The sequence below is a fragment of the Lontra canadensis genome, unplaced genomic scaffold (assembly GCF_010015895.1).
Source record: "Lontra canadensis isolate GAN:19392208 unplaced genomic scaffold, GSC_riverotter_1.0 scaffold55, whole genome shotgun sequence".
Taxonomy (NCBI): domain Eukaryota; kingdom Metazoa; phylum Chordata; class Mammalia; order Carnivora; family Mustelidae; genus Lontra; species Lontra canadensis.
Window position 1 is genome coordinate 10006833 of NW_022631049.1, and position 72089 is coordinate 10078921.

Sequence of the window (72089 nt, forward strand, 5' to 3'; positions counted from 1 at the left end):
GCAACAACTTCTGAGGTAATTCTTCAAAGGTAAGGACATGAAGCCTGGAGCTCCACAAACAGTAAGAAAATGTCTGTTTTCTTGGTGATTGTCTGAGAACACTAGTCCTTTACTTAATCTTGAATTTGTTCAGGACAATATAGGGCCATCAGTAAACACAGCTGTTGCTGGTGAAAACTATAAAATTCAGCCTGGAGGCAAAGTTGTCAATTTTCTTTAACTGAAAATCTCCTGCTTTGGGAAAAAAAAAAAGGCTTATCTATGGCCTAATGCATGCTTTCTCTTGTGAAAATATCATCTTTCTTGCTCTTTTTTATGAGAAAGAGAAATCTCTCTCTCTCTCTTTCTCTCTCTCTCTCTTGCATCCTTTCAGAAATGTGCTTTTTTCCAAAAAATATTTTTTCAGGTAGGAAGCCATTTTTTCTCATCTGTCTCTTTGGAGGATAATTCTGAGTTACTGTGCTGGGATTTAATTGAAGATGACTCTTGTCGAAGTCATCTGTGACTTCTTGTTGTTTTCTGCTTGCTCAAAGCTTTTTTAAAAAGGGAAACAAAACACCAGCTCTCCAAAGCACTCCCTTTCTTACCAAGACAGCATACCTATCATCAAATCATTATTCATATCAACCATTTTCCACCTTGAATGAACAACGAAAGCCTATTTCCACATAATACTGCAAAACATCACTAATTTAAAATACTCTAGGGAAGCCTAGGACAAGATGGGCTAAGGGATAAGTTAGGAAAGATCAGACCACTAAAAATCTGGATTACATCTCATTTTTAAAGAAGCACTATTTTATTCAAGTACACAATAAGCAAAAACATATTTGAAAGCTAAGATAATAGTTAAGGTTTATTTTTAAGTGTGTATTTCATAGTAAGTCTGCAACTCATTCATACATTCATTCATTCATTCATTCATTGAATCATGCATTCAACAAATAGGTTTGGAGTATCTACTAGATTACAAGCACTGTTCCAGGTGAAAATATAAGCCATAAGCAGGACAAAGTCCTGATGCCCATGGATTATGTTCCAGTGGGGAGCAGACAGTCGAATACATGACACAATTTCAGGTCATCTTAAGCCTTTGAAGAAAAATGAAGCAGGTAGGAGGGTGGCATGGATGGAGTGACTATTGCTAGCAGGTGCTCAGGGAGGGATGCTCTGATTGAAAGTAGGATGTGAGTCATAAGAAGCCCTGTGGAAGAACAAGTACAAAGGCCCCGAGGTGAGAATGAGCTTGTAATGCTCAAAGGCCAACAAGAAGGCCAGGATGGCAGAGGGAGCAAAGGGGAGCCTGACAGGAATGACATCAGTCAGGAAGGTCATGAAGGCCCAGATGAAGGGGTGGCCAGAGGACCACAGCATGACGATGAGTTTTCAGTGTAACAGAATTTCAAAGGCAGAAGAGTTTGGTCCTAATCTACACTGACATCCCCAATATGATCCTGAACAGAGGCACGCAGACCCACTAACCATAGCTGACTGGCCCAGGGCTGATTCTTTTTTTTTTTTTTTTCCCCAGGGCTGATTCTTGACCCAACAGAGCCAGTCAGAGAGGACCTCGGTCTCTGCTGGTGGCAAGAGTAAGTTCAGGAGAGATGGATGGTAGGGTTCTGCCCTGTGGGCCAGGGACACAGGAGCACTGCCCTGCAGTAAACGGATACTGAGGCACAATGGACCCATCAAAGCCCCATAGCACATCTAGTGCTCATTCCCAGCCTCTTGAGGTCCTGTTGCCTCCTGCTCTTCATTCTGAGACTGTATCCTTCTAGTAAATTCCCCCTCCTGCTTGGGCCAGCTTCGCTTTTCTATTTCTTAAAACCAAAGACTCCAACTAATAGATATGTTACCCAACTCCACCTCTTTGCCTCATGGCATCGCACACCCACATGGTTGTGGTTGCTGGATTTGGCTACAGTGGCCGGTCTTAGCTCGCTGGAGGAATGATGAGCTTCTCTTTTCAAATCCAGGTTCAGTGATGTTGTGTCAGCCACAGAGGAAGTATTTATGTCACAAAAAAATGGCGAACGTTATAAATCAGTGCTTTTTTTTTTTTTTCCAGAAAGCTGGATGTTAAACATCTAGCAGCACACCTGTCCAGAGGTGAGCACCAACAGGCTCTAGAGTCAGAGTTCACATTCCAACTCTGCCACAACTCTGCCACTTCTCATCTTAGGTAAGCTATTTAACCTCACTGGCCAGTCTCCTCACTGTAAAACGGATATTAGGATTGTTGACGGCGAAGTAAGATAATACATATAAGGTGCTTTGAACAGTACCTTTTTTGGGTACTGTGACTTCTTGTTGTTGTTTTTTTTTTTTTAAATAATTATTTTTTTTTCTACAAAAGTTTATCCTTAAATGTACAACAGAACCTAAGACAACACTTTCTTCTAGCTATACATGGCAATAGAGGATGTGACAGGGAATCCAGATGTTTAAACAGGAATGTGATTAAGGATCACCAAGTCTCAGGCACAAGGAACAGCTTACTTTTCCTAGATGCCTTAATTCCACCTGTGGCCAGGGGACCCGTCCCCTTGGCCTTCGCTTTTAGCTCCTCAGGTGTCCTCTGCTCATCTTTCTATTTCTGCTTGAATGCCTTATCTTCTTTGTCCATCTCCTTGGCCTGCTTCTTGGGGGTCTTCTGGCCATCTTTGTGGCCAGATGTGGCAGCTGCTGCTCCGTGTGTCATTTTTTAAAACCAGGGAAGTGAAGAAGGTCATATTGGTTGGATGCTCCTACTGACCAGAGGTCGTTGGGGGGGCATTGAGAAGAGAGAGGCACAGACCACCCATAGTTAAGGTGTGGTCATCAGCAGAAGAGTCAATGAGAAGCAAACATGGCCCAATGGACACCGAGGAGAATCTGACATCCCAGAAGCCAAGGGAGGAGACTGTTCAAGGAGGACACAGAATACTTCCTGGAAGGCCAGTCAGATCAAGGTTAAACAGCACACAATGGATTTAGCAACAAAGATGACATTGACTAACAAGGTGAGAGGTGGGTCCTTGGAAATGTGGGGAATGGAAGCCAGAAGAAAGCTCTCATCTCATGGAATTTCCAGACCATAGCCTGTGGCATGACTGGCTGTAGCCTGGTGGTTAAGGGCTCTGTTCCCGAAGTCCTACTTCCTGAATTCAAATTCTGCCCTTGCTGATCATGGGTAAAATCCCCAGCAGCTCCATGAGAACCAAGTCCCACAGACAATCCAGGCAAACACAGAGGACCTGCCCACAGTAACCATCAGTACGATTAGTTAAGTAGCGGTATTATTCCCATTGAAATTAGAAACAAAAGTTAGAATGTTTTGTGGTTCTGAAGTCTGTTCTTTTCACCAAGACATGAAACAGAAGCTATTAGTACATGACCCTGAAACTGTGAAAACTAATCTACCATGGTTCACAGATGAGGTAATTATATGCTTACAGTGCCCAAAGGAATCAACTGAAAAACTTTTAAAATTAATAATAGATTTAAATCAATGTCTGAATAAAAGAGGTGTACTTTAAAGTCAACAGCCTCTGCAAATCATTTCTCAGAATTTGTCCAACAGAAATAAAAGTACCAATGGGCCAAGGGAAATGTTCCAGGATAAATAGTGGGGTTACTAAGGGAAATGTGTCAGAGCATACTCTCTTGGAACATTCTTTCTCTGTAACCCTAACTCTCAAGTTCTCATTTCCATTCCTGGTTGAATCTGTCCTCTTCCTAGTTCAAAGTACTTCTGGCATTTCCAGCTTAAAATGCATTCTGTTAGGATTCTCCCCATCTCCCCCTGTTGTCTCCCCAGGCAGGATCCATGTTTGGGGTAAGAAGGACAGGCCTTGCTGATGACCCTGTCCTTGTGAGGGGTGACCTTGTCCTCTCTGGCTTCAACTGAGAGATATTCATCTTGATGATATTGGGCATCGACCTCCCTGACCTTAGCACTCGGCCCACCCTCCCTGGCTGATGGTACTTCCCACTGTACTCTCAGCACAGGCCTTATGGGATGATTGCTTATGTGCAAGTCCTGTGGTTCTGTCCTACTGAATTAGACCCCACCTCAGTTTGGATGGTTCTACTCATCCTCCAAGAATGAACTCTATTTTCTATGCCATCCCTGGAGTGGGCTGTCCATCCTACGTGCTCTACAGAGTCCCCATGGCTCTCAGTTTTCATCCCCCTCCCATCCCTATTTGGAGGCCTTGGAAGACATATTCCAGAACTCTCTCTGTAACCGGCAGGAGTCAAGGCTTAGGGAGCGTAGCTAGGAAGGCCCTATCTGCAGAAACCTGTTGTGTTGCCATTACCACCTTGCTCTAGCCCCCAGATGTTGCTACAAAGAAGGTCCATGATTTAAAGTTGTTTTTTTTTTTTTTTTTAATTCCTCCTCAGGGTGTTTCTATTCACCCTTCAGACAGAGACATAGCTTTTATGCTTTTATGTCAACATATCTTCCTAAGGGCAGCAATAACAGTCAAAAGATTTAGTTATCCTCAGAGCACAGACAGCAATCCATCAGTATGGCTCTAGCCTGGTTCTCTAAATAGGATTTACTGAGTAGGAATCTACCTATGATGCCTACATGATCCCTCAATGATCATACTAAACGTAAATGGTCAACAACACAGTTTTATTTTTGTTTAAGATTTTATTTATTTATTTTTTAATTTGACAGAGAGAGAGAGAGCACAAGCAGGTGGACCAGTGGGTAAAGGGAGAGGGAGGTTCCCTGCTGAGCAAGAGCCCAATATGGAATTTGATCCCAGGACCCTGAGACCATGACCTGAGCCAAAGGCAGAGGCTTTAACCCACTGAGCCACCCAGGTGCCCCAACAGCACAGTTGAAACTCAGAGGTGGCTAGATTGAGTGAAAGAGTAAGAACCAACTCTGTGCTCTGTACAAGAAACAGACTTTACATATAATGTCACAAGTAGGTTAAAGGTAAAAAGATGAACAAGGTGTGCCATGCCAACACTAATCAAAGGAAGCCTGGAGCAGCCATATTAGTATTAGACAAAATAGACTTTAGAGTGTATAATAGGCATCATCACCATTAGCAGCCAAAGTTATATATCCTTCAAGTTTAGCAAGGACGGAATTAAGAGATCATATTGCATGCCTGCCCCCAACATGAAAATCAAATCCCCAAAAGAATCCAACAGCCAAGTTACATTACATCCCCCACCTAGGGAGGGCAAGTCCAGGTGACAGAGAGCCTTGAAGAACTACGTGGAGCTGGGGCACACAGTTCCCCCAAGAAGGGATTCAAGGACACAGAGTAAAAGCAGATGTCCACAACCAACGGATACTTAGGGACTGGCTCTGTCCCTAACACATCACTCAGGTGTAAAGCAAAGCAAAGGCACCATCCCGTCCAAGAAAAACATGTCAGTGATGGAGGAGATTCCGGGAGTTCTGAAACAGCCTTTTGCCAGGAAATGACCCTCTGAGAGAACAAAGAAATAATTTCTCTTCAGAATTCATTAGCACAAACTCTAAATTTGGAGACTCCAGGAATGAAAGAAGATGTTAACATTGAATCCAGGTTTTCAGGAAAGAAACACAGTGTTATTTTACAATCCTCTATTTTTTTGTACTCCAGTGGATTTACTCAGATGTTCCTGTCATCCTTCAACATTGCCCGAAAATAATTTCCTCCAAAAATATAATCCAAGCCTTATCTCACCGTGTAAAGTTGGGAACTCTCTCCACCAACTTCTGGATCATAAGACACAGAGAGGCTTCTTGAGGGCAGATAAGACTTAGGATTGAGTGGAACACTTCACAGCACAGTCTCTGAAAGAAGGAGAATTTAGGGACCTTCTATTCCACCCTCTCTCTTACAGGGGTTGAGACAACTAAGCACTCACAGGTGACCTTCGGGAGAGACTGGGTGACTGATTTTGATGTGTGCTGATTTAGCTTAATTGGTTAATGTCTTAATAACTATTTGAAATAGACTTATTTTTCACTCAGTGTGTTTTACAACAGAGTCACAAACACACACGCAAACCAACCAACCACCACCCATCTCCCCAAAAATGAAGCCAGAGCCTCCAGTATTTCTCTAGAATGGAATCTAAGCATTACAGGTCTTCAATCTAAGGATTGTAGAAGTTTGCCACCTGCTGACCTTTTGCTGAAGTACCTGGTACCTCTTTGAAATACTGGAAACAATCATAATTCAGGGCCAGCAACACACAGCGAGGTCTGTAGTCTTTTACAACTATATCCCAGTAAAATGTAAAGAGGCATTTTTCCTTTTTCTTTTTCTTAAAATAAAATCCTAAGGGAAGAGAACCAAAAGCTCAAAGATCTCACAAAAAGACATGAAAGCGTTCAGTGTTAACGTTCATTTGAAGGCCCTCTGCTGGTCATCCTCATTACTTGTCTCCTTGGTGTAAGGGAAAAAGAAAAAGAAAAAAAGGAAAGTAACCACAAAAAGTTGGGAACTGTGAGACTCTTTTCTACCATTTTTCAGTCCTCTCACCCACTCCAGCATTTCTTTCTCTGTTTTCCTCTCCGGGGTTTGAGTCAGCTGCCAGGCATTCTTTATCCCCCTTTCTGGAAAACAGGTCAGTGGATCTGTTCCCCACCTTCGGTCTTGTCCTGAGCTGGCTTCAGTTTTTCCCATTAGCCTTTGCAGAGTCTGTGTTATCTAGCTTATGGCTTCTTTCCCGATGTCGTGTTTCAGAGGTATTCTGAAATATAGGCTATGGAGGACATACTGAGTGTTGAAAATAATATCTAAGGACCAATAAGCTGGGAGCTCATAGAGGCAGACACATTGGGGCATCAGCAGGTATCACCCAGTGATGTCCTGCAGACCAGGCTGAGGTCAGGCCAGGACAAGGTGCATCACCCACGGAATTCTGATGGTGGAGTCTGTCCCACTACTTAGTCTCCCTTCCCTACTCCCGGTTTTAAATTTTTCACTGTCTCTATTTCCTCTTCCAAATCTATTGGGTCACTCTGCATCTCTTTCCTTTACCCTGCAGGCTGGAATCCGCCTGGAAATACTGGGAAATGAAATAACTGTCTATTTGTCTATAAGTGAGGGAAAGCTAAGCCAGAGGAGTTTTGAAATCCCTTGGGATCATCTGATTCTCTGGTGATCAGTCAATTCACTGCAGATCTGATTTAAAACATGCTAATGTGGGGACACCTGCGTGACTCATTTGGTTGAGCTTCCAAATCTTGGTTTTGGCTCAGGTCATGATCTTGGGGTGGTGAGATGGACCCCCTCCTCTGGTTCTGTGCTTGGCTCAGAGTCTGTTTTAGATTCTTTCCCTCACCTTCTCCCTCCTCTTTTCTCTCTCCCCCAGCTCACACGCTCACATTCTCTCTCAAATAAATTAATTAAATTAAAATACTCATATAGACAAATGAGTTGTAAGTTTTTTCAATAAATGAAAACTAGATAATAAAGATTGACATATAAGAACTATGACTTGTGGGCACCTGGGTGGCTCAGTTGGTTAAGCAACTGCCTTCAGCTCAGGTCACGATCCCGGAATCCCCGGATCGAGTCCCACATGGGACTCCCATTTCCACAGGGAATCTGTTTCTTCTGACCTTCTCAGCTCTCATGCTCTCTCTCACTGTCTCTCTCTCTCAAATAAATAAATAAAATCTAAAAAAAAAAAAAGTACTATGACTTGTAAAGGCATATGATTATAATAAAATTTATCATTTATCAAAGACAATGAATAGGGAGATTGCAGCAAATACAGACAAGAAAAAGTATTGCCAGAGCTAGAAATCTTTAAACTGTAGGTGATAGTCTTCATCACAGTTTCTTAACAGAAATCCTTAATGACATATAGCTGCATCAGACCCTGAGATGCAGGGTCTGATAAAGACTTATAGGAACTCATAGTTTCTGGCCAGAGAGTTAAGGTTCATCTAAGCCTTGTAAATACTTTTAAATATTCTAAAATATACTACTTCTCAATGAGTACCAACGATGCTCCTTTACTGTTGCATAACAAACCACTTCAAAATTTAGTGGCTTCAAATAATTATTTATTGCTCAAATTTTGCAATTGGATGGAGCTTGTTAGGGCAGCTTATCTCTGTACCATATGACATCAGTTGGGAGCACTTCTGGTACTAGAAGTTTCACATCTAAGATGGCTCACTCACATGTTGGCAAATTGTTGTTGGCTACCAGCTGGGAAATGTCAACCCAGGACTTCAATTCTTTTCCCTATTTTCCGTCAGAGTCTCTCCATGCTTGGACTTCCTTATGACATGGCAACTGCTTCCAGGAAGGAAATGGAAACTATCACTTCTCTTAAAGGCTGGACTTGAAACTGGCATAATGTTACTTTTGCCATATTCAATTGGTCAAAGGAGTCAGAGGCCTAACCCAGATTCAAGAGTATGAGGAATACATTTTTCATATGTATAAATTCAGCCTCAGAAATATTAAGCAACTTAGTAATACAATATGGATTTAGAGAAAACAGAAAAGAACACTGAGGGAAATTTTCTTTTTCTTTCACCACCCAAGACCACTTGCAACTTCTGCTTCTTGCAGAGTCCCTGGAGAAGAGAAGAGAAACAAAGGGGAACAGAAAGAGAAGGTATAATGGAGAAGTTCATAGATTATCAAGAGAGTTGTTTCTCCAAACACACCAAGATGCAAACTCCGTGGGGTAAGTACTGCCATCTGGTTTGTTCCCCATTGTTGACCCCACACTAGCGTAGCCAAGGAGCTTCATGAATATCTGTTGAATGAATAAGTGAATGAATGAATAGGTGGTAGGAAAAGGCCACGCAAGTTTTGATGCAGCTGAACAGAGCTGGTAGAGGGTTTGGAATTGTATAAATATTTTATATAAGCAAAAATAAAATTAAATCAAAAATTTAAAAGCATTGTCTAAATATTGAAAAAAATAAACCTAAGTATATAAAATTGGTGGCATAACCATACAGAAAATAATTGTTTCAAGTAACTGTGGAACACAGCATCTTAACTCCATATCCTGAGTGGGATATAAGATAAAAACTTAAGGATAAAAGAACCATAAATACTATGACTTGTATTGGTTATCTTACTGATAGTAGTAATATTTGAAATGATCATGTGTTTGTTACAGACTAAAACATGTAAATAATTATGAACCAAGATTTTCAGCATAAAAGATAAATTTAAAATCAAAAAAGTTCAATAAAACTGTATATTTTAAAATTCAAATTGGAAATTTTAATGTGAATGCATGATTCTTTTTCCTTCTTAAAAAATATATATTTCCCAGCTCTAGCCACTAAAAAGGCCTGGAAGCAATAACAAGCCAGCAGTTTTGAGCACATCCTTTACCCATATCATGTCTTCTAAAGACCACATCCTACCAAAAGAAATCAGGACAGTTTGGAGAAATGACTGATTTCAGTGAGCAGCAGGAGGGAGCAAGATGATCTGGGCTGCTTTGTTGTGCAAGAAAATGAAGAAATTATTGAGTGCTATTGCAATCATACTTAAAGGTGACAGTAGCCATCTGAAGGGATTCCAGTGGCCAAAGATGGATTAATTTGAGCAAGGTAAATAACTGCAATGAATTAAAAAACATGAAATACTTAAAAATCTATTAATTCATAATAAAAACAAACAAAATGATCACTTTGGAGATCTCTACCACACCAACTCATTATTCTTAAATTTAGTAAATAACAGGAAAGAACTGGCAATTAATCCTGCCTTTACTGTGTATACTGGATTTCAGCATAACCAAATAGCGTGCAAGAAAATTCTTCTTTGTAGAAACATTTCTACAAAATAAATGCAAACAGAATGATAGAATTAGATGCACACCACTTTGCAACACCTAATAAAATGATGACTCAAAGCAATGAAAATCAATGAATGCTAAATCTTTGGATGAAACGGTGATGGAAGCTTTGTAATGGAGAGATCAGGTTGGCACAACCTGAACCCAGTGACCAATCTTTTTATTTTTTATTGAAGCATGTATCAGGAGCTATGAAGGGTCTGAGATTTTACTCTATTTACAGGCTAACAGATTAACCTGCCCAGATTCATGGAACTGATTAAATGTATAGACTCTGGGTTAAAGAGTATGGTAGTTAATTTTCTGTGTTAGCTTGACTGGGCCATGGGGTATCCAAATACTTGCTTAAACATTATTTTTGGGTGTGTCTGTGAGGGTGCCTTTGGATAAGATTAACATTTGAATCATAGACTGGGTAAAGCAGATTGTCCTCCCACTGTGGGTAGGCCTCACCCACTCCATTCAAGGACTGAATAGAACAAAAAGCTGAGAAAGAAAAAATTCATTCCATATTCTAGCTGAAATGTTGAAGTCCTCCTGCCTTCAAACCTACCACTATCCCACTACCGGCTCTCCTGCTGGGCAGGCCTTTGGACTTGGACCTTAACACTAGTGATTCTCCACTGTCTCAAAGCTGCATGACTACAGTCTTGGCCTTCTCAGCCTCCATAATCTTGTGAGCTAATTCCTCACAACGTATCAGACTCTCTGTCTCTGTCTCTCTCTCTCTCCCTGCCCCCACCTGCCCCTGCTCCTGCCGTGTGTGTGTGTGTGTGTGTGTGTGTGTGTGTGTTTCTCTGGAGAATTCAGTATAATACAGAGATCCAGGACCATCAATTACTCATAGCAATAACAGTGGCTATTTTTAATATCATCATTTTTAATGGTTCCCTGAGCCTCATTTTACTGGTTCCCTGAGCCTCATTTCTAATAGAGCAACCGGAAAAGGGTCAGGTGACCTTGTACATGTAAGTGGGTTGCTTTATAGGAAAAAAACTCAAGTTTAGGGAATTCTGATATTGGACACTGTACAGCAAGATTTTCTGTCCTTTGCTCCAGCAACAGATGCTATCTCTTTCTTCATATGCAAACATCCTTGAAAAGATAATGTAGAGAAATGGCAGTGAAAATGCTGTCTTGCAAAACCTAGGGAAATGCAAGTGCCCCATGGAGAACAGTCTCCCATTAGTTTAATCTCCAGATCAATCTTAACATCACTAAAAATGGGACAGCATATGTCTCCTGATGTGATGCAAGAGGTACACAGCACCACTCGGAGTTATTCTTGCCAAAGAGGGTGAATCTAATCAAGCCTAGAGATCTCCCTGCTAGCTTGAAAGTAATAGAAGAACAAACAGAAGAACTAGGGGATAAAAGAACAAGTTGGATGAGGCGGCGATCATCCAAATCTAGAAGATGGGAAATTGTACACAATACAGGACCCAATGTCTTCAACAAATAAATTTTAATGAAAATTTAATGGAATTTTAAAAGATGGGAGGAGAGGGAATAGTTACAGGTTAAAAGAGACTTAGGAGGGGGAGGAGTCAAGATGGCAGAGAAGTAGCAGGCTGAGACTACATCAGGTAGCAGGAGATCAGCTAGATAGCTTATAAAACCATTGCAAACACCTACAAATCCAATAGTAGATCGAAGAGAAGAAGAACAGCAATTCTGGAAACAGAATATCAACCACTTTCCGAAAGGTAGGACCAGCGGAGAAGTGGATCCAAAGTGACGGGAAGATAGACCGCGGGGGGAGGGGCCAGCTCCTGGCAAGCAGCAGAGCAATGGAGCACAAAATCCAGACTTTTAAAAGTCTGCTCCACTGAGGGACATCGCTCCAGAGGCTAAACCGGGGTGAAGCCCACGCAGGGTCACAGAAGGATCAGGGCTGTCTGAGTATCACAGAGCTTGCAGGTATTAGAATGGGGAATCCAGCTACAGAGACAGAGCCGAGGAGTGAGCTCTGAGCTCGGGTTACCTTGAACTGGTCACAGGCTGGGTGAGCTCGGAGCGCGGCCAGAGACCAGGGAGACCGGGAGTGATTGAGCGCTTTTCTCTGAGGGCGCACTGAGGAGTGGGGCCCCCAGCTCTCGGCTCCTCTGGGCCGGAGACGGGGAGGCCGCCATCTTCATTCCCGTCCTCCGGAACTCTACGGAAAGCGCTCAGGGAACAAAAGCTCCCAAAAGCGAACCCAAGCAGATTACTTAGCCCGGCCCCTGGTAAGGGCGGTGCAATTCCACCTGGAGCAAAGACACTTGAGAATCACTACAACAGGCCCCTCCCCCAGAAGATCAACAAGAAATCCAGCCAAGACCAAGTTCACTTACCAAGGAGAGCAGCGGAATTCCAGAAGAGGAGAAATCAAACATAGAACTCATGGCTTTCTCCCCATGATTCTTTAGTCTTGCAGTTGATTTAATTTTTTTTTAATTTAATTTTTTTTTCTTCTGCTAAATTTTTTCTAACTTTTACCCTTTTCTTTTTTAATGTTTTTTTAACTAGTTTATCTTAAAAATACCTCTCATAAAAAATAATAATCATTTTTGAAACTTCATTATTATAGTCATATTTTATCCTTCATTGTATTTAACTTTATTTTTTTGTATACACATAGTGTTTTTTCTTCTAAAAAATTTGGAGTACAACTTCTTCTAATAGATCAAAATATACCCTAAATCTAGCTCCAGGCTTGTTCTGGTCTCCAGCCTGAGCAAATTCTCTCCACTTTCTTTTTCTTTATTCTCCCAACCAACTTACTTTATCAACTCCTTTTTTAGAAATTAAAAAAAATTTTTTTTTCATCTTTATAGGCATATTCCATCCCTTCGTTGTGTTTACCCTTATATATGTTTTTAATTCTTTAAAATTTTGGGAGGTAGTTTCTTCTAAGAGACCAAAATACTCCCAAAATTAAGTGGGTGACCCTGTTCTAGTCACCAGTCTAATATATATATATTTTTTTCTTTTTTACATTTTTTCTTTATCTGTTTTCTTTTTTTAATTTTTTTTTTCTGAACTTCTTTTAATCCCCTTTCTCCCTCCCCACCCCCCACAATTTGGGGTCTCTTCTGATTTGGTTAAAGTGCATTTTCCTGGGGTCTTTGCCACCCTTTTAGTATTTTATTTGCTCCTTCATATACTCTTATCTGGACAAAATGACAAGGCGGAAAAACTCACCACAAAAAAAAAAGAACAAGAGGCAGTACCAAAGGCTAGGGACCTAATCAATACAGACATTAGTAATATGTCAGATCTAGAGTTCAAAATGATGAAATTCAAGGTTCTAGCCGGGCTCGAAAAAGGCATGGAAGATATTAGAGAAACCCTCTCTGGAGAGATAAAAGCCCTTTCTGGAGAAATAAAAGAACTAAAATCTAACCAAGTTGAAATCAAAAAAGCTATTAATGAGGTGCAATAAAAAATGGAGGCTCTTACTGCTAGTATAAAGGAGGCAGAAGAAAGAATTAGCGATATAGAAGATCAAATGACAGAGAATAAGGAAGCTGAGCAAAAGAGGGACAAACAGCTACTGGACCACGAGGGGAGAATTCGAGAGATAAGTGACACCATAAGATGAAACAATATTAGAACAATTGGGATTCTAGAAGAAGAAGAAAGAGAGAGGGGAGCAGAAGGTATATTGGAGAGAATTATTGTAGAGAATTTCCCTAATATGGCAAAGGGAGCAAGGATCAAAATCCAGGAGGTGCAGAGAACCCCCTTCAAAGTCAACAAGAATAGGTCCACACCCCGTCACCTAATAGTAAAATTTACAAGTCTTAGTGACAAAGAGAAAATCCTGAAAGCAGCCCGGGAAAAGAAGTCTGTAACATACAATGGTAAAAATATTAGATTGGCAGCAGATTTATCCACAGAGACCTGGCAGGCCAGAAAGAACAGGCATGATATATTCAGAGCACTAAACGAGAAAAACATGCAGCCAAGAATACTATATCCAGCTAGGCTATCATTGAAAATAGAAGGAGAGATAAAAAGCTTCCAGGACAAACAAAAACTGAAAGAATTTGCAAACACCAAACCAGCTCTACAGAAAATATTGAAAGGGGTCCTCTAAGCAAAGAGAGCTTTAAAGTAGCAGATCAGAAAGGAACAGGGACAATATACACTAACAATTACCTTACAGGCAATACAATGGCACTAAATTCATATCTCTCAATAGTTACCCTGAATGTTAATGGGCTAAATGCCCCAATCAAAAGACACAGGGTATCAGAATGGGTAAAAAAAACAAAACCCATCAATATGTTGCCTACAAGAAACTCATTTTAGACCCAAAGACACCTCCAGATTTAAAGTGAGGGTGTGGAAAACAATTTACCATGCTAATGGACATCAGAAGAAAGCTGGGGTGGCAATCCTTATATCAGATCAATTAGATTTTAAGCCAAAGACTATAATAAGAGATGAGGAAGGACACTATATCATACTCAAAGGGTCTGTCCAACAAGAAGATCTAACAATTTTAAATCTCTATGCCCCTCACATGGGAGCAGCCAACTATATAAACCAATTAATAACAAAATCAAAGAAACACATCAACAATAATACAATAATAGTAGGGGACTTTAACACTCCCCTCACTGAAATGGACAGATCATCCAAGCAAAAGATCAACAAGGAAATAAAGGCCTTAAATGACACACTGGACCAGATGGACATCACAGATATACTCAGGACATTCCATCCCAAAGCAACTGAATACACATTCTTCTCTACTGCACATGGAACATTCTCCAGAATAGATCACATCCTGCATCACAAATCAGGTCTCAACTGGTACCAAAAGATTGGGATCATTCCCTGCCTATTTTCAGACCACAATGTTCTGAAACTAGAACTCAATCACAAGAGGAAAGTTGGAAAAAACTCAAGTATATGGAGGCTAAAGAGCATCCTACTAAGGAATGAATGGGTCAATCAGGAAATTGAAGAAGAATTGAAAAAATTCATGGAAACAAATGATAATGAAAACACAACTGTTCAAAATCTGTGGGACACAGCAAAGGCAGTCCTGAGAGGAAAGTATACAGTGATACAAGCCCTTCTCAAGAAACGAGAAAGGTCTCAAGTACACAACATAACTCTAAATGTAAAGGAGCTGGAGAAAGAACAGCAAAGAAAGCCTAAACCCAGCAGCAGAAGTAAAATAATAAAGATCAGAGCAGAAATCAATGAAAGAGAAACCAAAAGAGCAGTACAACAGATCAATGAAACTAGGAGCTGGTTCATTGAAAGAATTAGTAAAATGATGAATCCCTGGCCAGACTTATCAAAAAGAAAAGAGAAAGGACCCAAATAAATAAAATCATGAATGAAAGAGGAGAGATCACAACCAACACCAAAGAAATACAAACAATTACAAGAACATACTAAGAGCAACTCTACACCAACAAAATTGACAATCTGGAAGAAATGGATGCATTCCTAGAGACATATAAACTACCACAACTGAACCTGTAGGAAAAAGAAAACCTGAACAGACCCATAACCAGTAAGGCGATTGAAAATCATCAAAAATCTTCAAACAAACAAAAGCCCAGGGCCAGACGGCTTCCCGGGGGAATTCTACCAAACATTTAAAGAAGAACTAATTCCTATTCTCCTGAAACTGTTCCAAAAAATAGAAATGGAAGGAAAACTTCCAAACTCATTTTATGAGGCCAGCATCACCTTGATCCCCAAACCAGACAAGGATCCCATCAAAAAAGAGAACTACAGACCAATATCCTTGATGAACACAGATGCGAAAATTCTCACTAAAATACTAGCCAATAGGATTCAACAGTACATTCAAAGGATTATTCACCACGACCAAGTGGGATTTATTCCAGGGCTGCAAGGTTGGTTCAACATCCGCAAATCAATCAATGTGATACAACACGTTAATAAAAGAAAGAACAAGAACCATATGATACTCTCAATAGATGCTGAAAAAGCATTTGACAAAGTACAGCATCCCTTCCTGATCAAAACTCTTCAAAGTGTAGGGATAGAGGGCACATACCTCAATATTATCAAAGCCATCTATGAAAAACCCACCATAAATATTCTCAATGGAGAAAAACTGAAAGCTTTTCCTCTAAGGTCAGGAACAGGGCAGGGATGTCCATTATCACCACTGCTATTCAACATAGTACTAGAAGTCCTAGCCTCAGCAATCAGACAACAAAAAGAAATTAAAGGCATCCAAATCAGCAAAGAAGAAGTCAAACTATCACTCTTTGCAGATGATATGATACTATATGTGGAAAACCCAAAAGACTCCACTCCAAAACTGCTTGTATAGTAATTTAGTAAAGTGTCAGGATATAAAATCAATGCACAGAAATCAGTTGCATTTCTTTACAGCAACAACAACACCAACAACAAGACAGAAGAAAGAGAAATTAAGGAGTCAATCCCATTTACAATTGCACCCAAAACTATAAGATACCTAGGAATAAACCTAACCAAAGAGGCTAAGAATCTATACTCAGAAAATTATAAAGTACTCATGAAAGAAATTGAGGAAGACACAAAGAATGGAAAAATGTTACATGTTCCTGGATTAGAGGAACAAATATTGTGAAAATGTCTATGCTACCCAAAGCAATCTACACATTTAATGCAATCCCTATCAAAATCCCACCCATTTTTTTTTCAAAGAAATGGAACAAATGATCCTAACATTTATATGGAACCAGAAAAGACCTCGAATAGCCAAAGGAATATTGAAAAAGAAAGCCAAAGTTCGTGGCATCACAATACCGGACTTCAAGTTCTATTACAAAGCTGTCATCATCAAGACAATATGGTACTGGCACAAAAACAAACACATAGATCAATGGAACAGAATAGAGAGCCCAGAAATAGACCCTCAATTCTATGGTCAACTAATCTTCGACAAAGCAGGAAAGAATGTCCAATGGAAAAAAGACAGCCACTTCAACAAATGGTGTTGGGAAAATTGGACAGCCACATGCAGAAAAATGAAATTGGACCATTTCCTTACACCACACACGAAAATAGACTCAAAATGGATGAAGGACCTCAAAGTGAGAAAGGAATCCATCAAAATCCTTGAGGAGAACACAGGCAGCAACCTCTTTGACCTCAGCCACAGCAACTTCTTCCAAGGAACATCGCCAAAGGCAAGGGAAGCAAGGGCAAAAATGAACTATTGGGATTTCATCAAGATCAAAAGCTTTTGCACAGCAAAGGAAACAGTTAAAAAACCAAAAGACAACTGACAGAACGGGAGAAGATATTTGCAAAAGATATCAGATAAAGGGCTAGTGTCCAAAATCTATAAAGAACTTAGCAAACTCAACGCCCAAAGAACAAATAATCCAATCAAGAAATGGGCAGAGGACATGAACAGACATTTCTGCAAAGAAGACACCCAGATGGCCAACAGACACATGAAAAAGTGCTCCACATCACTCGGCATCAGGGAAATACAAATCAAAACCACAATGAGATATCACCTCACACCAGTCAGAATGGCTAAAATTAACAAGTCAGGAAATGACAGATGCTGGCGAGGATGCGGAGAAAGGGGAACCCTCCTACACTGTTGGTGGGAATGCGAGCTGGTGCAACCACTCTGGAAAACAACATGGAGGTTCCTCAAAAAGTTGAAAATAGAGCTACCCTATGACCCAGCAATCGCACTACTGGGTATTTACCCTAAAGATACAAACGTAGTGATCCAAAGGGGCACGTGCACCCGAATGTTTATAGCAACAATGTCTACAATAGCCAAACTATGGAAAGAACCTAGATGTCCATCAACAGATGAATGGATAAAGAAGAAGTGGTATATATACACAATGGAATACTATGCAGCCATCAAAAGAAATGAAATCTTGCCATTTGCGAGGACATGGATGGAACTAGAGGGTATCATGCTTAGTGAAATAAGTCAATCAGAGAAAGACAACTATCATATGATCTCCCTGATCTGAGGAAATGGAGATGCAACTTGGGGGGTTTGGGGGGTAGGAAAAGAATAAATGAAACAAGTTGGGATCGGGAGGGAGATAAACCATAAGAGACCCTTAATCTCACAAAACAAACTGAGGGTTGCTGGGGGAGGGGGGTTGGGAAAGGGGGGTGGGGTTATGGACATTGGGTAGGGTATGTGCTATGGTGAGTGCTGTGAAGTGTGTAAACCTGGTGATTCACAGACCTGTACCCCTGGGGATAAAAATACGTTATATGTTTATAAAAAAATTTTTTTAAAAATTAAATTTAAAAAAAAAGAGAGACTTAGGAAACGATGCCACATGTGGACCTTGTTTGATCCTAACTTTAGGTTCATTTAGTGAACCAAGGCTTTGAGCATGGATGGGGAATTATATATTATTAAAATTACATGAAAGTATTATAATTGTTAGGGGTTATGTTTTTAAAAAATCCTTGTGTGTTAATTACTGAGCTATTTATGGACAAAATTATATGATGCCCACATTTGCTTTAAATTACTTCACCACCACCAACAACAACAAAAGTGGAGGAGAAAGATGGGACAAGCTTGGCAAGATGTGGTTAATTGGTAAAGCTGGTGACAGTGGATGAAAGTTCATAATACTATTTTTGCCTATTTAATTTTGAAAGTTTCCATTTAAAATTTAGTAAATAAAACTGTGGAAGAGTGAAAAAAGCAAAAACAAAAACAAAAGTGGGAGAAATAAGTTATAAGCGTAAAAGGTGGTAGGGGGGCGTGGCAGAATTGCTTTAACTTAGACTTTAGTGGAACATCTCAGATCTTCGGCAAGCCTGCTCTTCCAGAGAATGACTTTCATCTTTTCCTTTTCAATGTAGAATAGTTCATACCTTTTGCTCAGTGAGAAGACAGAATTCCTATGGCAAAACAAAACAAGTGAGATGGTTGAAGGAAAGTAGGGAGAAATAGAAGAAGGAAGAGAGAGAAAAATAAGGATACAGATGTATCCTTATCCATGGATTTTATAGTCTAGTGGAGGAGATATCCATTAACACAATAGTCATGCACATGACTGTTTAACCAAAAATGGAGGTAAATGTCATGAAGTTAAAGAGGAAATTTCTGTGAAAGCAAACAGCACAAGAACTTGCGAGGCAAAGATGCCCACCCTCCCTAAGGAAGTGACCCTTGCTCGTGTTGAGATCTGAAGAATAAGTGGATATTACACAGACAAAACAGTTAGGAGAAAGCTATTTAGGACAGTCAAGAGAGAAGTCCTTGACCTTGGGATTCTTTTTTTTTTTTTTTAAGATTTTATTTATTTGACACAGAGAGAGAGAAATCAGAAGTAGGCAGAGAGGCAGGCAGAGAGAGAGAGGGAAGCAGGCTCTCCACTGAGCAGAGAGCCTGATGCAGGACTCGACCCCAGTTCCCCGAAATCATGACCTGAGCTGAAGGCAGAGGCCCAACCCACTGAGCCACCCAGGCACCCCTGACCTTGCGGTGCTAAGGGGAGAATACATTGCAGGGGGCACCAGCATACATAAAGGAGGGAGACCCTAGGGGACTCTTAAGGCAGCCCTACTAGAAATGATGACCGCTTACATTGGAATGGTGACAATGGAGATGGAGAGAAGTGGACTCATTGGGCAGGTATTTATGGAGTAAAATTAGTCCAACTTGGTGATGAATTAGATAAGATGATGGGTATAGATGTTTCCTATTATTCTTGGTATTATTTCTGTGGTACCCCCCCAAAGCACTGAGTTTTAGGGGCTGCTGTGCTAGCGCACCTCTGGATGGGTTGAGTTGCAGGGTGCCAGGAAAAGGGACCATGAATTAGACGGATCCAAGTACTTTACACAAAATCTGGGAGACTATTGGGAGAGAGCTGGGGGCTACTGTCTAACCTCTAAACATCCCCACCCACCATACTCACACACATTCACTCCCACTGCCAGGCTCTGAAGAAAGAATTGCTTGATGTCAGGAGCTCTGGCTTGGGTTCTGGTTCTGGCTCTTGCAAGCAGGGAGATGTTGGTCAGTTCAAGTTTCTGAGTCATGAATGAAAGTGCTGCCATTGACGTCTAAGGACCATAAGACACTTGACTCCTCTAACGGGCACCGAGCTGATATGTTGAGAGGAAGAAGCTGATGGAGGTGGGAGGTATCCAAAGTAGCACTTTAGATCTGGAGGTGATGAGCTCTGCAGTAATCTTTGGAGGGCAAGCCGGTCTTGTCTTATGAAGTCACGCACATGGTCCTTTTTATTGTACAAATGTAAAGGAAGAAAACCCTCTATGAAATATTTCCACTTCAGAAAAGGATCTTCACTTTCACTTTGCATAACCAAAGCCTGGTTCCCACTCTACCATGAGAGGGCAAGATCCAGGATTATAACAGACAAGAGTCTACTCTTTTCTCTAATGATTATAGACATGGGGAGAGGAGAGAAGGAGGCTAGTGTCGATGCTCCCAATTTGCATGAGTCCTACCGTTAGGCTGACTTTCATCCACGACCGTGTCTGTTTTCCTCCATAGTATCCCTTGGAAAAGAAAAATAAAGTCAAAACACAAGACATTGTACAATACACTGTTCATTGCACAAAACACTGGATTTAAAGACAAAAGACCAAGAGTCAAAACTCTTTATGTCCACTTACTAGCTGTGTGATCATGCACAAACTTCATACTCTCTGTACCTCCCTCTCCTCATCTGTGGAACTGTGATAATAAAGTCACCTCACCAGGTCGTTTATGATGATTGAATGCAACGCTGTGAAAGCACTCAGCATAAATGATTTAGAAAGTGATGATGGATAGTTGCTTTCTTTCTGCTGAAGACGGTAATTTTTTCAATCATCTGTCCTTGTGCGAGGGAGAAAACCAAAGAAAGGAAAAAGACTTTAACCAGGATCATGTGTCATGTGTATGCAGTCCGTCTCCAGTCACTTCTGAGTGTTAGTTAATAGAAACACTAGCCCGCCAAACCCAAAGGCCTGAAAGCCTGAGGAACAGCACGCTGGAGCTCTCCCTGGTTGACCAAGGTTCTGGCTTTGATGCCACCCTTGTTGGACCAACATAGTGCAGCCTTGACACATGAATGTTGATGAACAAACTGATACATTTGTCCTGTGATTATAGATGATGGAAGCCAATGTTCATCCCACTGATAGACTTGTTGACTGTGAATGCTTGCATGGGTCCTCATGAAAAAGGACTTCCACCACCTCCATTTTGACCCCAAACTTTCTAATTGATTAAGTTCTTCTTTCCAGCCCATCTCTTAACTCAGGCAAAAGTCTCTTCAGGCAAAGCATCTCCTGATGGGACTGGAAACTACCCCTTCACACAATAAGGACTGAGCTAACCAGCAAGACCCTGTGTAACTGAGCCCAAGACAGTGATCGACTTGACCTTCACACCCACTTGCACGTATCCACTGACCTTTGTCCCACATTTTCCTCATATAAACCTGGAAGTATTTTTGGCACTTTGGTGACAGGCTTTGAGACGCTAGTCTGCTGTCTTCCTGGTGTTGGCCTCACCAAACTAATTCCCTCATATATATATATATATATATATATATATATATATATATATATATATTTATATTTGACCTCTTTCCAGCAGCGTTCAAATATACTCAAGGATTTCTCTTCTTTATTTTTTTAAAGATTTTATTTTATTTATATATTTGACAGAGAGATAGAGATCACAAGTAGGCAGAGCAGTAGGCAGAGCGAGAGGGGGAAGCAGGCTCCCCACTGAGCAGAGAGCCTGATGTGGGGCTCGATCCCAGGACCCTGAGATCGTGACCTGAGCTGAAGGCAGAGGCTCAACCCACTGAGCCACCCAGGTGCCCCTAACTCCCTCTTTTCTTTCACCAATGCTCATTTCTCTGTCTTTGGATTTTGTTAGCAGAAAAGTGGCTGAACGTGGTCTGGTTGGGATCCCCAGAACAACCCTGCCCCTTGGCTATACTAATGACCAATTCTACCTTACACATGACTACCTATGATCAACTACAGCTTCTAAACTAGAATTCTCCCGCACTTGAGTGAAAACGTGCTAATTCAGTGTTTCTCAAGTTGTGGTCTCTGAGCCGCTTGCTCCTGAAACTTCTGGGGATCTCATTAAAAAGGAGGCAGTCCCCAGCGCTACTGAATCAGAATCTCTGGGTGGGGGCTCAGGGACCCTCACTGTTGCCATCACCACAAGAGTTTGGATGCTCATTGAAGATTGAGGACTGGTTAACCGATCTCATTGAGACCACTAAGGCTTCAAGAGCTATATATCATAGATGATACCTTAAGCCAGAACAGTGTTTAAATATATTGAAGTGCTGAATTCCAAAATAGTGATTATAATTTTAGAAATGTGTGCACTCTGAGATGTGTCAACTGGTGGCAAAATCTAATTTTTGGTATTTTACCTACATTAATCAAACACATTGGTTGCACTAAAATGGGCAGATCTGTCCAGAAGGTAATAAAAATGATTGACTAATGGCTTCGATATGGTGTTATATCAGCCTCTCATAATAAGAATAAATGCAGTAGATAACCACCCACCAAGTCAATCATTAGCTGTAACAACTGAACGTGAACCTTCACTTCAGGCTTTTACTTGTCTGCCTTGAACTTAGAATTGGGTTTAAGAAGGAAAAACATTTTACATTACACCGAGGAGCAGAACTTCCACTTCAGGCTTCATTAAAGAAAGTAAATATACCTTCTCTTCCCTGCCATTTCCCGTAGTGGAGGTAAAAATTTGGTCAGAGGGGCTAGAGCCAAAGAGACTCATGGTGTGGTTAAGACATTACACACTGGAGAATTGACCAACTACGTAAATGTATTGAGGCTAATGGGAGCCAGGTTTTTCAGTGATGGAGAAGGGAGTTACAAACTGATAAGAGAGGAAAGGATAAGCCCTGTGTTGTTGGATTGGAATTGAAGGTTTCAGTGTAAATTCATGGTTTTTAGGATATAGAGATATATGGAGAGATGGATGGATGGATGGATGGACAAACAGAATTGTGTATATGTGTGAGTATGTCCTATTTCCTAGTCTGCTGAGAAGTCCTAAAAGCAATGATATTCCAGTACCAAAGAGTACCAGGTTCATGGTTTCTAAATTCCATTCTCTACTAAAAGAATCCAGAACTCTTTATTTAAATAAATTACTGATTCCAGGGTTGTTGCAAGAAAATAGCAGTGAGCCTAGAACATTGTGTTGTGCCAGAAAGCAAAGAAGTGCTCAAGAAATGCTACGGGCATGTCCAAAGGACCCGGGAGACAAGCTTGAGTGGTTAATAAATAATAATAGGAACCGATTTTAACACACTGAACAAAATAGAAGTCCATGAGTCCATATGGATATAAATAAATTAATATACAAATAAATGAAAGGCAATGAAAAGCTCTACCTCGTAAGAGGATTCCAAATAAGAAATATAGAGGAATAATAGAATTAGAGAATCACCGTTTGGCAATTGTCGTGGTACTAACTGATTTAATCATGAATCATCAATGGATGGGAAAACTAGCGGGTGAAAATTTGATAAAGAACATAATATTTAGATAATCTCAAAGCATCTCTCCGCAAAATGTTTATTCATTGCTTATTACTAGATAAGTGAGTAATAGTTACTAAGTTTATGATAAAGTAGCCACCCAGATATCATCCTACTCACGTGACAAAAGGGATCAACAACAGTAATAGGACAAATAAATACTACATACCTCCCGATATTACACATCACTTTGGTAGTGTTCCTACCAGAAATGGATAATCTGATCCAAACGTGGGGAAACACCAAAGAAAACCAAATTGTGAAATATTTTAGAGTCAGTTTTTAAAGCTGTCAATGATGTAAAAGATAAAGACTAGGGAACTGTTCTGGATTGAGGGAGACTAAAAGAAATGAAAGCTAAATATTACACATGATCCTAGACTGGATCTTGGACCTTTAAAGGATATCATTGGGTCATTACTGAGACAATCAGCAGATTTTTAGTGAGGCCTGTGGATTAGATGATAGTATTATTTAGCATCAATTTCTTGTGGTTATATAAAAAGAGGCTTTATTTTTAGGAAATACACGTTGAAGTATTCAGGGACAAGGGCGGCTCATATCTATAACTCTCAAATGCTTTAGAAAAAAATTAAGGAATACCCATGGGAGAGGAAATGATAAGGCAAATGTAGTAAAATGTTAATGTAGAGGAAGTAAAACTTGTCATCTATGCTGTTATGTTCTTTCCCTGAGGCCTGCATATGAAGCTGACCAAAGACAGATTAACAGAAGAAAAGGATTTATCCATGTACACTTGGGAGCAAGCAAAAGAAGTAGCTGGCTTCTGAAATCGTCTGAGTGAGAGGCTTATATACCTAACTTGATAGAGGGAAATGAGAGAGAAAGGCTTTTCTGGGAAGAATGAATAGTTTTCTTTAGGAAAAACAAAAGGGTTTTTAGGAGAACAACTGAAAGATAAGAAAGTGATAGTGTTTGTCTATAGAGGTATGAATGGTCTTTCTGTCTCCCTTGGGGCCATAAAACTCCTCAGTGAAGGAATTCGGGGAAGGCTTTATTCATGTTTTCCCCTCAGGGAGTAGATCTTCCCAAAAGGAGGAATTTATGGTAGATTTATTTTCCAGAAATTGCTGCTTTTAGTCAGATAAGGAAAGCCCCAAGAAGGTTCCGTCCTGCATTTCTTGATTCTCAAATATCTTGAGCTGGAGATAATCTTTATACTAACTCTGAGATTCTGAGTGGTTCCCTACATTAACAATTGGGAAATCTTGATGAAAGATACATGGGAGTCCTCTGTATGATCTGCTGTAAATTTTCTGTAAATTGAAATATTTCAGAATAAAGAGATTTTAAAGTAAGCATACCCTAATCCCAGAAATTGGAAATGTCATTAAATAAAAAAAATGTCATCCCAAGTGACAACTCTGAAGGGTGGATTAAATATAAAAGGAAAGATTTAATTTCCATAAATAAGTAAGTAGTACACATCTATCCTTGAGGAGGAGAGCCCTATAAGGAACATTTGTAACTGAATCCAGGTGAAAGGAGGTATTGTCTAGGATGTTCAGAGCACTGCCTTAAGAAACGCTGTGTAGGATAACCCCGTAGCTGAAGGCTCTGAAGGTTACATCCCCCCTTGCAAAGATGGCCCTTGTGTCCACAGTTCAATTCTCTTGCCCCAATTCTGGTCTTCGAAACTCACATAATGTACAGATCTTCGCTGCTAAAACAATAAGTACTTGCTTTTTTATTTTGCTAAATGCAAGTCCTGATATTTTCCAGTACCAAAGAGTACCTAGTCGTGTGTATCAAATACGTACTCTGCGGCGGCCCCCTGCCAAATATGTTACCTACGTTGTTTTATTTGAGCCTATTTCCCCATGAAATAAGGACTATCATTATTCTCTTCATGTTACAGAAAAGGAAACCAGATGCTCTGAGTGATTAAAGCCTCCAGGATCACAGAGTTGATAAGCAGCTGCATCTGGGTTTGAACCCAGGCTTTCTAATATCAAAGCCCATACAATTAACCACAAGACAAGATGCTGTGTGCTATACCTCCACATTCTCTGGTTTGCTCTAGACTCCAGCTTATAGTAATAACTCAGGGTCAAGATTCTGTGCCAAATATACCATCTCGGTGAAGAGAGATCCTGATGTGTGCAGGTGGAAACCAATTTAAGGTAACTGTCTCAACTCAAACCCAAAAGAGAAGGGAAGTGCTCAGCAAATAAGAGCTACCCTTAGGTCAGAGCTGACTCCCGTACTGCCAGTGCCTCTGGTTGCCTCATCGCCATGGCCAACTGGCAAGTGTTTAGCTATCTTTAGCTGGCTTTGGTTAAAAGGCAGACAGAAGAGGTTGTTTATAAGAGATACTGAAAAATACTTATCACCATTTTTAATTCATTTTTCTCTATTTTTTTTTTGTTTCTTTGCTTGTTGGACAATTTGGTTTTTTGTGGGTTTTTAAAAGATTTTATTAATTTATTTGACAGAAGGAGACACAGTGAGAGAGGGAATACAAGCAGGGGGGAGTTGGGGAGGGAGAAGCAGGCTCCCCGCTGAGGAGGGAGCCTAATGTGGGGCTTGATCCTACTAGGATCATGGCCTAAGTCAAAGGCAGATGTTTAATGACTGAGCCACCCAGGCGCCCCATTTTCCTCTATATTCTCAGTTAGAGACTCTTGACTCAGCATTGTCTCTTCCTCAGCTGAGTGTTACATATGTCAAACAGCTTCTCCTGAACAGTAGCTACTAAAATAAAATGGGAGTATCCAAGAGCCAGGACAAAACTGGAAGAAAATTATGATCCCCAACTCCTAGTTAAGTCCTAGCAGTTCTCAAACTTTTTTTTCTGTTCCTGTACACTATGGATGATATTTAAAATGTGACACATCTTCTTACACATCTCCTGGAGGAACCCTCCTCATTTCTCTTCCATTCAAGAAAGAATATCAGAATCACGTTGAGCACAAGTGACATCATCATAGGGATGCCATTAATTCTATGAAAAAGAAGACTTTTTTAAACACATACGTGTTAACTACTATCAGGAATAAGTCACAAGTAGCTATGGATGTGATATATATTATCTGTAAATATTCTAGATTAAATTTATGCTGCCTATCCCCTCTTCTTTTACAATTATTTAATTTTACCTAAAATTAAATAAAGTTAAGTTAAATTAAAGTTACCACTGCAACACCATAGCACATCTGAGGGTAGTATAGTGGAAGCATGAAGCCTGTTAAAAATTTCTCGTATCCAAGAATTCATATCGTCCAGTCTGGATCTCTCCATCATTAGCTGGGAGACTAGTATGGTGAGGACTGAGATGTGGAAGTTAGGGCTGGGAATCTCTCTCTCTCTCTCTCTCTCTCTCACACACACACACACACACATACACACAGCTTTACTGAGGTATGACTGACAAAAATTATATATATTTAAGGTGTAACGTTGGGTGTTTTGATATACATATAATGCCCGGTTTGAAACTGCTTACAGGGAAGAGGACTTCTCCCTCCTTTCCTAGTTAATCTTTCAAAATTTGCCTTGCAGAGCTCTGATTCGCCACACATCTGGCAGCTTAAAGTGTTCCCAGGTTTCCCTTTAGAATCTAGGGACTGTCTGCTGGGAGAATACAAATAGCCCCAGGACCACAGGCCTCGCATTAGCACTTTGTCTTCCCTTCCTTAGACTTCTGCCGGCTTGGACCTGACAGACTATTTGAGGTGAAAGGAGTGGAGGTTTTCTTCTACGGTGCCAGGCGCAATGTCTAGCACATAGTATACGTGCTCAATGAAGGTCGGATAACTAAATGATGTGTTCTAGTTGGGAACTGAAACATCTCTTCTAATGCTCGCAACAATCTACCACTCCTTTGGTGTTTGTGCTGCATGATTTCCCAGTGCCTGCCCAATGAGGATTCATGGTCCATGCTCAGACTTGGGACCGAAAAGATTAAAATTACTTCCCAGGTATCCCTCCACCTAGGTATCCAAATACATAAGCTTGTAGTTAATTTAAGTAAATACCTGAGGGTTAGGGAAAAACAACAACAGTGAGGCTCACACAAACAGGCATGCGACCATTCAAAAGAGAATTCAGTACTTCCTAACCAAGTCAAAAATATGATTGACGAGTACCTGGGTGGCTCAGTGGGTTAAGCCTCTGTCATCTTCTCAGGTCATGATCTCAGGGTCCTGGGTTGGAGCCCCCATTGGGCTACCTGGTTGGTGGGGAGTCTGCTTCTCCCTCTCCCTCTGCTTCTCCCCCTGCTTGTGTTTTCTCTGTCAAATAAATAAAAAATTTAAAAAAAAAAAGAAAATATGGTACACACACACACACACACACACACACAAGAGGTCAATCATATTTCCCCTGGTCAAGGGAAATAAGCAAAAAGGCGGCCTACCTTTCAAGGTAGACGTAATGAATTTTGCTGACATTCATTTGGGAAAAAAAAAATATCTTTACAATATTTCTAAATGTCTTTCTGTAAAAAGTAAAATCATTCTGTATTAAGACTCAGAATCCTCTACTTCAATCCACAAAATCTCTGCTAATATTCTCTCCCCGTCTTCTGCCTATGTCAGTAACCGGACTATTGGCCCCAGCTGGCTGGATCCCTTTTGCTTCCATCTATTTTTCTATATATAAAAATGACCCTGTTTTTTGGCCTTGATTCTCCTTGCCGTCCGTAGGCTGCTTTTGCTGGAAAGTGTATGTTCCTGTTCTTGGCTTCCCCCGCAAGTGGAGTGGAGAGCTGACTTGACACAGTTCTTTGGTTGAGGGAGACAGAAATATCAGTGCAGTATCAGGTGGCCAAGGAATGGCAAAGTTTAGCTTACAGGTTAGACAAACTTGAACGTGGACACTGTAAGTTTTAAAAACACTGTTAGTTTTGAAAGTACTTGAGTTATTCTTCATAACTGAAGTAACAAGTGAATAACCATAATAAAAAAAGTTAAGTGTCCAACTGCATAAGGTTTATGGAAAGTTATTTCATTTGGGATAGAATATATAAATAAGATATCTCAATTTCCATAAAACTTTCTTGTTCATATTCTTAGGTCCAATTTATGATTCAGAGTTTTTGTAACTGGACTTACGTGTCTGAGGATTTGAATGTCTGACATGCTAAAAAAAAATCTTTATGTTCACAATACGGTAGGCCTTTCTCTCTTAAAAAGTGCAGGAAAATAATTCAGAAAGAAAAATATCTGGGATCTTACTGGGTTTCCAGAGTTTTTGCCTTGTCAACATCTCTGTAGTCATAGTAACTCGGTGGTCACCTCTGGATATCCCACAGAGCAGGCTGGCCCTGTGAACCTCTCAGGAGCCTTTTGACTGGCTCTGTCTTCTTAGTGCCTAGCATGGTACCTGGCCCAGCACAGGTCCTTGAGACCTGGTCCTTGGTCCTTGCTTTATAGGTAACATAAGAGCGCTATTGCCTAATAGCAGGGCATCATTTCTCATGCTTATGATATAAAGGTAAAGAATGTCAGCAGAGGATGTATACCTCCCATGAAGAATGTAGGAAGAGGAAGGGAGGGAAATATATAAAAGACTGACGGCCTAGCCAGTTAACACCTTTGATACCTCTGATGATTTTAAGTGTGAAAGCTTTCTATTGTAAACCTTAAAGAGCAATCTGCATCCATTGATACATGCATGTAATAAACATTTATTTTATCCGTATTACGTTCCAGGGCACTGTTCTAGGCAGTGAAAACATACAGCCATGAACAAATTTCCCTACTGTCCTAGAGTTCCACTCCAGTGGAACCTACATCAGCAACCTGAAAGGCAAATATTGATCACCCCGTTTTTTATGAGTAGGAAGATGACAAAGTTTTTCTTCCATCCTACAGTTGACATCCCTGACCTGACCAGTGTTACCAAGTGGCACCGATTTTGCCTATTAATTAGCATACTTCTGTATTTGAAGGCAACTTTATTAGGCAAACCCAGTCACTTCACATTGTATAACCAGCAGTTGATACTCTAATTCAAGCAAGTTTTTACCACCAGAAAAAGAGTCTATTTAAAAAATATATACATACATACACACACATATATATACACACAGATACATACATAAACATATATACAAAAAATAATTTCCTAATGTTTGCACTCATGTACGCTTAGTACCATAAAGAGAATATAAGTATGACCCTGATTTTGCAAGGTGTTTTTAACTATTTTTATATATTTTAGACTTCCAACTTGATTAATAATCAAGGTAGTTTGTCTATGAACTTCATTCTTTCCCTTAAAAAAAGTATTTCCATGGGCTTATTTGAAATTTGACAAGTAAAAGTTTACTGGAAATATGGCAAGAGACTTATAGGCTAAGACACATTTGGAAAATTTAAAATTAACTCTGAGTATTAATTTCAACCTTCAAAGAATGAGATGATGCATATGGTAACTTTATTTTAAAAAAGAAACAAATTTCAGTCCTCTTTAGAGATACTATAGACCTGATTATTAGAAACCAATTAGTTATTAAGAATCACTTGATTAAAAAAAAATCACTTGATCCTAAATCCTTCAATGGGTTTTTACAAATTGGACCTATTAACCAGTTTAAGAGAGCATTGAAAGCTTAAGCTGAATCCAACAGCTGAATTTAAATAATTTAGAATTCATTAAAATTTTAATTTTATCTGCCAGAATTAAACATACTGGACTCTGTCATCTTTGGGTTTCATCCAACATGGAGTGTGGTGGGAAGACAACTAGATGAGACTTACCTGGGTTCAGATCTCATCACTGCTGTGTGACCTCTGACAGAGGTGTCATTGAAGCACTTTGAGTAGCAGTTTTATCTTTCCATTTCAAAAGACCTTTTGAAAGATTGAGTAAAAGTCAGTGGAGCTGCTCTGAAAACTGTAAAAAGGCAGCCTGGCCATATCTGGCTTACTACAGCTATTATTCCACCGTCCTCTTGGCTGTGGAGAAAGAACATTAATCAGAGGTCTCTCCGGCTCAAGATGAGGGGCTCACACCCCAGCAGCTACAAGTATGTATCAGGCCAGACCACACATAGCCTCTCCTCAGTAGATTGTGCAAACACGTGCAGGTGTTCCCTCTAGTCAGGTGCTCTTTTAAACAAAAATAAAATTGGACTTACTGGTTTGAGATGAGTGTGTGTAATTCACACTCTATTTGCATTTAGTGTAAGCAGCAGTACACAACTCAAAAAGTCGCCTGATTTGATGCATTTCTGGCAACTCTAACCATGTGGTTTGATTTCCTTATAAATTCTGATAATGGCTCTGATGAATTTGTCCTGAATTACTTCTTTACTGATCCCTTTTGACCACAGTATTGGGATGTTTGATTTTAAGGTGATTCCTTATCCTTTCCCCATCTCATCTTCTTCCAAAAGCAAAAAAAAATACAAAAACCCTGCATTCACTTGCTGAACCATCTCCATTAAAATTTTGTGCCCATTTTACCACCCTTTTTTTTTTTAAACCACCCATTTTCTTTCCTGCTCACCCAAGTGTCTTTTCTGCCTTGGTTTGTTGATTATATTTCAAAAGCCCAACCCCTTCTCCTAAGAGTCATTCCTTTGTCACTGTTAGCAATTTCACAAGATTTATCAATTCCATTTTTTTACCCTAATAATCATCTTCATCTTACTATGCCCATAGGAAAACAGTAGGTAGTGAGGATGCAAGAAACAGCCCCTGCTTTCAACATTACTCTGCTTTCCCACTTTCCTCCCCTTAATCACTTGTCTGTACCTCCAAATTTATCTACTTAGGGGTCTATTGTCCTCGTAACAGAAATCTTTCATCCTCTTTGCAAAAGTAGCCTCCTCCTTATTATATTTATTCTCCACTTTTTACACACCTCAATACTGCTATTAAAAACAATTTCCTAGAAACTGGAGCATTCATACTGGTTATATGATTATTAAGGATTAATGTGTGTGTATAATGGTATTGTGGTTTTATTTAAAATGAGACCTTACCATTTGAGAGAAATACTGAAATACTTATAGATAAGATACAATCTCTGGGATTTGTTTCCCCCCCCAAAAAAAAAAAAAAAAAGGTGAGAAGAGATGGTAGGGAATGGATAGGGCCAGACTGGTCATGGGGGTTGGACCTAGTTAATTACACAAAGAGATTATAATCTTCTACTTATTTTAATAGTCTCTACAATAAAAAGGCAAAACTTTTTTTTTTTTTTCTTTCTTTACTTGCTACAGTTTGGGCTACTCTCAGAAGATCTCATATAAAATTTAGATGACCTTCACTGTTTAAATGGTACTACAAAACCCAATGCCAAAATACAAAATTACTATATATTAATATGGTATGTATATTAACGATATGCCAACATTAAATACCAATAATAAATTATCATTTATTCTTTACTGCAAACTGAGCTACTAGGAATTAAGGTAATTTACATAAATTTTCTCATTCTTCAGAATACGCTTTTCTGGTAGTAATAACTAAAGGCTCTGAGAAATTAAGAAATCTGTCCCATAGGATGGAAATAAACACTTTAAATGTTCATTATCAGTTCCAAATATGAATAATTATTCCCACAATGACTCAAACACAATATTCACATTCATATCGATGTACTTCATTTCCAAATTATCATAAGCTATCAAGTAGACTTGGCCAAAGACAAGGTTGAAATCAGTTTACATTTACCTATAGTTAATACTTGATGGACTTAACAGATTTTATTTGCATTCACAATAGAATCAAGTATAATGCTAGCTGACTATGCAGAGTCACTGTTTACAGCCACAGTTGGAGGGAGGGGGATAGCAAAGTTTAAAGGCAGCAGGTTTAGCTTTAAGGCAGCAGGTTTGACCCCCTTAAAAATAGGATCAATAGCTGTGTGCAATGATAGGAAATCTGGCCCTAAAGATAACAGCAATCAATCCCCTACATGTTAGGCCATTGAATCCTGAGTAGTTCACATACACACACAAAATTTAGTGATTATATCTTATATTCACTTTAAAAAGGTTCATGCAATTGTGGATTGAATGCAACACAGTTCCTTAAAACTGTCATTACTTCCTTAATGGAACTAATGCATTCCTAAAACCATATTACTTTCACAAATTATTACCACTAGCTTTAACTAAAAAATTGGGTATTTTCTTCTGGAAACTATCTAAATCCCAGGAAATAAAACTTAAGATTGCCTGTATAAGCAGGGGGAAAGTTTTCAGTTTGTGCAACCTGCTGGCTTTTAAAAAAGAGTATTCCTTTGGCATGAAAGGAAAACATAGGAGACATACAAATCTTTGCAGTTGTAAATTAACAAATGAGGGTACACGCTTCCTGAACATAGATCTCACTAAATAAGATCATGTTTACTAAAAAAGGAAAACAAAACAAAACAAAACAAAAACACCTCAGTCAAGGGACCAGAAAAGGCTATCAAATGTTTTAAAGAAGTTTCAAATTGATTCACTGTTAACAAATCCAGTAACAAAGGTCTTTATACAATTTCTTTAAAAGCCAGGCCCTTCCCCTAGCATATGGTATTCTTTTATTTACAAAAACGTACATACAGATTCTCAGGAAATTGAAGTATTAGAAAACTGAGATATATTTATACAGCAAAGAGGTAGTAATGAAAATCCATAACTAAAAATGAGCTTATTTCTTAGCATTATAAAACCCTTACATTATAACCCCTCCATTGTTTACATTTTTTTTTAAGTGGTATTAGATTTTGGCACTTTGGTGTCTTCGTTATCCCGAAGTCTTTTCATATGATGATTAAACACTGAGAGCTATCAAACAAACAGGCTTTAAGCTCTTTCCCCAGCAGTGGGAACAAACTGTACCAAGCCTGGCACTCCCCTTGGCCAGGTGTCTTCCAACCCCACTCCTGCCCTTTGGAGGAATTAACACAAACTACATGACCAGCTAGAATCAAGGGTGACACATGACATGGCCAGAGAACACAGCAAAATCTTGTTCTCTCAGAAACACTTGTCTTTGCATCAGCGTGAATGGTCTTCCAGAATTAAAGTATAAATATGATATTCTTCCATGTTGCAGTTCGACCACTGGTAAAATGAGGAATGACCAATCTTATTTAGAGGTGAAATGACTTCAAATTCATCTACGATAAGAGATTACTAGGTTTAGCTATGTAAAATATTTTAACACTAAAAAGACATGACAGTCTCATCAGAAACGAATTATTGGCACTGGAGTCTGTACATCTCTGCAAACCAAAGACTTCCCCCAAAAAACGGAAAGGGCTGCTCTTCTCTGAAGGCCTACATCACAACGGGGGTGGGAGAGAGGTGGTGCCAAATTCTGTATGCATGCAACAGTCAACATAAACAGTGCAGCTGTTCCGTTGCTCAGAGATCATTTTTAATCATGATGCTGCCATTTCATATTTCAACAAATTAGTAGTCTTAAAAACCCTATTGAAAAAATGCTTTCCTTAGTTACTACTACTTAAATATTATCTAAAGCTATGCTGTCCAATACAGTAGCCATTAACCACATGTGACTACTTACATTTCAATTAATTAAAATTAAAAATTCAGTTCTTCAATCATACTAGCTACTCTTCAAGGGCTCACTAGCTACATGTGAATAGTGGCTACCATACTGGAGCGCACAAAGAATATTTTTATTATTGTAAAAAGTGCTACTGGACAGCACTGATCTGAAGAAAGTGCAGTGTGCTGTATCTCATGAAATTTTTCTATTGAAAGTTGTTTAAAAATATCACTGTATCTCTGGGCTACAGATTAATAGTGATCTCTGTTCATAGGTGTCAAAGGACACTATCAAATTTCTGATCATTATTTAGACAATTTATGAGGTATTCAGGAGGTCCATATAAGATTCAAGTAAAACATGGAACTCAGACATTTTTACTAACTATAAAAGAACAAAGTATTCAACAAAGTGAATACTGCACGGATGATGAAAGTAATTTAGTACTCATATTTAAAACATCTCTTTCTTCCACTAACATCCCATAAATCTTTAAATATAAAAGCATACATAACTACCATTTAAAGTTTCTCACAAGAATAAGGTAAATAGCCCAGATATTGGTCTACTTTACTTTTACTTTGGTGTCTTAACAAGGGGGTTAAAAACATTACTTAAATACAAACAAAAAGGTAGTAAATTAAAAGAAAGATGGTCTTAGGAATAAATTGCTATGGGACAAGGACAAAAAAACAAGTTTTGGTTTTACACATGCAAAAAAATGCTCTCATTTGTATTGATATCTGATATCTGAGTTGACTGAATACTTTTAGGAAAATCAAACTCATGTTATTTTCGAATTTACTTTGTCAGAACACAAAGCAGATAATAATTATATATCACTTCTTCCAAATAGTTCTTGGATCGGAGGCAGGAAGTGGGGAACTGAATGGATTGGTTGGTTTTTTTTCTTAGTAGGTAAAAGCAGAATAACTCAATCATAAAATGCACACAGCTGTATCTAAAAGAAAAATGCAAACACAACTTAACCAACTTTATTTGACTGCATCTTATTTAGACAGCTTGCACATTTCAAATCCCATTAAATCTCTCTCTCCAAAAGGATATGGGACAATAGAAGAAAATTATGCAGCAATATCCAGTCATCAAACAGCAGTCCAATATTTTGAGATACACGTGATATTTTATAGATACTCAACTCATATCTGACGTCAATATAATTTATGGTTATGTTTTTACAAACCTGAAAGCCCTGTAACATTATAGCACTCATTTTAGTGATGTCATGGTGCACTAAAAAGTAACTCTGATGCACTACCAATTTGCTTTTATCTATGCTCCTGGAAAGTGATGAACTTCATGATTTTTAGACACCATAATAAATATACACATCCAGTCTTATACATGTCAGCCAATACCATAACACAGGGCAAGGTAAAATTAAAACATGTGACAAACAAACTTCTTTACATAGATTTGTCGAGCAAGTAGGGAGGGTAATTTGGAGGAGAGGCAGAAAATATTAAAACCAATTTTTCAATAGTAATTTTTTTCTTTTTTTTTAAATTTTGCTGGCTTCAACTTCAAAAACTACTGTCTGGTTTCTGATCTGTGGACTTCTCGAGTAGTTTCATCCTAACGTAAGGGAAATTACAATCAGCCCACACATCAAAAATGATAGTATAGTATACCCGTTAGCTTCTTCAATACTAACATATATAGCTTCATGGTAGCATGTATAAAAATGTTCAGCAGTACCAACTGCCAAACCAGTGTCAGTGGATAGTACAGTCAGTCTTAAAGAGGCAGCACCCCGTTAAAAGAAAGTTGCACCAATTTTGCTCAGTTTTAGCCAAGTGAACTCACTCTTATCAATTTTAAATGGGATTGTTTTAAGATTATATAAGAAAAATGAAAGCCCACTACCAAGAAGTAAATCAATGTATGATGCTACTGCAACTGGAACGGAGACTTAGTTTTGATGCTGGGTTATCATGCTAGACATTAAAATTTTAGTCCACTTAAGTAAACCATTTTTGCATAACCAAAGAAAGATCTAAGGAAGACATTTATATTCAACATACACCAACTGAATAATACAGCAACGATCTGACTTTTTAGCCACAAAGTTGAGGTCATGTTTACAAACACCCAGGCAGTTCAGCAAAACGTGGTCAATTCTAGGGGAAAAGGTCAGCAGAGATGGTTTCACTGACAACGTGCCAAAAACACAATGACTGAAATGAAAATCTAGCATGTATCTATTTTAGAACTGTCCCCATTAGTGAGTCAAGCAACTATATGTTCATCAACTATCATTACTCATGAATCACCACATCAAACATAAAGTGGTGAGATAAAATTTGATAACTGTTTTAGCTCAGTTCCCTCCATATTAAAAATAACAGAAGCATCTCTATGATTGGCATTACTCTAAAGGCTAGAGCCCAAATGACATTTGAGCAAAGACATACTCAAAATTGTCAGCTGGAGAGCTGTGTATTGTGTGATCATCACATTTTAAATGTAATCAATATTCTGCCCATTAAACTTTCAAGAGCAACATAAAATGGAAAGAAATATTTGTCTTTAAAAAGAAGGATAAATGATCCCACCAGCAGGAAGATTTTATTTTTACCAAATCTGTGTACCATTATTTTAAAAGTACTTAATACCATGTTCACTTTCAAGACACTACACTGAGCAAGGAGCAGCTTTCCTTTAAAAAAAAAAAAAAAAAGGCAACAAACTTTCCTGAAAGGGGGCTTTTACCAACTGTTAATGGAGGTAGGGTTTTTTAAAAATACAGTAATTATAGCCATAAAATAAAATTCAAACCAAATCCTAGAGCAGAAGTAAAGCATATCCAAATTGAAGAAACAACAACACAGAATCCTACAAAACATTTTTCACAGAGCATCCATCTTTCTTTTTTTTTTTTTTAAATGGGTACCTAGGTTTTCCAGTTAAATTATCCATCGCATGTTTCCTGACTCAACTGAGAGCAATTAACTTCAAAATTTGTTACACTGCACAGATCGGCCAAAATACAATGTAACTGAACATGGTGATAACTATTACGAAAACCCATAGGACTCATTCCAAAAATTTTTTTTTTACAATTTTCCCTTTTGGTTTTCTGAGAACTAAGCAAAGCCTCCCCAAGAATTTGCTCAAATAAGTGAAAAGAAAAGAAAATCAGTTTAAAATGGATACAATGCACCTTGAAATTTATTTCCAAGACCAAGAACCAAAGTTAAGCATGTTAAGAAACAGAAGTAATGTGAAATCCAAATCAAGTGGGAAAAAAAGTTCCAACTGCTTTGTAAAAGCTGTTCTTCACAGCTTAGCGATAATTTTGATTAAATAAAATCATACCAATTTACATTAATTTTCTATTCTTTTCCAAAAATTCCCTCACTCTCAAAAAAAAAAAAGTGCATCCAAAAACCCAGCAATTCCCGGCTCCATCAACTTTTCTCATCCCTTTTAAGTCATTTCTCAAAGATTTTCCAAGTAGATTCAACTTCTTACTGTAAGGGAAAAAGGGACTTTACAGTAAACCACTCTGTCACTCACCTGGAAAAAAGTATCCAAATTATAAAAATCTGAAATAATTTATTATCAAATTTAGAATTTAAATAAAAACAAAGGTTTTCTTGCAAAGGCCTTAAAGAAAAGGAAAAGATAGCATGCATTCAAAAACTAGAGATGAAGACAAATATACTTATCTACACAGGCACTGGCAGACGCAATTTAATTGTTATCTTTACTCATTGTAAGACACACCCAACCCTACATAACATTTTTTTTCATTCACTAATCACTGAGGTACCAATATTCAAGAATGGAAAATTTAATATTGAAAAAATAAAACCTAAAATTGAAGCTTTCCCCCACCCCCTTCAGAAAACTATGGCAGGTTTCATGTGAAATGTTAGTATACTTAGATTTTTACAATCTTACATTGGCTTTTTTAAGGAACAAAAATCATGTTCCACTTACTGGTTCTGTGACAAAATGATCACTGTGTAAATGACATTGTCAGCAGACTTTGCAAATGAACAAACAAATCTTGGCTATCAACTGGCACATCTTGCTGGTACCAAAAGAACTCTTTAAGTTTAAAACAATCTCTTTTAATTCAGAACAAATGCGCCATGCCAAAGTGCAACAAATATTGTGCGACACTCAATGAGACACTGACAGATAAGAGCTGCATGGAAATTACTAAATCCACCTGCAAAGCAATTCTGTACAAATTGCATTGCATGCAAAGGTCGATTCTGCGTAGTTGGAAAGTTGTTCCTTGATGTCAGTTTCTCAACGCAGCCACAATTTAAGTCGCAGTGCATCAACTCCATTTAAATAGTATCTGAACAGCCTCTTATCTCGAACAAAACCAAGATTTTCATAAAGTTTCAAAGCAGACTTATTCGTTATTTCTGTTTCCAAAACAACCTTCAAAAAAAAAAAAGAGGAAACTGAGTTGCAATTTTATGTATTTGAAATTAATTCTATAATTTCAAAATTTGACAAATCACATATAAAGTAAACATTTTAAGTATTTAAGAAAAACATACCGTATCGGTTTTAAATTGATGGTGAAACAAATGTTAAAGAGAAAAAAACCAGAAAAATAGTCACTGAAATTGTGATAGTAATTTTCTCTTGGGGCAAGGAGAGGTAGGAATGTGAACATTTTCTGTTCTATTGATTTTTTGTGATGTTTGGAAGTTTTAGCAATGAGAATATATGTTTTTGTACTAAACAAAGATGAATTATTTCCCTGTGGAGAAAAACAGCGTGACAAAAAGATGAAGAAAAAAAAAATATCAACAATAAAAACTTGGAAGAAAAAGGACCAGTACTTGAAACTATTCAAATTGACCTCCGACGCCTATATTTTCATTAATTTGTCATCATTTAGCCTGGCAACAACTACCATATTATCTAGAGTCTACACCAGAATCTGCAAATTATAGCCCTTGGGCCAAATGTGCCTGTTGCCTGTTTCTGAAAATAAAGTTTTATTGGAACACTACCAATGCCCATTTGTTTACGTGCTATCTAGGACCGCCTTCTCAATACCAGAAGCAGAGCCTAACAGCTGCACCAGAGATCTAGAGTCTGCAATGTCTAAAATATTTATTATCTGACTCGCTGTTTAGACCAAAGGTACCGCAAAATTAGTTAACTGGAGGGTTTGTTAAAATAGATTGCTGAGACCCCTGAGTATATTTGGGGTGGAGCCCAAGAATCTGTATTTTTAAAAAATTGCTACTTGATGCTGAGGCTGCTAGTTGGGAGACTACAGTCTGCAAACAAATGACTTCATATTATGGACATCAACACTTAACAGAAGAACACATAAAGTATTAACTTCTGAGTCTTTTTTAGAATGGCCCTGACAATGAGTAAGTGACATTTTTTGATATTCTAATTTCCTTTTTTTAATTTGTTTCTACCTTCCTCTACCAAAATATCCTCTATCCCATCCTCCCACCTTGTAGATACACAACTCTATTTGCCTTTCTATTGCTTCTCAACCTACCTCATTGAGAATTACCAACACAGTGAGCTACAGTTACTACTGTAACTACTACTACGAACCCTCAGGTGCTTGAAGTGGGACAAAAAAGAGCAAAGTATAATTAAACAAAGGCCCAAGTGAAGCCTATGAGACTCTCTGTTCTATCTCAAGCTATCAAAACATTTGACAAGAATTCAAACGGATATAAATAATAGGGAAAAGAATATACCTCAACTCATCCTCTGCAAAAGTGAACTCATGATCAACTCCTCCTCCACAATTCCGTATCTTAGTAACAAGATCTCCATCCTAACAATGCCTCAAACCTGAAACCAAGAGTCATTGTTGAAATAATTTTTTCCCTCTCTATGCCCTGCTACAAACATCCAAGCACGAGTATTGCAATTTTCTCTCTTAAATCTCTCAAATCAACCCTTTTCTTTCTATCCCTGATACCATTCTAGTCCAAGCTCCCAGAATACTGAAATTCTAAGATCTAACTCAAAAGTCTTCCATACTCTTGTTAACTCCCTGCTTAAAACCATTTACTGACTCCTTTTTGTCCTCCAGATAAAGTCCACAATCTAAAAGCAATCTAAAGAAACCTAAAAGGCCCATCAAAATATGGCCTTTAACTACCTTACCAACTTCACTTTCGGTCCCTCCAGCCCCCTGCCTGTGCTCTTTCAGCTCTCCATGATCAACACTGAACTTTCAGTTTCTGACACCCACCGTGATCTTTCCCACCTTAGACCTTTCACACAAGTTGTTTTCTCTGTCTGGAAGGATGCTCTTCCTGTCCTCCTTGCTTTTGTTGTTAGTTTGTCCCTTCCAGACTGGGTGAAGTAGTATCCCCTTCTTTTGTATTACCCTAACAGCACTCTGCACCATTCCTTATCCAACTACATTCTCATTCAACATTTAATGACTGTGACAGCTCTCCTAGGTGATGAGCCCAAGAAGGGCGGGGATCATGTGTACCTCCTTCACAGCCGTTTCCTATGTACTTAACATACTGGCTAACACAGAGAAGGCTCTTAAATATTTGTAAATTATATACATCCTACATACCCTTCATTATATTACATATATTACATAAACATTAGACAAATGAAAGTTTTACCAAACTTTTAAATGACCAAAGTACTGAAAGAGAAAGCATCATCTTAAAGCAACTGCCTATACAATTTACTCATTAAAGTAAATCACTTGCTAAATATGAACTTTTAAAAGGTCTAAAAACAAGTAATAAATAAATCAGGAGCAAGAGAAAATATTACTAAGAAGGAATATTTAAATAAATGTTGTACAACAAATAAATTGGTTTAAGAATAAAAGTCCCCCCAAACTACCAGACCTCATACAGCAATTCAGTAATGTGGCAGAATACAAAATCAATGTACAAAAATCAGTTGCTTTCTTATATACTAACAATGAAAATATAGAAAGGGAAATTAGAGAATCGATTCCATTGACTATAGCACCAAGAACCATAAGATACCTGGGAATAAAACTAACCAAAGAGGTAAATGATTTGTACTCGGGGAACTAAAGAACACTCATTGAAGAAATTGAAGAAGATGCAAAAAGATGGAAGAGCATTCCATGCTCATGGATTGGAAGAGTAAACATTGTTAAAATGTCTATACTGCCTAGAGCAATCTATATTTTCAATGCCATCCCGATCAAAATTCCACCGGCATTTTTCAAAGAGCTGGTACAAACAATCCTAAAATTTGTATGGAACCAGAAGGGACCCCGAATTGCTAAGGAAATGTTGAAAAAGAAAAACAAAACTGGGGGGCATCACACTGCCTAATTTCAAGCTTTACTACAAAGCTGTGATCACCAAGACAGCATGGTACTGGCACAAAAGCAGACACATACACCGGTGGAACAGAGTACAGAGCCCAGATATGCACCCACAACTCTATGGTCAAATAATCTTTAACAAAACAGGAAAAAATACACTGTGGAAAAAAGTCTCTTCAATAAATGGTGCTGGGAAAATTGGACAGCAATGTATAGACGAATGAAACTTGACCATTCTCTTAAACCATACACAAAGAAAAACTCAAAATGGATGAAACATCTCAACATGAGGCAGGAATCTATCAAAGTTCTAGAGGAGAACATAGGCATAACCTCTTCGACATTAGCCACAGCAACTTCTTTCAAGACATGTCTCCAGGGGACGCCTGGGTGGCTCAGTTGGTTGGACAACTGCCTTCGGCCCAGGTCATGATCCCGGAGTCCCAGGATCGAGACCCGCATAGGGATCCCAGCTCCATGGGGAGTCTGCTTCTCTCTCTGCCCTTCTCCTCACTCATGCTCTCTCTCACTGTCTCTCTCTCAAATAAATAAATAAAATCTTTAAAAAAAAAAAAAAAAAGACATGTCTCCAAAGGCAAAGGAAATAAAACCGAAAATGAACTTTCGGGACTTCATCAAAATCAAAAGTTTCTCCATAGCAAAGGAAACAGTCAACAAAACAAAGAGGCAACCCACCGAATGGGAGAAGATATTCGCAAATGACACTACAAAGGGCTGATGTCCAAGATCTATAAAGAACTCCTCAAACTTAACACACACAAAACAGATTATCATGTCAAAAAATGGGTAGAAGACATGAAAAGACACTTCTCCAAAGAAGACAAACAAATGGCTAACAGACACATGAAAAAACGTTCATCATCCTTAGCCATCAGAGAGATTCAAATCAAAACCACATTGGGATACCACCTTACACCAATTAGAATGACCAAAATTAACAAGACAATAAACAAGAAGTGCTGGAGAGGATGTGGGGAAAAGGGGAACCCTCTTACACTCTTAGTGGGAATGCAAGTTGGTGCAGCCACTTTGGAGAACAGCATAGAGATTCCTCAAGAAATTAAAAATAGAGCTTCCCTATGACCTTGCAATTTCACTACTGGGTATTTACCCCAATGATATAGATGTAGTGAAAAGAAGGGCCATCTGTACCCCAATGTTTATAGCAGCAAGGGCCACGGTCGCCAAACTGTGGAAAGAACCAAGATGCCCTTCAACGGACCAATGGATAAGGAAGATGTGGTCCATATACACTATGGAGTATTATGCCTCCCTCAGAAAGGATGAATACCCAACTTTTGTAGCAACATGGACGGGACTGGAAGAGATTATGCTGAGTGAAATAAGTCAAGCAGAGAGAGTCAATTATCATATGGTTTCACTGATTTGTGGAGCATAATAGCATGGAGGACAAGGGGAGTTAGAGAGGAGAAGGGAGCTGAGGGAAATTGGAAGGGGAGGTGAACCATGAGAGACTATGGACTCTGAAAAACAATCTGAGGGGTTTGAAGGGGCGGGGGTGGGAGGTTGGGGGAACCAGATGGTGGGTATTGGAGAGGGCACGGATTGCATGGAGCACTGGGTGAGGTGCATAAACAATGAATTTTGGAACACTGAAAAAAAATCAAGTCAAATTAAAATGTAAAAGTCAACAGGGGCGCCTGGATGGCTCAGTGCGTTAAGCGTCTGCCTTTGGCTCAGATCATGATCTCAGGGTCTTGGGATTGAGCTCCGCATGGGGCTGTCTGCTCAGTGGGGAGCCTGCTTCCCCTTCTCTCTCTGCCTGCCTCTCTGCCTAGTTGTGATCTGTCAAATAAATAAACAAAATCTTTAAAAAAAAAAAAAAAGAAGAAGAAGAAGAAGAAGAAAAGTCAACAATTTTTCCCTGCTCTTAAAAATATGGAATTTATTTTTTAGTAATGTATGTCATCTTCCAGTATGAAAGATCACTACAATCTGATCAATACAGGTTTTTAATTTTGAACAATTCTCTTGGGTAACTCCTAGAATTCTGTTTTAGGCCACCACCTACTTAGAGCTAAAATGTGTCAAAACAATTAACATGTGAAGCAATAAATGTACAACAACGCCAAACTTGGAACTTGATTTCACAGAAAAAGGAGTGAAAGATTTTTTTTAAGTTATTGTTTACTGAAGGCTTACTAAATGCTTTGTAAGGGATTTTACATGCATTATGTCATTTTACATGCATTTGTCATTATGTTATTTTCAGAATAACCCTATTAAACAGATATGATTTTCTCCAATTTACAAAAGAATGAAACTCAAGGCCACTAGTACTGCAAAAACAGACCAGACTGCAAATCTGAACTAAAACTTAATAGTATCCACTCTTCTGTGCCTCCCCCGCTGATTGTTTCCCAGAGTAAAACAAGGCAGCAAATGAGAGATCTAACCTACTTAAGACACAATGAAGGGGATCTAAGTCTATGTTTGTTAATATTTGGCAACTGAAAATAGTCAAGACACATCTGAAGCTTATTATGGCTACATAAGGTGTGGTAAAGAGCTGTATTCATGTTTGTTGGCATCCTAACAGATTAGTGAAATACAGCCCAATTACACAGAAATGGAATTACACAAAGGGCTAACCTTAGTTTAAATGAAAAGATTCTCCCAGTACTCACATTCTCTAAACAAAGAGATCATCTGACAAAACAAAATGTCAAAAAAAAGTAACTACTTTTTAATACTTAATCATTCAAATTCTTATAAACACATTAAAAGAGAATCTGGGTTTAGAGTGAACTCAATATAAAACTATTCTTTCAGTCCACATCATGGGAGTATTACATAGGAAGCCAAAGGATAATGAGGCTACTTTGGTCCCAAAGAAATTTGCCAAAGTAGAATTCTACTTAACAGAAAAAGGATTACTGCGAAGTTCCACGGACTCTCTTAGCAACAAACCATTGTCAGGATAAGCCAAACTATTACAGTTTCGAAAGACTTTTTTAATATTGTAGGCTGGAATTGCCGGAGGGAGGGCAAGCTGTTCACTGCCAGAACCTAAGCACTAGCCTATGGTCTGGCACCTCACACACCTTCCATCAATACTACTGAATACTACTATTGCCCTTTTTTTTTTTTTTTTTTTAAAGATTTCATTTATTTGACAGAGAGAGACACAAAGAGAGAGGGAACATAAGCAGGGGGAGTGAGAGAGGGAGAAGCAGGCTTCCCGCTGAGCAGGGAGCCCGATGTGGGCCTCGATCCCAGGACCCTGGGATAGTGACCTGAGCCAAAGGCAAGACACTTAACAACTGAGCCACCCAGGTGGCCGGTACTATTGCTTTTCATAACATTCCTTTAAGATCAGAATTACAATCATATGGCACAGACAAAGAAACTATAACCCAGGACTCTCATAAGCAGTTCTTTAATTAGGACAAACTATTCAACCAAAAGTTCTTACAGCTTAAAGATCTCCATTTCACTCTGTTCTTTACCAAGCAGCCTCTGTCTGATAGCCAAAATTTTTCCAGTGAAACTAAAACATTCAACATGTAACTGTTAAACATAAAAGGCTTAAAAGTCATCTTTGTACAATATCAAAAAAATCATAAAAATACATGAGATTTATTTGCATATATCAAGATATTACATGTATTTTATTAATATGTAACAGATTTATTATTGGTTATAAGAAATTAGGCCACTGTTGGTAGGACTGTAAATTGGTACAGCTATCATGGAAACAGTTATGGAGGTTCCTTAAAAAATTAAAAATAAAACTACTATATGATCCAGCAATCCTATATTCCAGAACACTTTTTCATGCTATTTGTATTTTTCTTACTATTTCCTCTACTGTAAGACATAAACCCAAGATGCTTGTTCTAGAAGCCACTACATGTTTGGCAGCCAGAGCATGTGAGGGTGTAACCAAGTTAAAGCCAGGTCAGCAATAAAGGTAATGCATTTCTCATTCATGAAGCAACAAATCCACTTGTTTCTTTTTTTGATGTTGTAACTTTACAGACAGCTCCATATATATAGAAAATGAAAAAGATATTAGTTATGCTGTTTAACATGTCTAATTCTAACATAAAAAGTTAGGAAAGTAATAGTATGGCAAAATGAAGATAAATAGTAGCTCCAGAGAGTATTTCATTATTATTCAAACAAAAACATCATCTACATTTCAACTCTGTGATTACTAATTTTGGTTTAATATGTTGTGAATTTATCTTAAAATGAAAAGAGCTACCAAGAGCAATAAAACACGACTCAGGGTCACAAATTCTACAAACAGAACAGGAAGGAAAAACTGACTGGATGTGCATGGTAAGGCTTCAGAGAGATTTCCAAACGTAACTCTCTACAGGTGCAGAAAATTAAAAATCTCTTTAAGAATTAAAAAAAAAAATAGCAGTACAACCTAAGTGGTGGAAAATGTAATTTAAATCCCTCCTCAAATCTCTTTCCAATAATTTGCTGAAATTTCTTAACACTTTAAGGGAAAAGATGGTTGACCTAACTTAATAAAAGTAAAATCACATGTTGGTTACTTTATAATTGGTTACTATATTCTTAGAAATTAAAATTTCAGTTTTCCTCAAAACAATGAATTATATACAAGACTGTTTTTACACATGATTTTGTTTTTACCAAAAGGTATTTTAACAACTGATAAACTCTGAGGATAGTTTTTTTTTTTTAAATCTTACTATGTACAAAATAAATAAGATGACTGCCATTCCTAGAAAGCTTATAGAAAGCTCAGAAGCAAAGACAAGGTAATAATTCAAAATTCAAAAATGCATTAAAAAAAAAAAGAGGTACAGACAAAATGTTGGAAGCACTGACTTAATCAGTCAACAAATACTTAAGAACCATTGTACTCTATCAGAAATGCCACACTACTAAGAACACAGCAGTAAACAAGAAGAGGAATCTCTGCTCTCCTTAGCAGCTAAGGCACAGACTGAACAGCAAAGTGAATTTTTCAAAAACAGAAGCCAAGAAAACCACAGAAGCCACACAAATGATTCTGTCCAGAAGGATTAAGGAAAACTTTAAAAAGTTATTGATACTTATTTTGGATCTTAAAGACAGAGAAGTAGTTTAATAAATAGAGGAGAATCAAGAAGCTACTAGGTCTAGCAAATACATCAGTAAGAAAATAGTTACACTGGGGTCGAGGGGGAAGAAACCAAACCAAAATGGAATGAAATGGTAATAAAAGGAAGTGGAACCAACAAAGACAAATTAACTATCAAAAATTAGAAGGGAAAAAGGGATAGAATTGTGCCTTATATAGTCTAAAACACAAGGAAAGCCTTATAAAGAGTAAACAAAGGTTCTAATCCCTTCATAGAGAAAAACTTATCTGAACAATGTGGGACACAGACAATTTTTTTAAACATAGCAGAGTTCTCTAATTCAGAGGCAGAGTTATTCGAACTGCAAAAACATCATACAAAAGAAATAAGCTTATGGAACTATCCTCATTTCAGACTAAGATTAGTTAAAACTTTACTTACTTTACTTAAAAGTAAATCAGAATTAGATTTTTAGGCCCACAATGAAAAGATACCATAAAATGTGTCACTAATTAAGGATCTAACTTTGAGACTAAAATGATATATCCCAAATCTCTGTATCAATCCCCAGAACTTTCAAAGGAAAACCAATACTGTTTAAACATTTGTTCAGCTAAGGTAAAGCACACTACCCTGTCTCACCGGTAGTGACTAGGCTAACTCACAGAAGGTATAACACCATTAAGGAACACAATACGCCCTGTTTGTACATCCCTCTTCACTGGAAACCACTCTTTTCAGTAGCAGTAGAGGATTAAAACATGGTCTTATCAACCCAAAGATTTCTCCAAACTGTTCAGCAACTTTTAGGAAGCTTGACTTCTCCTGATGAACTAACCAGTGTGGCTATGGTCCAAACATAGAGACTTATACCCATCAACATATACAATCCAATCCTCTTCTGCAAATTTTAGTTACCAGCCATTTAAATGATCAGGGTCACTGCATCTTTTACTTTGCAACATTATATTAAAAGCTGTGAACAATATAAGCTCCTTCACTATGTGTGAATTATCTCATCTGAAATAATGCTGAATATCCTGAAATGCCAGGATGATTTCTTCTATGCTGCCCAACATGCCTGAAGGCCTTCTCATATAACCACCATTTAGTGCGATCTGTCAGAATACAAACTAATGTGAACAAGAAACGTGAGACTACTCTATGGTAAAGCTCTGTATTCCAACATGGAAACATGTTCATGACATATTGTTAAATAAAAAAAAATTGCAGAATAATAATTATGGCTTCATTTGTGTAAAGAAAAAGTATTACACAGCTTAGATGTGTATTTAGAAATGGGAGGATACATGATCTGATGAACAGTAGCTATAAGTGGAAAGAAGAATGAAGAGCTGCAGAGCGTGAAGACAGTGAATGAAGGGACTCTGTACCCCCAAATCACACATCATGCTTAATGACTGTATACATTTTGTACAGGAAAAAAAAAATCCACCTTAAAAAAAAGTAATCAAAACAAGTTGTAGTCTTTTGAGGAAAAAAACCTAATTTCAAGTATTTTGAGAACTCTCTAAGGCATAGTTACACTCCAATAATAAAGATAATTGTCACCTGTACTGTTCATAAAATTATTAGCACAATATAACCTTGTTCCTTCTCAGTCACCACGCCTGTATTAAAAACATCTATACTTCTCCAGTTTATACTTATTTCCTTTCACATTATGACAGTAAATCTTAACATTCCCAACCATCACCATGAATTATGGAGCACTCACTATGTGTATAGCACAGTGCTCTAGGAAACAAAGAAATTATAGCCGTGGTTAGGCTGTACAAACAAGGTAAAGAGAAAAGACACTCTTAGGCTAATGCACAGAGAGGTCTACATTTTAAAAAGTGGTTGTCTTTTTTTCTCCTCAGCCTTCTCATTATTTAATGCTGAGAGATTTTTTTCAAACATGGAATGGAATGTCTTTCATATGAGCTGACAGTTGGCACACAGTTTAAAAAAAATGTTATTTAGAGAGAAACTAAGGCTAGTATGGAAGGAAATTGCAGTAAAATTAGTAATAACAGCTACCTTATATGACTTTAACTGATAACAAATCCTCTGAATACCAATTCTTCTGAATATCAATTATTTACTGAAAATGTCTAAGATTTCACCTTTACATTTTGACAAAGAGCAAATTTCAGCTCTCATTATCATCTTAAAATTTGTTCTAGGTCAAAATTCATGTGTTTTTAAAAGGAAAATAATTTTTACCACAAGCGACAATTATATAATTATATAATAATAGTTTGCAATGAAATTTGCAGTGTAATTTATTATGAGATATTTATTAAAAAAAAAAAAACTGGTAGAATACCAGTTTAAGGTTTTAAACATTTAGAAAGACTTACCTCATCACAGTCTCCTTCAACCATGGCATATATAGCTTTCTTAACCAAGTTTGTACCTAGAATATAGATATGAGTATTAATGAAGAAAAATTTAGTTTCTTAAAGATACCTAAAATTATCATATTCATAAGCACAGAAATATCAAATGCTGGCTTCTACCTTGAGTGCACATACACACAATCTTAAGTGAGAAAAAAATTTAAACTGAGAGGCCAAGAGAACCTACATAGCAATGTAAGTTTCCTTTTAAAAGACCTATCTCTATGTGTATCCTTTTTTCTTAGGTGTAATTACTTGCTCAAAGGAGTTTGTGCTGTTCAGTTTAAAGGTAAGAGAAAAAGGGAAAAAGAAAAAGACAAGATATGGTATGGCCAGAGCAACCCAGGAAACCCTTGAACTAGCCAGAAGTTACTACAAGACTCTTGAGCTAATTTTGCCAAAAATCACACCAGAAACTGCTGGGATGCAGAGTGGGCCCAAAATACTGGTTGATTCCTACAAACCCGATAGGGAGCCTGAGCATACTGAAGTCCAGCATTCCCAAATGACGCCAGTATTCTCTGTAAATGTCTCGCAAAATGTATCCTAGTTTAGGGTCAGATGCATTTGGCTCGTAAGAGGGAAAACAACTGCCAACTCTGATTTTTAAGAAATCCAAATTCTGTAAGGAATCTCTTAATTTCCCAACCATGCACATGAGGAAGAACACATTGCATGGGCCAAACAATATGTCTATGGGCTAGCATACAGCCCTCAAGCCACCAGGTTCTGCCCTGAGAACTAGCCAGACAATTGCTTATCATTTGCCATGAGCCCTTATCAGCTCTTTTTAATGTGCCAAAAATGCAAACTTGGCTTATATAACAAGTCCAATCCATTAAAAACCTTAGTAGTAAAATCTAACCTCTAGTAAGAAAGATTGGTTAAACCAAACGTATTAAGTCTACCTATTCATGATTTTTACTGACATTTCAAATTATGTGAAACAGTCTTAAATTGGACAGTAACATTCGTATAAAAAAAAACCTACAAGTGACAAAAAACTACTAGTAATTAAATACTGGTATAGGCATTAAATCTTTCACAAATACTTACTTAGCTTTACTAGATCCCAGAATTTGACACGGTCAGACAAGTGTTTGATCCCCATCCTGAACAAAGAGCCAGTGGGTCCTAGACACTAGGACAATGGCTCTTAACCAGGCTTACATCACAGTCACCTGGGGAAGCTCCAGCCCTACTTCTAACAGGACAAACAAGATTGTCAGGAGGAGGGACCTACACATTTGCTTTTACCACCCAAATGATTCTAATGACCATTATAAATCATAAGCGTAAGATTAACTGAAAATGCCAGGAAAAGTAGACCCAAGAAGGAGATGGAATTGGGAATACTAAGAAAGCATTCTTTCTCCCGGTCCTCCCTGAACTGCCAGTATGTTTGAGGACTAGTACTAGCACTAGTACTAAATAATGGTAACAATTTCTCCATAATTTTGCCTTGAGGTCCACTTAACACAGGTATAGACAGCTCCTAGAGTGCGGTTATCAGTGCCCCAATGATGCTACTGAAAACTGCAGTATACAGTATAAACAAAGAATTTTGAATATGATCAAAAGAAATGTTTGGAGGTAGAAACTGATCACCTATTACTTGCCAGAAAGATAATTTCTCAAACAAAACATTAATAAAGAAACAATTCATTTTAAGAACATTTAAAAAATATTTTGAAATAAAAACCACCTTAATTTCCTTCTCTTACCTTCTTTCTCATTCCTGCATATTTACATATAAATCTTTTGCTTTAAAAAACAAAAATGAAAATAACTTATGCATTCATTTAGTGACATAGTATTTTCCTTACCAATGCCATTTCTCCTGTATTTGGAATCCACGGCTAACATGGCTATATAACCTCTGCGGAACATCTTTTTGTGCATATCCAACTTGCAAACGATGGCACCTACACATTCCTCCCCTACCATGGCCTTAAAAATAAACAAACAGTTATGAAGAATACATTGCCATCAGGTACGGCACAATTACCCAGGGAAACAGCAACCAACCATTGGTCACACTTTTGAGGAAGGAGAGGTAAGAATTCTAGTAATAGCAATCACATAAGTTTCAGAAATCTCAATTCCAGAAGTCCTTCAAATGTTCCAGTTTTAAAATCATTCAACATTGTTTAGGGTATGCTTACGCTTCTTACCAAACCCTAGGGGGAAAAGAAGCAAGATTCCCACAAAGCAAATATTCAAGTACCTTATAAGAGGTGCTTATAATTATTTGCAATAAAGACCTACATGTTTAAGATTTGGGAAGGAGGAAATATGTGAAAGTAATTTTTTTAAGAAAATTCTTTAGGATATGATAAAATACTGTAAATTTATCTCAATTCTAAAAAAGTTCTGCTGAAAGAAAAATATAAGACATGATATCTATACATGAACAGTAGAGTTAGATTTTGACCAAAAAAAAAAAAAAGTAATGATTTTCAGAAAAAAGACTTTAAGGTATTCTTTGGATCTTACCCAAGGCGTTTTTTCAGTGAAGGACTATGAAAACTAGATACACGATGGTCTCATTTTTAGGACACTCCTGACAGTATCATTATCATAAAGCTCAGAGAATATCCAGAGCTTAAAATCAGAGCTTCATATTAAAGCAAAAGCTTTAATATAATTTTATAGTTATTTTAATAAAAATGTATGTCTTCCCAGAGTGTTAAAAGTTACATGTTGAATAAATGCTAATCATCCCCCATTTTCATTAAGATTTCCAGTGTTACCATTAAAAATGTTTTTCAAAAGTTCCTTCACTCATGAAAAGTTCTAGTGATACTGTATTCTGGTAAGTATCAACAGGGATATAGCTCCAATTATTTAATAACATGTCAGCTTGCTAGAAATATGTGTTTGCTATAAAGAGCACTCATTAAAAAATAGGAAAACTTCAAATTATCTCTTAATAAAATTAAATTTTCAGAAGAAACTATTCCAACAACAAAAACCAGGAAACGGGTTAAAAAATTGAAAAGACCAGTTTATACTTAACTTAAACTTAATTTTGATGTGACATTTTTCAGTTCATCATTCTGTAACATGATTAAAAAGTCCTTTTTTAATTGTGGAGAAATCCTATAGGCAAGGTAATTCTAATCCATTTCACACAAACCTGAACTAGGTCAGAAAAATTCTTTTGAAGGGCTGTTAAACTGAACAATCCACGCTAATTCATTCCTGTTTTATCACACAATCCAATAAACCTCTAAAATTTCTATTTCCATTTTCATTCACAATAAATCAATCTGGTTTTATCAAAATTCTTTTGAAAACTAAAATTTCTTCCTGAAATAAGACCTGAAAAATACACAAAAATTTGCTGGCTGAACAACTCTTTTTAACAGCATTTTTCTGATTTGAAAGTAACTCACCTAAAATATATGTTTATGTGGTTGTGTATGTGTGTACATGTTGTACACATTAAATGGTACATTAAAAAACTTTTTGACCTGATAAGGAAAATGGAAACCTATATAAATCTATGACACAAAACTGTAGGACAGCTACACTTCACAGTTAGTAAACCATCCAAAAGAAGCTTCTTCAAAATCAGAACCACTAGAAACAATACAATTGGACAATACTTTCAAACTGGATAGGAATTTCAAACAAATCTTTGTCTTTTGACCAAGGAAGTGATAGGAAAACAAGTATTATACCAGTTCACACTTAGACTAGATTGACTTTTTCCTAATTAAGAGTATGAAGGAACAAAGATCAGGTACAAAATCAGTAAAAAAGATAAAAGCCCAATATATAATATGCTGTTACTAATAAGATGTTGATAGTGAGGAAGTTCTATTTTTTTTTTTTCTGATAAATTACTGATGGTTATACACTTATAAGAATCACTAAACTAGGGATACCTTGGTGGCTCAGTTGGTTAAGCATCTGCCCTCGAAAGAAGTCTTGATCCCAGGATCCTGGGATCCAGTCCCGCATTGGCGTTCCTGCTCAGTGGGGAGCCTGCTTCTACCTCTGCTTGCCTCTCCCTCTGCCTGTTGCTCCCCCTGTTGTGCTGTCTCTCTCTCTCTGACAAATAAATAAATAAAACCTTTAAAAAAAAAAAATCACTAAACTGGGGAACAAGTGGGTGGATCAGTCAGTTAAGCATCTGCCTTCAGCTCAGGTCACGTTCCCAGGGTCCTGGGATCCAGTGCCACATCTGTGCTCCTTGCTCGGTGGGGAGCCTGCTGCTCCCCTTGCTTGCGCACACTCTCTCTCTGACAAATAAATAAAGGCAATCTTAAAAAAAAAAAAAAAAGAATTGCTAAACTGCTTGTCAGTTTTTCTAAATAAAAGCTCTGCACATATATTTGGATCTCTTACTATCAAATGTGTTCTTTTTTCAAGGATGGAAACTGAAAAATTCCTGGCAAGATTAAGACTTAACTCTACAAGGCCAAATGCTTGTTAATCTATAAAACTTGAAAAATGTAAGTTGTGTGAAATAGAAATTCCCAAATTCCAGAATGCTATACATGAGAAAACAGAGGAAGCCATGAAGTTAAATTTAGAATAAACAGACTATAATACATCACTGGTAGTAAGCTTAAGATGTTCAAAAAGGCACCAACAGATGAAAATACCATGAACTCAAAAAAGGTAGAGATAAATTAGTTAAGACTAGAGTAACTGACAGTGTCCCATTTGTCTGGTACTCTACTTTCACACCTTTTACAGTTATTAGGAAGAATCATAAGAAACCGTCATTTTTGTTAGTCAGATAAGGTCAAGTATTGGCAATTTTCTAAGGTTCAACCTCATACACTCCATTTGATCCATTACAGGTTATATGGAAATCAGAAACGTTTTGGAGGTTTTCAATCTCTTCAGATTATTCATGTTTGCAAGAACAAGAGTCCCTTGATGAGGCATAACTTGGTAACACAATGATCTTCAATGAATAGGTCAAGAATATGTAATTTTTCAGGTTCTTGCTTATTTCCATATTGAGAGGTCAGGTAAAGTCCTAGCTTTACCTCTCAGCCACTAAATACTTGAAGCTTTTTTTTTTTTTTAAAGATTTTGTTTTTATGTAATCTCTATACCCAACCTGGGGCTCGAATTCACAAACATGAGATCAAGAGTTGCACGTTCCACTGACTGAGCCAGCCAGGCACCCCTAACTATCTGAAGATTTAAGCATTTTAAGTCATTTTGGTCCTTAATTTTTTTGCATTAAAAAAGGTGAAGTTGAGCTAGATTATATTTAAGATCCTTTACAGTTCTAACATGATATGACTTAAAATAAATATACACACTTATATTTGTTTTAAATTAGTTCTTATAGGAAATTCAAAAATTCGGGCCAACATAAAGGCCCCAATTCTAAATGGCTTCTGATTAAGTACTATTTTATGTTCAATACCTCCAGATATGTATTTGCACTAGTAAATCTTAGATGTCAACCACCTGTACATATCTCAATTTCCAGATATTCAGAATTTAATGTTAAACAGTTGGCTATTAAAGAGCTAAAGTACAAATTAGCTGATGAATTGGAAGGAGTCTATGAAATATCAAAATTAAAATTTACTAAGTTTATCAGAGTCTAAAATGGCAGACAAATTGAGAAAGGCCAAGGTAGTATCAGAACCCAAAGTTGCCTAAATACTATATATACAACTGTTTTCTGTAACTAACAGAAATACATATTTCAATTTAAGGTGTGACTCAATTGTATCCTTTTGTGGGTAAACTTACAATTAAATCAATCATAAATTTTTAGCAATTACATTGGCATTTAATATCACATGTAGAATAGTGCTATAAAATCACTTTCCCATGTTCACTGGCATAGGCATGGCTAAGAACTCCTATTTTGATACAGTGGTTAGAATCCTGGAAGAGCAGTTTTGTAGGCTAGAAGATAGTTCCCACAATTTAAACAAACATACTACATTGAAGTTTAGTAAACTGAACATAGAAAATAGCAGAACTACCATTACCTACAATACTGAAGCTATATTTTCAGATTATCAACATATGGAGTAAAAAAGATGGATTTCTAAAGCACTGTCAAAATGTCTTGCAGGGATTTGCTAAGTGCAACTAAGTCAATGCTAAAACAGTAAATAACAGTAGTGCTTCTCCCTTTACATATCATAAAATACTTCTTAAAAGCATGTTGCTTTTCCTCAGCAAAAGTCAATGGAAACAAAATGCTTGTGAGGACACAAATATAATGCATATACCCTCAATTAATATTTAAGTGGAAGGTTTCATACAGACTAAAACTGGTCGATATTACTGGGAAGAAACTACTGGTACTGCCAGTACTACATAAATTAAAAAAAATATATATACAACTATTTAGCTTATTTCATAGCCAGATCTTTTTTGTTTATACATAAATAAAAAAAAAAATTTGTCAACTATACTTCACAGAAGCCAGTGTTACTACTAGTATTTAGGTATATCTATGACCATTTTCTTAAAGAAAAAAATTAGATTAGTAACAATTTCACACTTAGTTTCCTACGTTCCAAAAAGGCATTTTGTTCAAGTTTCAGGAGTCTTTCAGCCACCCGAAGTGTTAGTAGCGCCTTCTACAATCTAACACTAGAAAACAGGCTGGCTACAACTGTTAATTGTCCTGTTGAAGTAAAAGGAAACAATCTCCATAATTACAGAAAATGCTTGTAAGATTTAATTCTCCAGTGTGGCCACAGCAAGTTTACTGACAATCATGTTCACCAAAACATGTTTATGCATACACTCTTCCCTGATTACGGCTGCAATTGAGAGATTAATAAAGCCTGTATCCGAACAGAACCATGTTCAAATTAAATAATTGCAAAGTGCTTTGAGGACGAGGGAAGGTAATTAAAAACGCTTAAACATGATTATAAGCTAATATAAACAGGATCCAAGACCCCCAACATGCATCACACAGGCTTGTTGCATTTACATATGAAGTTCAGCCAGATGAAGACGTCTTACCTTCAGAACACTTTCATTAAATAACTAGTAGTGTGCACACGCACTTTACATCATGTAACGTACTACGAAACGCAGGAGTATACATCCACTGCCACTCTCAGCCCTCACACTCCCTGCCCTGCACGGCCTGGATCTCTCTGCTGGGTTCACCCTCTTTGCATTCCATCCACTTACCAAGAAGCACAGCTGTGGCCAGTTGTGGATAAAATATCTATAGGTATAAATGGAGTAGGGTTCAGACAGATCTTTGGTGATCAGTCTCATGATATCGGGCATTTGTAGCTCGGATTCATATCGGACATAACGTATCGTCCGATCCTCCCCAGGCTCGACCTCCCTGCCTGAGGGGCTTCTTAAACTGCAGCCGGCGGTCAGGGATGAAGACAGCAGCCGCACCTGCTCGTCTTCCTCCTCCTCCTGCTCCGTGCCCTCCGCCAGTCCATTGCGGGCCGCCGCAGGATCGCTCGCCGCCACTGCCTCTGCCGGGCTGGGGAGCGCAGTTCTTCCATTACTGGGGAGGCAGTGAGGGGGACTCTCGCCCGAGTGTACCCCAGCTCCTTTTGTTGCAGTCGCTCTGGGCCCCCCGTCGGGGGGGGCCGTGGTCGTGGCCGTCTCGGCCACGCTCAAAACCTTGCTCTTGAGGGAGGCGGCCGCCCGGAGGTGCCGCAGTTCGGGGCTGATCAATCCGTTGAGCTGCTGCTGCTCCTGCGACGGCTGAGGGCAGCGGAGGCACGGATGCCCCTTGGCCGCCGCCGTCGTCTCGCCGCCCGCCGGGCTCCTGCCGCCGCCGCCTTCGTGCTCCTCGTCGTCCTCCTCGTCCTCGCTGCAGCAGGCGAGGGCGGCCCCCGCCGGGAAGGGACAGCGGGGCTCGGCCGCCGCCGAGGCCGGAGGTGCTGGTGGTGGGAGGAGGCTGCTAGGCCCAGGCGGTACCTCCGCCATCCTAGAGGCGACACAGACCGAGAGGGGAGGCCATGAGACCCGGCGGACTAGCGCGCAGCAGAGGGGGCGGCGGGCGGGGGGGGCGGCGGTGAAGGTGGGGGGGGGAACAAAGGCAGAAACCGTCCCTCACGGAGCAGCCCCCCAATTCCGCGCCCCCCCGCGCTCTTCAGCGCCGCCCAGCTGTTCAGCCGGCCACCGTCCCCGTCCGCCCGCACCCATCCGCTGGCCCTGTCACCGGCGGCCCCTCCCTGTCCTCTCCTCGCGGCTCACCCCGCACAGGTCCCCGCCGCCACTGCCGCCACTCCTCTTCCTCCTCAGCCGCCGCCGCCGCCGCCTCCTTCGCCGCCGCGGCCGCCTCCACCGCCGCCAAGGTTCACACTCAGCCGCCGTCGCCGTAAAGCGCCTCGGCTGTTACCCCGGGTAAAGTTTCCTAGGCCTGGCTTTACGACACTTCCCTGCCTGCCGGCTGCCGGGGCCAAGGGAAAGGGGCGTGGAGGGAGGTGACCTGTGGAGGGGCGGGGACGAAGGTGTCTCCTGTGGGCTCTGGGGGAGGCCGAGTGCTAATGGGTGGGGCTGTGGGGCGGGGAAGTTGCTCAGGGCTTCAGAGTCTCCAGCTCCCACTCCACTGTCCTCGTCTTTGAAATTCTTCCGCCCGCGGAGGTTAAGACGCTGGGCGGGGGAGAGATAGGCAGGCCGACCGTCCACCGAGCTGCCGCGAAGCCCGCGGGCTGGTGGCCTGCCGACCCGAAAGCACATGAGTTCCCTAAAACTGCTCCTCCTCAGCTGTACTGCGTTTGCCCTGACCCGGGGAGGGGCAAGGGAGGAAGGCAGAGCGGGGAGGGCGGTTACCTGAGTCCCTTAAAAAAATGGAGCAAAACGGAGAAAATCGAAAGAGAAAGGCTGTTAAAAGCTGTTAAAAACTGGTTGTTTGCAGTGTGAGTTAAGTTTGATTAGTCTACCCCTTTGAGACAAGACAAGCTGGACAGGTAGTCCTTTTCCTCTCCCCTTACCCCCTTCACCCCACCCAGGAATTTGGAAGTAGATGTGATTAAAAGGTGCCGGACAGATAGAAACACGTCTGAGGAAGAGTTAGAGATGGTGGAATAGAGTGACAACGGCTAGAAAAGCACAAGCCTAAACTTGTGACACAAACTGTCACCAGTAAAGTGATGTCCTGAACCTCCTCCTCACTCACTCCACCAAGTGGTCTGCCAGAGCGGATGCAAATGGGATTGAACAGCAGCACGCACTTGAGCGTGTGGATTCCCTCTTTCCTCTCTAGTCTGCAAATGATTTCCAGCGGATCTTTTGTAATTCTTCATCACGCAGAGCAAATTAAGTTTTTCGAAAACTGATTTGTAGAGCTGGTCATGTCAGCAGCATATAGATGTTTTCAGGGACTTAATTCTATGACTGATTACGTTTGCAACTTTCTGCCATGATAAAAACTCTGGAAGGTGGGTTACACTGTATTGTAGCTGTTAAATACAATTGTTAGGATGCTTGTCACTAAAGACAGGACAAACTATCATCTTCCATCTAGAAGTTCAATCTATAGTAATAAAAAAAAATAACAAAATGTGTGACTCTGTGCCAGGCACTGTTCTAAGTACCTTATGTGTATTTGTTAACTCATTTATAGGTTTTATAAAAATTAATTTATAGATTTTCATAGAAATATTGACATTTGTGTACAAATAGAGGTGTAGGTGCTTATTTATTTCAGCCTTATCTATAACTGGAAACAAGTCCAAACCACCTAAGTATCAATACAAGAATGATTAAAATAAGCTTACAATACCTAAATACTATAGTTAATTATGTTATTGCTGAAAGAATGAAATAAATTGAATATAATGGAATATATTGGTACACTTCCGGTTACTATGATTGCATTGCAAATTACCCCCAGAACACAGTTGTATAAAATAAACATTTATTATGCCAATGGATTCTATGGGTCAGGAATTCAGACTGCATGGCAGGAATGACTTTTCTCTGCTCTCTTTATGCATAGGACCTCAACTGGAAGGTTGAGGATTAGAATCATCTGAAAACTTTTCACTTTCATGTCGATGGTTGATACTGGCTGGGGGCCACTGGCTGGAGAACTCAGTTCAACTGCACGTAGATCTCTCCAGGTGGTCTTTTACTATGGACTTCTCTGGGCTTTCTCACAGCATGATGACTAGTTTCCAAAGGTGAGTATCCCAAGAGTAGGAGAGCCAGATTTCTACCGTGTTACCTTTTATCTGCCTTAGAAGTCACGCAGTGTCAATTCTACTGCCTTCCATTTCTCCATACCCTCACAAAGTTTCATCCAAGTTCATGGGGTGGGGAAACAGACCCTACTTCTTGAGGAGGAGAGGCAAGGTTTTTAAAGAGAACGTGGGACCAGAAATATTGCTGTGGCCATTTTTGGAAAGCACAAGTTGTCATAGGTGCTTAAGACTTCCTAAACACCCTAAGGAGGTAAACTAATAAGTACAATGGGATCCCATTTATGGTTTTTAAAAAGAAAAACAAAACCATATTTCCAAATGTACATACATTGTTTAACAATAAATATTTTTCAAATGACATAGGTTTGAAGTGTAACCTGGATGGTCAGCCAAAGAAACTGTGATCTGTTCGAGTCATTCAGGAAATAATGACCAAAATGGCCCCACACAACTCCCCAAAACATATTTAAAATTTTTTTTAGATTTTAATTTATTTATTTGAGAGAGAGAGAGAGAGAGAGCATGAGAGGGGAGGTCAGAGGGAGAAGCAGACTCCGCATGGAGCTGGGGGCCTGATGTGGGACTTAATCCCAGGACTCCAGGATCATGACCTGAGCCAAAGGCAGTCGCTTAACCAACTGAGCCACCGAGGTGCCCCTAAAGTTAATTTTTACTTAGAAAAATGTCTCTTGTTATCTGTGAACTGTAACCCTATCTAATGTGACTCCATCGTAAGGAATGAGTGGCAGCAAGTCTTAGTGTTCTTTCCATACTTGGCACTGAGCTGTCTTGCTGAGGAGCTCACTTAATGTTGTCTCACAGTTATGTTCAGAAAGATGAGAGTTGGAAAGACCTCCATGAGGTCAGTGACAGAGACTTATTCACTTATTATTCACATATCTAATACTTAAAAGGAGACTTGCTGTGGTTTTGTTTTTTTTTTTTCCTACACTATGCTATTCTCTCAGCAGTCTAGGATGTTTATAATTACAAAGTAAATTCTGACCTCCTTGCTAGTTCATAAGCTAATAAGATCTCTGATATCTAAGTTCCAGTGACTCCACTTTATATCCCAGTATTAAAATCCCAATGCTGATCTTCTAAGAAGACTTCTCTAAGAAATCTGTCTTTGTAAGCCTTTTCTTTTTTACTCACGTTTGTTATATGCTGATATGATGGCAGCATTATTTTAGGTATAAAAATAGGATTAGTTCACTCTAATGCTTTAGGCATATTTGTCTATTAAGAAGCTCTGAAAAGACAACTATCTCTGAGAGTGATGACTTCAGAGGAAGGCATGGTCTCCAAGCAGGGGAGGTGTAAGCAGTGTTAGTCTTCTATCTGGATAATTGATATTTTGATTGCTTTGACATATCTTATGATACAACAGTCGCTTGTTTACTATTGCCTTTGTTCTCTTTTGAACAATGAAAGGACACACCTTAAGTTTTTTAGAAGAAAAAACTCATTAAATCAATTAAAATAACCAAGAAAAATTTTGAAGCAATATCTTAAAGCAACTTCCTGAAGGAGAAAAGTTCCTTCCAAATTCTAACAGGTAGACATTTTTCTCTTGTTGGCCAGGTTTAAGGGGGAATCCTAGCTCTATGCCTACCTGAAAGGTAACTGGGGGAATGAAGTTGCTAATAATGGAGAGATGCTTTAAGTTCTCTTGACTCAGCAGGATGTCATGTTATGTGGCATAGACACACATACTGAATAATTTAAATATTTGTGTAGTTTTATTTTGTATGCCATATTGCTCTTAGTCCTACTAATCCTATCCATTGGACATAAAGCCTTAAATATGAGTGTCTTTAACTTTGTTTTATCCTAGATGAAAGAAAGGGGATACATCAAATTTGAGACTCATAGCATTTAATCAAAGGATGAATATTGTTTTACCACCTGTAATCTTGGAACATTGTGAGATTCCCAGGTAAAGTGCTTTGATTAACAATTTGATTCCTCCCTTTGAATTTGAGGGAGTGACAGTCTGTTCTTTAACCCTCTGACCCTTTGACAACAGTGGTTGGCAGTCCCAGTTGTAGGCATAGATTTTGTTTGTATGACTGAGGCCCTTGGGGGTGTAGGAGGAACCAGAGAGGACTACGGTCAAATGGTCACTATTTCCATTACTTTGAACCTCATACTTCCATAACTTGCTGAGGGCATGGACAGGATCTTTCTTCTATCTCTATCTGGGTAGGTGAGAGGTGCTCGAGAGAATCATATATTCCTATATATTAAAGCTATTGAAAATTCTTGGTCTCCAATTTAGCTATGCCCTCAGCTGTCAGTACTCTAGAGTTGTTTTTTTTATTTTTTATTTTTTAAAGATTTTACTTATTTATTTGACAGAGAGAGAGATCACAAGTAGGCAGAGAGAGAGGAAGGGAAGCAGGCTCCCTGCCCAGCAGAGAGCCTGATGCGGGGCTCAATCCCAGGACCCCGGGATCATGACCTGAGCCGAAGGCAGAGGCCCCAACCCACTGAGCCACCCAGGCGCCCCTACTCTAGAGTTGTTTTTTACCAGTTTTCCAGGCTAGCTTCATCCAAAAGCAACTATCATTGACCACTCTCTTCACACTCTCCTCAGCAGATGACCCTGCCTCCACCTCACTAGGAAAAAAAGAACTATTCCAAAGGTGGACTCCCTCCACCCCCACCTGCCATGTCAATAAATGCATCTATATCTGAATTTACCCTTATCTTCCCCCCCCTTCCCCAGGAAAACCATTAGAGGATAGAAGATGGCCCAATTCTTCAAGACTAATACCTCCCTCTACCTGTGAGCTTGATGTCATCCTTTTAATACCCTTTGGCACCTGTCCCATCATTGTTCTCACTCTCTGCCTCAAAGTTTATTAATGCTGACTTTCTCTCCTTTCCATCACAGTGAAATTGCTAATACTGTAATAGGTAGCCACCATCTCCACCCAGATGCAGGTTTGCTCTTTAGCCAATTGGTGGCCCTTCTACCTCAACCCTTCCACTAACACCTCCCTGGCAAAAGTCACCTGTCGTGTTCCAAAGACTAGATCCATTCCACTCTTTAACTCTTCATGTCACTTTATTTTCCCATGGCATTTGATTTTGCTATGCCTTTCCTAAACTCTTCCCTTGGCTTCTGTCATACCATACTTCTTTGCCCTCCTTCTCTGAACATTCCTTCTCAGTTTTTCCTGATATATAGGAGTCTATAATCATCACAGCAGTAGCTAGCATTTACTGTCAGCCTACCATATATTAAGTATGTTTTAAGCAATAGCCCAATTTAGTTCTCACAATAATGCTATGAAATATGCAGCATGAACTGGTGGTTAGAAGCCAGACCGGAATTGTGTCACCAACTTATTCCTGAGTCAGTCACTGGGAACCCAGTCAGGGGTTTACTCTTAGATCAATGAGGCCTATTTGTGGCTGAGAGGAATATGCGCTTCTCCTGATATGTATTACTGGGGCAAGGGGTGTGTGAAGAAATGTCTATAATAAAATTGGGGTTCAAATCCTGGCTCTGCCACTTACTAGCTCTGTGATCTTGGACAACTTAATGTCTCTGAGCTTCAGATTATTCTTATTGAATGCAGATAATACTACATGCTTCATAGGGGATGGGAAGGGTTAAATGAATTAATAAATGTAAAATTTTTAGCCTAGTAGAAGCACATGGTGTGTCCTCAGTAAATGTTAGCCAGTCTCCCATCCCACCCATCTATCCTCAACATTTCTACCACTACTGTCCTCATAAAATGCAAACTATGTCCATCTCCTGCTTAAACTTCTTCAGTGACTCCCCTTCGTCTAATAATCAAATCTAGATTACGATGCTTTGGCCACAAATAACAGAAAAACCATCTCAATCCAGCTTTTAGAAAAGTCAGGAAGTGAACTAGATCATGTAAAAGACTGTCAGAGGCAGGGTGAAGTTCAGGGTCAATTGGTTCAATGATACTATTTAAGAACCCAGTTTTCTTTCTCTCTCCTGCCATTCATAGAGTCAGCTCCATCCTAAACCTGCTTCCTTTGTAGTTACCATATGGTTGCCCTAAGTATTTGGAGCCATGTATTTCTTGGTTCAGGCCCAGTGAGAGGAAGGGAGGGGCTTTCAGTAACACACCAAGAATTACTTTCCCAGAGACCTCTAGCAAACCTCTCTTGGTGTGTCTTTTATCAGAATTGGTCATGAGCTATTCCAAAGTCAGTCACTGGAAAGAGACTAAGTGTACCCTTTCTTGGGCCACCTGGAACTAGGAGTGAGCTAGCTGCTTTGGACGCATATGTGTTGTGGGGGGAAGGGTATATACTAAACAAATTAAGTTTCTGTTAGAAGAATGGGGAATGGATTCTAGGAAGGCCACGTTCTATGTTCATTGCATAGACAAGGCCTTCTTGATTATCTTATTTTGAAGGACAAGTTATTTCTTGACATTTACAATTGTAACTCAAAGTATTCAATTAATAATTATTGTATCTATGGATGAGTGAACTTTGAACCAAACTATTGCTTGTAGTACCCAAAATGTGCAAGATGGTTTTCTGGTCTCTATATCTGTGCTCATTCTGCTACTGGTCCTAGAAATCATCACCTTCACCATTCCTAATCTCTCTCTCTCTCTCTCTCTCTCTCTCTCACACACACACACACACACACACACATACACACCCTCTCTACTTGCAAAACTGACTTCTCCCTGCTCAGTGACTGCTTTGGATTTCTGTGGCCAAACTTGTTCATGACTTCTTTGCTCTTCTGTGGCTTCTTCTAGAAGACTTTTACGAGTGGGAATTATGTCTTATCCTCTTATTCCTGGTAGATGCATAATACATGATTCTGAATGTATGCATCAAAGATCAATCTTGTTCTACACCTTTTCAATTTGTAGATGTCTCTCTTGGTGTAAATGTCTTAAACAAGTTTATTTATATAGGACTTTTATTACTAGAAGTGTAAGAAAAGTATCTTCGAAGGTCTTAAGAATCTAGTAGTATCTTCTAGAGCCTTTTGCTTACGATTCTTCTGCTTAAAATAAGCACTTACAAGATTGGCTTGAGGGTGCATACTTGACTTTCATGCATTCATTCTAAGTTGGAAGTAGAGATAAAAATTGGAGAAGCTATCTGTCATTAATCAAGTCTGGCCATTGGGGTCAGTTGTTATAGAAGTTAGTTTGGACTCCCAGATTGTTACTAGAGGTAGCAGTGTTTCTTCCTACAAATCCAGCTCAGAGCAGTATGACTTACTGGTTTATTCATGATGTATAAGGGGTTGGTGGGCAGGGTGCTGTGGGTTGTGGGTTAGAGCTTTATTTTTTTTAATTAAAATTTTTATTATTTATTTTTGAGACACACACACACACACAGAGAGCATGAGCAGAGGGAGGGGCAGAGAGAGAGAAGGAGAAGCCAATTCCTTGCTTTAAAGGGAGCCCAAGGCTGAGCGATCCCCCAGGACCCCAGGGATCATGACCTGAGCCAAAGGCAGATGCTTAACCAACTGAACCACCTAGGTGCTCCCAGAGCTCTATTTTTATATATGTTTGGCCACTGTTGGCTAGTACAGTCAGTATCTCAGAGTAGAAGTCAGGAACGTGGAAGAGGGCCCAAGAGAGTTTTGAAGTACTAGAAATATTCTGTAATCTATTTTTTTTATCTGAGTGCTGGTTATTACATGAGTGTATCCTTTTTGGGAAACTTTATTGAGCCAGAAACTTATGATTTACATGTGATATTTCAATATAAAATTAATTTTTTTAAGATTTTATTTATTTGACAGAGATTACAAGGAGAGAGAGAGGAGGAAGCAGGCTCCCCGCTGAGCCGAGAGCCCGATGTGGGGCTCGATCCCAGGACCCTGGGACCACAACCCGAGCTGAAGGCAGAGGCTTTAACCCACTGAGCCACCCAGGCGCCCTAAAATTAATTTTTAATAAAGAATTTCACAAAAAGTAAAAAAAATTACAGATGCATTTTTTATTATTAAAATGAGTGCTACTCACTCATGGCTGACTGAATTATTTGGGCTGTAGGTCACCACAGCCTGCATGAAATACTTTACTGAAGAGAGAACTTCCATCATTGGGGACCTGAGTCTGGAAACCAGTCCAGGAAAAGCAAGTGATTTTGTAGACTTTATTTGAATATTGAATTAAAACACAAACTATGCAAGGCAAAGTGGTTATTTTATTTCTTTATGAATGAGAAAATATAGCAACAACCAAGACACTAAAAAGCTAGGCTTAGAAAGCACGAAAAGAGAGTAGTGCTAAGAAAAGCGCCAGTAGCACTCATTGGGAATGTGTAGGTCTCTAGTCCTAATATATTTTGATTTATTACTCATTTTAATATGTGTACAAAACTGGTCAAATCCAAAATACGACCACAGCAGAGAAATAAAACAAATAATGTAATCGAGATATTTGTTCTATTTCTATACTGCAATGGAAGTCTCTCAGTCATGTATAAACTCACAGTTGCTTCTCTGAGTTCTCAAGGAGAAACCTTTGAAGTTCAGGGAGTGGTTAATGGTTCCTTTGATCTTCTTAGTCTTTTTGCACTTCAGGGAGCTTTCCAGGAGGGCAATTTTGCTTATCACTGGACCTATTGTTAAATGAAAACAAAAACAAAAAAGCAACTTCCTAGATCTATTGGGATAAGTAGTGCAGGTGAGGGACTTTCCCAGGCTCGTCCCAACTGCTGCTTGTGGCCTGTTTCAAGAGGGAATTCTGCCCAAATTAGCCTCTCCCCTAATCAACTTCCAGTACCTGGAAGTATGCTTAGTTAACTGCCTCCAGCCTATCCTTTAATCTCTTTTTTAAAAAATGCCATCTCATTTGTGCTTGGCATAATAATGTATGCGTTAATTTACTTTCCAAACCATTTCATAAAATATTCTTTGTTCCCTTTGAGAAATATGGAAAACTCCCAACGTGAGGATATCAGAGAAGTCAAATTCAAAATGATTGTAGTTCTATAGTGTCTTCAAGTAGTATCTGCATTAAAGGTCATTGCATTAGTAAATCTATTAAGTATAAAATCTTTGCATTATTTAATTTATTCAGTAAAATATTTTTAAGTATATATGTGCTGTATGGGAGTATAAATACATAAATACAAGGAAGAAAAGTACTTTACTTTTCTGACAGTGATGACTCTCAGAAATAATCACAATATACATTTTGATGCATTTTCTTCCAATCTTGGTATTATGTAAATGTGTGATATGTACTTTTTTTTTTTTTATTTGACAGAGACAGATCACAAGTAGGCAGAGAGGCAGGCAGAGAGAGAGAGAGGGAAGCAGGCTCCCTGCTGAGCAGAGAGCCTGATGCGGGACTCGATCCCAGCACCCTGAGATCATGACCTGAGCCGAAGGCAGCGGCTTAACCCACTGAGCCACCCAGGTTCCCCTGATATGTACTTTTTATATGTAGGAGAGATTAGCTTGTTCTGTGTATGTGGTGTGGTATAGAATTTTGGTATTTTTATAAAAATTTGGTATTATATTATTTTCTTATGTCTTTAAAGATTGTAATTATTTTATGAATCATAATTAAATTACTCCTTTATTGTTGGATGAAAATATCTTTTTTTTAAGGATTAGAAACAATTAGTTAATGTATCATAGTGACCCCTTTTTCTCCCATAAGGGGCTTGAAAAATTAATTTGAAAAATCTCTTAAGTATATACACACATGCACAGGGATCTGTGAAGTGAGACTTGGATTCAGCATCGCAGGGCTGAACGAAGAACTCACAGCGTCCCCAGGACCACCATCATGATAAGGTATCCTCTTTATATTAATATGCACCTTCATCAGTTAGAGTACATCTTTAGAGAGGACGTTTGGGGGAAGTTGAATATAATGAAGCTATCTCACTTAATTCATCCATTCATTCATTTATTCAGTAAACACCTGTTACTCCCCTGTTCAGCACTTAGGTATCTGGTGAAGGGCAGACTCAGCCCTTCCCTCACTCAGAGCCCAAAGTCCAGATAAAGACCGTCACAGCAGAGAATTTAATAACCCCCAGAAAGGGCTCTAATCAGGAAAGCTGGGATTATGATAGGTGCACATAGAGGGGCAGCTGCATTTTCCCAATGAAGGCAACATTGAACCAGACACTTGAAAACTAAGCAGGAGTTAACTAAACAAGAGACAGGATGGGCAACGCCTGGGGAAGATCAGAATGCTTGGAGAAGACCAAAGAGGAAGCTCGATATGTTTAGCCAAAGCCAGACCATAAAGGGCCTTGTCAGCCCCCATAAATTTAGAGTTTATCTCCAGAGGCACTGGGAATCTGTGGAAGGTTTGTTCTTTGAAAAGATCACTCTCTCTGCATTCTGAAAAATGGATGAGAATGGGAGTTAAGGTAATCAAGGATTGTTGCTCCAGGCGGGAAGAGCAGCTCTTTGGCTACAGTGCCCCTGAGGGGTCCTAGGAGATGGTTGGACGTGAGACTGTGTAACCATCCTTTTCATCCAGCCATTCATTGCATTTAGCTTTTGACCCCTTCAAACCAATCTAGCATATATTAAGCACCAAATAAATGGTTGTTGCTTTGTTTGCTCGTTTCTGTGTTTGGAAAAGAAATCCACCTAATTCTATCTTTTTCTTCTCCCAAAGAATTAAGTATTGAGAGAGAAGGTCTCCATCCTAAGGAATTATCCCACTCTTTTCCTAATCTAGGGGCTTCTCCAGTTTCCTACAGTGGCTCAGCTATCCTGAGCCAGTTGCACAGAAAACCACCAAATTCCTGATCTGTACAACGAGGACAGTACCTCAATTCTGCTGATATTAGTGACATGCGGGGTACCCCTATTATAACAGTAATGCATGTTCAACATAAAAACATGGAAGACACAGACAAGTGAAAAATAGAGAAATAGCCACCATAGTGCCACCCCCAAATGACAACCACTATTAATATTTTGAGGCATTTTGTTTTAGTCTTTGTTCATAATTTGGGAAGAATTTCTTTAAATCATGGTGATACACACCCGCACGTATACACATGTATATTTATACCCTGAATTTTTTAAACTTAACATCATAAAATAGAAAAAGTTCATGTCATTTTAAATATTACATTAAAATTATAGTTGTTGCAAAAATTCCACTCTATGTATTCCAATCAAATTCAACACGCAGCCATCTTTAGGCTGTTACCAGTGTTTGTGCTATAAATAAGGCTATGATGAGTAGTTGGGGCATGAAGTTTTGGGGGTACTTAGGATTGTGCTTTTGAGATAAATTCCTAGAAGCAAACCTAATAAGGTTTTTTTTAAAAGGCTTTTAGCATATGGGACGCCTAGATGGCTCAGTTGGTTGGACGACTGCCTTTCGTTCAGGTCATGATCCTGGAGTCCCAGGATCGAGTCCCGCATCGGGCTCCCAGCTCCACGGGGAGTCTGCTTCTCTCTCTGACCTTCTCCTCGCTCATGCTCTCTCTGTCTCTCTCTCAAATAAATAAATAAAATCTTTAAAAAAAAAAAAAGGCTTTTAGCATATACTGCCAATTTGATTTACAAAAAAGTATACCAGATTTACATTTCAATACATGAGAGTACTTGTTCTAATTAGACAACACTGAAAAGAAATCTTGGCTAATTTAATAGAAAAGGAAATTTTCGTAAAAGAATTTAAAATATTGGGGCACCTGAGTGGCTAAGGGGGTTAAAGCCTCTGCCTTCGGCTCAGGTCATGATCCCAGGGCTCTGGGATCGAGCCCCACATCGGGCTCTCTGCTCCGCAGGGAGCCTGCTTTCTCCCCTCTCTCTCTCTGCCTGCCTCTCTGCCTACTTGTGATCTCTCTCTGTCAAATAAATAAATAAATCTTTTAAAAAATAATTTAAAATGTTATCAGTGTTTTTATATAACCACAATAACTAAGTAAGCTAATGGGGGAAACTGACTGCTAGGTTATTAAGCCAGACCCATATAACAGACAAATTGGCTGCACCTTCCATAACTTGGTAAAGTGAGTAGTAAGTATCAGGATTTCAGTATTTGTTGACATAATTCTAATTTTTTGTTTATGTATTTACTTCTGATGGACTCTGTTTCCTTGTAACTTTAGGCCACAATATTTTACAAATTAACTCAGAGATTTAAAGGAATGGGTGTACCATAAACCATAGCACTAACTACTGATCAGTAGGGTTGTGAATATAAGGCTTTAAAGTTCCTTTGGCAGTGAGTTAATTTTATTTTATTTAATTAATTTGTTTTTCAATGTTTCAGGTTTTTATTTAAATTTTGGTTAGTTAACATATAATGTAATATTGGTTACAAAAGTTAGTGATTCATCACTTTCATATAATACCCAGTGTTCCACACAAGTACCCTCCTTAATGCCCAGCACCCATTTAGCCCACCCCCCACCTCCCCTCCAGCAACCCTCAGTCTGTTCTCTATTGTTAAGAGTGTTTTTTGGTTTTCCTCCTCCCTTTTCCCCCCATGTTCATCTGTTTTGTTTCCTAAATTCCGCATATGTGTAAAATCATATGGTATTTGTCTTTCTCTGGCTTATTTCACTTAGCAGTAATACGCTTTAGCTCCAACCATGTTGTTGAGTGAGTTAATTTTAGATGGAAAAGTTGAAAATTGAATATTAAATTGATAAAAATAATAATGACTTAACTAGAGAAAACACAAGAGGGCAATCTTGCACAACAATAAATTATGTTTGCATAAGATAAAATAATTCAATGTTTTTAATCAAGCGTAATTCTTTCAATAGACATTTACAATCTTGTCAGTATGTGTTATCTTTTTAGTGAATTTGCAAGGAAATTTAGAACCAACATCCATACAATGGATTTTGCATGTATTTGAGTTATATTTTTTAATACTGGAAAGAAGTGAGTCTACTTTCCATATTGCCTGGTTTCTGTTTATAGAAAAACAAGGATATAGATCCACTACAGAAAAGACACCAAAGACAAAATATCTTTTTCTTCCTGGATTCATTACATATATATGAAAAATATATATATTATATAAAAATATATAGATACATATATATACATGTATACACATATATTTATTTTCAAAATGGAAATAATTTCATTTTTTCTGACTAGGAATATGTGACCCATTAAATTTCAGTGGAAGAGACTATTTTTAAGATTAAAAAAATAATAAATTTCTAAAGGAAGAGCATGTTCTAATGATTAGATCAGAAAACATGTATGGTGTTTTACATATTTTAATTTCCTGGTACTTAAATAGGACTGTAATTTGATTAACTGACTAGGCTCTAAAAATTAAGAGCATGAGAAAATGGAAGGTTTAAGGCAATTGCTTGCACCTTAGTATATGCAAATTCTCCCACATTTTGATTTCCATCTGCAAAGCAAGCATGGAGATAGTATCTGTGTGGTCATATTTTCCATACCCCCAGGGCCCTCCCCTATCTCGAACTCATTTGGAGTTTAGAGTGCCAAACAGGATTAAAAGAACACGCTGGTGGGAGAATACTAGTTTTCTGAGCATTTCTGAGCATACTAGTGGGAGCAAGCCCTAAGAATTCTGTGATCAAGTACCTGGTACTTAGAAAAGCAATATGACATAGTAGTTAATCACCTGGAGTTTGAATCTTCAGTTTCTGCTAATAATGGCTGTGTGACTTTGGGTAATTTCTTAACCTCTCTGTGCCTTATCTTCCTTGTATGTATAATGCACTTATAATCATTCACATCTCATGAGGTTTTTTTTTTTTTTTGTATATTAAATGAAGATATAAATACTTAGAGCAGTGTCTGGTACAAAGGAGCTTTACATCAATAATTGCTGTTATGCAAGGAGCCTAGGAAAATCTGTAATGAAAATAAGAACCCAGATGTCAGAACATGAAAATGCGGGCAGGAATCCTATTGGACATACTGAAGCAAAAAGAAAATAATTTTAGACTATAACCATTCTTTCAAGCTAAGCTTGGCTAAGGGTTTTCAACAGTTCCTAGGGGGAAGGACTCCGAAATTAGCAATAGTTAACTTACTAAATGCTGTAAGAGTTTTGTTCACATTAACCCGTAGAAAACCATATCTGCTTCTTCCTCCAATATGAGGAATGGCTAGTTATTCTCAAGTGTTGAATGCCTATAAAACTCTCTATTAAAGAGCCATTACTCACAGGATCTGAACTGGTAAGAATGCTTCTACTGGTGGAGTTAGCATACAGGTCTTCTGAGAGGGCAAATGAGATAAGCAGCACCTTCTAAAAGGAGCTACTTTAACAAAGCTTATTTCTGCCATACATACAACAGGACCTGCAGTGCAGGATAGTTCCATCAGGGCACTTTCATATGCAGAAACTTGTCTCTCTTCAAGAAACCCTGAAATTGGAAACCCAAGATAGATGAGTTCTATTCTAGCCACCGTCATTGTTACATTCTGAGAACAGGTAAATGATTCTCCGTGGTTCTGTTTGTTCTTTGAGTAAATTTCTCACTCCTATTATAGTGGTTTCTGAGTTGTTTGAAATATCGAGTGAAAAGTTAAGTGAATCATTTAAAAAACTATTAACAATACTGTACTTTTGCTTTGCATTATTCCATCTATATTTTCCACTTTAGATAGAATGATTAAAATCTTGCAATATTTTACTAGGAAGAAATAATTACAGTAATTTTAAGTACTTGTACACATTTCTACAGAGATCATTTTGGAATATCAATGAAAATTTCTATTGTATCCCCACGGTGCTTGAGCAATTCTGAGTGTTACTGGAGTTTAAGAGGTACCCAGTGTGTGGGGAAGATTTCACCAGGGAAAGCAGCCTGATTGACTTTATTATAAGGTAAGTTTATCTTGGTGAATTACTTGAAGTTACAGCTTTAACTTTCAAAGTTCTGGCATTTAATTTCCAGGTTCTGGTCTGAGTGGATTAGACCAACCAAGTCTATAAAAGATTAATGATAAATGTAGCGAGCACTATGTTATTGAGCTTAAGGGAGAGAAAGAGTAAACTAATAATTGCACAACTAACTGTCAAATTAAAAACTGAGTAAAAGGGACACCTGGGTGGCTCAGTTGGTTAAATGACTGTCTTTGGCTTGGGTCGTGATCCCAGGGTCTCGGGATTGAGTCCTGCATTGGGCTCCCTGATCAGCAGGAAGCCTGATTTTCCCTCTGCCTCTGCCTGCCACTTCCCTGCTTGTGTTCTCTCTCTCTCTCTGACAAATAAATAAATAAAACTTAAAAAAAATAAATAAGTAAAAACTGAGTAAAGAAGTCCTGGGAGCTATAGAGCATGTCATAGTTGCGGGTGGGGGGGGGAGGCGTGATCATCAAGTAGATTATGAGAAAAGACTTTTCTTTTTAAGCTTTTATTTATTTGCTTATAAGAG

General features: G+C 38.6%; 1 protein-coding gene across 1 annotated transcript; it reads right to left on the bottom strand.

Moving 5' to 3' along the window:
- Positions 1-34771: 34771 nt before the first annotated feature.
- Positions 34772-56919, bottom strand: NAA30 (N-alpha-acetyltransferase 30, NatC catalytic subunit). The gene is made up of 5 exons (XM_032875311.1): positions 56785-56919; positions 55750-56515; positions 50430-50553; positions 48565-48620; positions 34772-38227 (listed from the first exon to the last, which is right to left on the bottom strand). Exons 2-5 carry the CDS (start codon positions 56512-56514, stop codon positions 38090-38092), a joined length of 1083 nt encoding a protein of 360 aa, XP_032731202.1. The 5' UTR covers position 56515; positions 56785-56919; the 3' UTR covers positions 34772-38089.
- Between the last annotated feature and the right edge of the window lie 15170 nt (positions 56920-72089).

Bases quoted from the DNA above. Each gene is read 5' to 3' on its own strand.
- NAA30 (XM_032875311.1), bottom strand. From the start codon at position 56,514: ATGGCGGAGGTACCGCCTGGGCCTAGCAGCCTCCTCCCACCACCAGCA. The intron at 50,554-55,749 runs GTAAGTGGATGG...TTTATTTTTAAG, and splicing joins GGCCACAGCTGTGCTTCTTG to GCCATGGTAGGGGAGGAATG. The intron at 38,228-48,564 runs GTAAGTCTTTCT...TTTTTTTTGAAG, and splicing joins TTGAAGGAGACTGTGATGAG to GTTGTTTTGGAAACAGAAAT.